Consider the following 72,089-nt stretch of genomic DNA (forward strand, 5'->3'; position numbering starts at 1 on the left):
ACCCCTAGGGTTTAGGATTTGGAGTTTTGGTGAAGAAAAAATAATTTGTGTACTTTGATACCCTCATTTTATGTTTTTCACTACCACACAGAAGCTTGGGCATCTCTTGTTTATAAAATTAAAATTTCAACCCTAAACCTAGCATAAAGAAATTTGTGTGTGATTTGGGATGACACTTGGTGTAAGTGATATTATAAGCTTTGTTGGTTCTTCATATAAAACTTCATGGCCTTCATATGGACATGTATTTAGTGGTACTACTACGTAAGGTTTGGAGTTTTGGTTGAGAGAAAGTGATTTTGTGTAGCCTTACCTAAATTGCACATCTTATTTTGTATGCTAAATTGAATTTTCAGTATAGTAGGACTTTATGGAAGTCATAAATGGTGTGCAATTCACACACACACACACACACATAATTTTAATATTTTACAAAATTGAAGTTAATTTTAATAAAATTGATAGCATAAATGCGTGGTATAGATGTTTTACAATGAGTGGAGTTAAGTGTTATTTTAAGCTTACATATTGAGGGAAAGATATAAAGAAGGTGAGTAGTCTTTGTATATAAAAACCTTGTATATAAAGAAGGTGAGTAGTCTTTGTATATGATCCTCGTAAAAATCCTTGTAGTGTAAAGAAGTCTTTATATATGATTGTCACAAAAACCTTGTAATATATCTTGCAAGTTTGTGAGGATTATTGAGAGAGAGAGAGAGAGAGAGAGAGAGAGAGAGAGAGAGAGAGAGAGAGAGAGAGAGAGAGAGAGAGAGAGAGAGAGAGAGAGAGAGTAAAATATCAAGTTTTGACTAGCCGTCTTGATGTACTAAACCATGGAAAGGGACGAAGGCATAAAATATACAAACAATTATATGATCTACCTTCATAAAGTTTTTTCCATTGATATGATAACTTTAGTTCTATGGTTAATGGTGACCTTCTCTCAAATAAAAAATGCATGATTCTTGTATGTGAAGTAAATATTTTACTTTTAGACAACTTGGAAAGTAGATGGTGGAGAAGCAATGAACATAACCTTGCTATGAATATAGGCTTGAAAAAAAGAAACACTAGTGAGACTTTCATCACAAAAGAAAGTGAAAGGAATCTTCAAATTTTCATTCAATATAATGGGAAATAATAATAATTTAATGAGGGCATAAATAGAATTTCATGTTCTAGTCAATTCTTCAATTGCAAGAAAAAAAGTCTTAGTCAATTCTTCAATGTTGGCAAGAAAACAAATATGACAAAATCTTAATTGTGCCACCTAAAGATTTGTCTATTAGCATAATAATACTATAAAAGGGGTCTTTATTTTTCATGGATGTATATAAAACATATATACATAAGAAGTCTTTCTTTTTCATGCAGGTATATAAAACATACATATATGATACATAAGGGGGTTGTCAATTCAAAAAGTAGGAAAACTCATACATATAGGGTAGCTTTAGTAGCCTCAAATTTAATGAAGGACTATCTTTAAAAAAAAGGGACCATTTCAGTACCCCTTTCATGGACATGTTGTATGGGGTTTTTATAGGGTAACCTTATTAGCATCAAAATTAATGAAGGATTATCTTTAAACTCATAATATCCATATAAAAGGGTCCGTTTCAATACCCCCTTTCATGGATCTACTATATTAGGTTTTCATATATCCTCAAAGCATTATAATCCTGGTTTATGTTGAAGTATACTTTGCATTCTATTGTCTTGGAATTATTATAGGGTTGGTTAGATTAAAGGTAACTCTAGAAAGTTCTAGTTTCATATTAATTACGCTACAATGAATTATCTTTAAGTCTAGAACATCCTATTGAGAAGCTATTAAAGATATTTCAAGTTAAGTTATCATAATCTTCTAATCACACAAATTGCTTGCTTAAAAGATTCCACAAAGTACATTTGGAACACGTAACTTCATGGTTCTAGGTAGAGCTTGAGCAACATTTATTTTTTTCAAAATGTCAAATCATATAATGCATATGATGCTTTCACCAAAAGAATGATTCATGAAGTTTTGGAATGTAGAAAGCTATGCAACTCTCAAAAGTGTGGCTTAAAGTAAAAGCAATTCACAATTTATGCACTTTCAACAATTTGCACTAGACTTTGTATTTTGCCACCTCTAACACAAGTACTTTTTTGGGATCTCAGTACACAAACATTAGAATGAATATGCTCTACCCCTTGCAAAAGTATACAAGCTACTTTGGGAAATGTCTTTCCTTTTGTTATTATGGTCTTTCTTTACAAATCTAGAGGCACATGTTATGGCATGGTATAATGTAACCACCCATTATAATATGAAATTCTCACCATGATTGCAACTTGAGGTATCTATCTATTTCAAATGTGCAAGTTGTTGAAATAAAATAAGATGTTTAAAGTTGTATGACACATGGAAGAAAGGCAAAACTTCAGTCTCTTAAAACTTTTGTCACATGCACACTATTTGAATTATTGATTTGTAAATTAGCAAGTACATAAAAACCGATAAGATTATTTCCATAGGATTGACACAAATCTATCTTAGTGCATGTGAGGCAAGGAATAATGTGGTGTTAATAGGTTTCCCGACATCTCCCTCAAATTACGAGTGCATGAGTGAGCTTTATGTGCATCATTGAAGTCGAGAGAAGCAAGAGGAAAACTTGGTGTTGGTTATCTATGCCATGATGCAGCTTGGGAAATGGAGAAAAAAAGAATACTCAATATTCAAACTACATAAAGACTTGATAGCCCACAATGAATTGATCACAAAGTAAAACACCTTAGTAACAAGTAAACAATAGTAATTGATACGTCAAGGTTGTCTTAACTAAAGCAATTTTTTGCATAAGCAACATAGAGATGGTGTAACAACCTCCCTCATTACGACACTTATAAATAATTACACATGGATTTACAAGGATGGAATGTTCGCATTTCATTCTACATCTTGATAGCCCCAAGTCAACATTAGCTACAAGCAAGGTTGATATTGAAGACAAGGCTTCATGATAAAGGATGTCTCATGAGAGTTTCACAGTATTTATGATGTGTTTGCCTTAAATGAACTCAAACATTGAGTTTGTGATATAATAGCATGAAAGTTGTATGCTAAAAGTAGAAATACCTTTGGCATTTGTGTGATGGTTCCTTCTCAGTTGAGGAGGTTGAATGCTATTTTATCGAATAAGGGAAACTCTAAGCCTCCACTAAACGACTCCTATAACAATAAAAGAAGCACATGCTTAACTCATTTGCTTAAAAATGCCTACAAATCTATCACATACTTGCACATGCTCTCTCTCTCTCTCTCTCTCTCTCTCTCTCTCTCTCTCCCTTCAAAACGCGAGAGAGGAAAGAGTACAATCACACGCTTAGCACATGTACTTGCAATGTTGGAATGTCCTTTATGTAAACTTGAAAACACCTTCGAAAGCCATCACATACATGCATATACATTCATGCATGTGGATGCGTTCACTTTAAGAGAGAGAGAGAGAGAGAGAGAGAGAGAGAGAGAGAGAGAGAGAGAGAGAGAGAGAGAGAGAGAGAGAGAGAGAGAACAGTTGAAGATATTTCATAGTAGTGAATGTAAGAGGTTAGACTAGGGGTGCATACAAGCTTGATTTTTGAGAGGCACCCTTGCCCTTCAAAAGTCACAGACTTAGTGAAATATAGCAAGTTTTTTTATATTTTAATATAATTCTTGAATTTTGCAAGTATTTATGGCCAAAACTCGAGCATGAAGCACCCTCAAAAAACAACTATGGGTGCATGCATGCACCAGTGCATTGCAAGCACGATGTCTCTAACACTAAGAGACTCAACGTGAGAGGAAAATGAGGCCTGATTAAAGTTAGAGGAAGTTGAAGGTTGTGAAATCGGGTAAGTCGGGATTCGGCGCAGTGGTCAAAACAAGCGGGGACCAAAGGGAAGCCTACATGGGGGCACTTTGCCGACAGAATTCATGTGCATGCTTGGGGCACGGACGTGCTAAAAGGCTTATTCTCACCACGCCATGATCCATCACCGAGTCTCTCTCTCTCTCTCTCTCTCTCTCAAACACACACATACACACGCGCACGCAAACAGCCTGCCCCTTTTTGTCCTATAGCTTACGTATCGTTGCTTTTCTTCGCCTCGCTTAGAGAGCGAGGCGCGTGCTTTTACTCACATCATCGTTTGCACAGCATTTGATTATCTTTTTGTTGCATCCGATCTCCCCCTCTCTCTCTCTCTCTCTCTGCTTTGGTGCCCGTGTTTGTAATATCTCCCTAAACCAAGGCCACATCTGGTCACAGTCACATCGCGCATGATTCCATCCAGCGCCAAAATCAACGTCTTAAAGACTCCCTCTTGCAGTTCCCAGAACATCAAAGTGCTTATCGAAGGGTATGTCTAGTTGGTAGAGGTCCGAGGGGAACTAATCACAACCGGTTTTTCCCGGGAAGTGAGCTAGGTATGGATCTCCGAGCTGCTCCTGCCATCAACAAACACGAGGATTGTGATCGGATAGTTGTAGCCAACACGCATAAAGAGCTGTCTGCTTTGGCCTTATCCTCTGAATGTGTGCCCCATTATATCAATTTAGGTCAGTTTGAGCCAGCACATGAAGTGGCCGTCATGCTAACAAAGCACGGCCAATCTCCTGCAAGGGGCAGGGCTAAGCCAACTTCCTCTGCTTATCTGGTCCGAGATGCAGATGCATCTATTACTACTGAAAGCCCCTCACAAATCCATCCACTAATCTCTTCTCCTCCATTCATGATCGGTGGGCTTAGGTTTGCAGCCCATGCACTGCATTCGCATGATGAAGGCAGTACAGGCCCAACCAATTTGTCTCTAGAGAGTCAATCTGCTCAAGGAGATGACCAGGATTATCGGCACCATATGGGCAGCTTCAACGAGCTCCAACATCACAATGTTACTGTCCCTTCTTCCTTGTTTGATGAGCTCAACCGGCCCATTCCGGCCATGGCGTGCAAGGAAGGAGAAGATTCAGCTCGTTCCGCTGAATACATAGCTCACCCTTATGCTTTCAAACCCGCCCTTAATCCTGAAGCTCATAATTATGCACAGCTAGGGTTTGTTGGTCCAGTGCAAGGTGAATCAAGCTCTGCAGGTAGTGGATGGAGGCATGATTTCTTTAGCGAGATAACTGACCAAGGCCATATTCAAGGTGGGAAAGATACTCCTGTTTCTATGGTTGCTAATCACGATTATCATTATCATCATGGTGATATTCACCCGCAGTATCATCATCAGTACCACCAATACAATGCTCCTCCTCATCAGCACCATCTTCAATTTCATGATAGTAACAAGCAGCAGCAAATGGGCGTCCGTCATTGCAGCGAGACTCTGAATCTGAGCCCAAGAGGGCAATCTATGAAGCTGCAAACAGCCGTTAATGCAAGGTCATGGTTGGCCGAGGGTTTTCAAACGCCCACAAAACTATACAGAGGGGTGCGGCAGCGGCACTGGGGCAAGTGGGTGGCGGAGATTCGCCTACCCCGCAACCGGACGCGCCTGTGGCTGGGCACCTTCGAAAATGCGGAGGAGGCCGCCTTCGCCTACGACCACGCGGCCTTCCATCTCCGAGGTCAGCATGCCCGCCTCAACTTCCCGGACCTGATCTACCACTATAACCATGTCTCTGCTGCGATGGCCGCCGGCACCACCACCCACAACAATAATTCTACTATAACTGATCAAGGTATTGATAGCCAACTCATTAGCCAGCTTCAACAACAGTTGCTACAGCTGATGGGTCATGATAGATGGGACAGAATCAGAAGAGATGCCTTGTCTAAGCTACATGCCGCATTGATGCATGACTGCATCATCTCTGCAGGCGCTCATGAAGAACCGAGTGCTCATCAGAACAATATCAGGTCAACAATAAGCACAGATCATGGCTCGACTAAGCATTCCGGCATATCAGTACCAGCTGGGCAAGCACAACGTCATCTGGCTACATCAAGATCAGTGGCAGTTGCCGCAAAAGCTTCCAATACGAGGGATGGTGGTTTGTTAATCACTCAAAATGATCGAACGCGATCATCTCCTTGCACTACAGCTGTTGATCGGACGGTCGGAATGAGCCATGGGCTGCCAACCACACCCTTGGTGGTGCAGTGGGAAGAGCTAGATGAGAATCTGAAGAACAGCTCACCTCAACTGGACACTGATCTCACATGGGACGTGCTTGGTCCCGCTGATACATCCCATCAATTATAGCTACCGTTATAGGTGAATTATGCAGCAATAATATCACCATATTCATATAAACCATTGTTTTGAAAACCATAAAAACCCTTCGATCAATGCAAGCTCGTTCTTATAATGAAGCGTGGTGGATTCTTCTGAGCAAGTGGGCACTGCAGTGGGCAGCTAGTTTCACTTCGCAAAGAATCACAGGTATGTCCTCTTTGCTCACAAGGGACGCTACCTTTCTAGTTGTCTTCATTATAGTTTTCTCTCATGAATGAATGGTTTTGCATTATGATGGCGCCCTCGATTTCTCGGTGGGCAATCCGTCTAGATCTCATAAATCAGCTTGGCATGCACTTTTGATATTTGCTTGGACCAGCTAGAGGCCACTTAGAGAGCGCTGTTTAATTGGGGAATCTAAAGCTTTTCCTGGACAATGCTTTAAGTTTCTGCAATGTTCTCTTGAATATGATTACAAATACTATTTGGTAGCTAATTCATTATTGTGTTTTGCCATTAAACTTTTTAGTACCTTCTGCCTGAACTTGTTATTTATGAGCTTTCTTAATTCAAAGTTTAGTGTGTTGAAACAAGCGAAACAATTTGAGGAAGGGGTTCTACCTTAATGCCATGGTATTATTGAGAACATGGAAAACTTAGAATAAACGTTGGAGTGCTAGCATCGGCATCCCAATCAGTGTTTGCAAGGAAGTTGTCATAATCGTTCATTTCAAAAATATAGGTGGTCCTCTAGATCTAGGTGACAATAACAAGATCATGGCATAAGGTAATGCACCAATAGATTGCCTTACTCTTCTTGTGAGCCTATCCTTTGACAACGTTGAGTTTCCCTTGAGTTGGCTTACTAAAGTTGACTTGAACACGTTGTTGTGTAAGCTTTCATCTTGCACATATTGATGCTTATAAGTATATTCCTTCATTTATGTTTAAGATGTAGGGCATGCCCTCCTAGAGCTTATCCTAGAGGTAGCATCCTTGCTTCCTGAAAGCCTAAAGGGCCCGTACATGGTTCAAATCTACCCACTCCCATATGAAAAGTGATGGCATGTAATTCTAGTAGTCTCCCTCGTTTTTTATTATTAAAAACTACATGGCATATATTAGTACTACATAACACGAACATGTAAAGCTAGGTGCTTATGAGGATGTCATCAGGTAGGGTGTCCAAGGCATATAGTACTACATAACACGAACATGTAAAGCTGGGTGCTTATGAGGATGTCATCAGGTAGGGTGTCCAAGGCATATAGTACTACATAACATGAACATGTAAAGCTGGGTGCTTGTAAGGGTGTCCTTTCTTTCAAACATTGCAATTTTCTTTGGGCCAAACCTCCTATTATTTTCTTTCAAGAATGGAGAGGTGTGCAGCCAAATCTGTAATACTCTATGTGTTTATCAACATGAAAGGTCATAAAAGCCCACATATTTCCATGAAGGCTTGATGGGGATAGATTCTAACAACCAATACACTCATTAAAGTAAGTACTCATCATATAAAGGTACAAAGTAGGGGTTTACCAGATTAAAATCCTATATAGCAACTGCATTTAACCCTTGTATTTGGAACTTCTTATGTTTCAAATTTAAAAAACCTTTATGTATGTAAATTTTTTGTAACTACACAAGAAAATAAATGAACACTTTTACTTGAACGCATCATGTGCTATCTTATATATGTTTCGGTGACTTCCTTGAGTGAGAGTACAACACATACTTAGTATCCAACATATATATACTTGGCCTTTAAAAAATAAACATAAGACCAAGAAAAACAAGTTGGCTTGGCATAAACACATAAGAATCATACAAACAACAAGAGCATGGGCTAGGTCCTACTATTCTTCCTTTCATATGTATCTTAGGGCCCCATTTTATTATTATCCTCAACATCTTAGCACTCCCAAAACTTCATCCGCTCTTCTTTATGCTTTAACTTATTAGAACATAATATGATTAAATCTTGTGCATTGAGACATTCATACTTATAGATGTCCCTATCACCGAGCCTCAAGGAGGTCTAGGGTGCTCTAGACATGAGTTACACGGCTCTAGTCATCAAGGTTTCTATGAATGAGCATGGATTTTGCTATTTGTGACTAAATTATCAAATGAATTAGACATTCCTCTTAATTACCATATAGTGATTGAGGCTAGATTTATGTTGAAATGGCAAGAAACTTGGTGGATTTTTTATTACATTGAGAACTCAAATTATGGCTTTTCCTCTTGTATTAATATTATCAAGACTTAAATAAACCTTGTGATTTTTCTTGTGATAAAATGTGTAAAGACAAAGGATATATCAGATTGAGAACTCTGCAAATTTTTTATTACATTGAGAACTCAAATTATGGATTTTCCTCTTGTATTAATATTATCAGGACTTAAAGAAACCTTGTGATTTTTCTTGTGATAAAATGCATAAATACAAAGGATATATCAGATTGAGAACTCAAATTTGGTGGACTTTTTATTATATTAAGAACTCAAATTATGGATTTTCCTCTTGTATTGATATCATCACGACTTTAAGAAACCTAGTGATTTCTCATGTGATAAAATGTACAAAGACTAAAGATATATCAAATTTTATGAACAATGGAATTCTATTCACTTTTAATGAAGACGTCACATAGAAAACTTTTATATCCAATAGAGGAGGCAAGGTTAGGGCTTGAGTAGAATTTTCTATAGAGTACCACAAGTCCATATAAGTTAGAAGTTGTGATCTGTTAGCTAGATTTTTGTTTGGAAAAATAGGACATGAATTGTGAAGGCCAAAGTAGTGGTGTTAAAGGTTGGTTGTAGGTTAAGGGTAAAATTATTATTTTTCTTAATATATACCCATTATAGCCTCGCAAATAAGTAGACTTTACTTATGCATGTAAAGTAGTATCTAATTAAACCTTTCTAAGTGGAAATACTCATCTCAACCATCAAAAGGAATATTTTTATGTCCATCATCTGTGCTACCAAACAAATTTTAAGTAGTGTTGATTACCATGTAAGCTAACCAAAAAAATGATAATAATTAGGAGGTGTCCTTATCTTCCAGATCCCATTTCTTCTCCATCTTCATCTCAAATCTCCATTTCTTTCTAGTCCTCACCATCCTGGCACTTCAGCACCTCCTTTTAAGTTTCTAACATAAAAACACAAAATAAAACATGAGAAATTTAACTGTATAAGTACAAATGGACTAGGATCTTCTTCTTCTCTTAAAACCAAATGAGAAAGTTTTCTTCTTCTTCTCTTAACACCAAAAAGAAAAAGAGTTAGAAGAACATTATTATCTCCTTCTTCTTCTAGCTTCACACCCTAAATGATGAAAATATCCAAAGGAATATTATTGTAAACATTAAAGCCTAGAAATATAATATGAAATCCTAATAAGAGGACTAGAGCCGTTCTTCTAGAAAACCTACTATTTTTTAATCATATCCACAAACTTGACATTACAAGTAGCTTGAGAGATCCATAAAGGAATATGTAAGACAACGACACATAAGCTCAATTGAAGGGGTTTTCAAAGAGACCCACAAAGATACATAAATAATTCTTCAATTAAATAAGTGCATCACATGGTTAAGTTGTTCTTCCTAGGTGGAGGTTCCAAGGTAGAGGATATTGTATATAATATTCTAGGCTCTTCATTTAGAAGTAAAGAAATCTTGGTTCATATTTGAACCCTCAATACATCATTTTTTTGTATTTATCTCATTACTATATGATGGGTTGCAACATTACAAGGGCGTATGGGGAGGGGTCCGGTCTATGAATGCATGGGTGTGCTTAAAAATAACCTTTCAAAAGTAAAGAAGAAGCTAAGCCTTTAGTCATCTAGGAATGATGGTACACTTAATATTTTTAAAACCATAACTAGCCTTTCAGAAGGACAATAGTGAGACGAGATTATTAGTCAAGTAAGAGTGAAGAAACAAAAATGACGGTATACTTAATATTTTTAAAACCATAACTAGACTTTCAGAAGGACAACAATGACAAGATTATTAGTCAAGTAAAAATGAAGAAACAAAAATGATTTCATTCAACTATATGTAGTAGCAAAAATTCCAAATGGGGAACAAAAAATAGTATCTCTCGTTATCTAGGGGAACCAAGTCTCCATCATCAATTAGTTTGTTTATAAAGGACTGAATCAAGTTGTCAACTAAATAGAAACAAATGCTAGAAGAGTTAGTGAATAATAAAATGTTTCATGTATCTCAATCAACAATATTGATCAATTGATTGCAATAATTTACCGAATCTAATTAGAATGAATTCATATTTTCTTATACTTGAGAGGAAGAATAGCTCGAAATAGCTAGGGTGTTGCTTTAAAAAAATATTATTTGCATGCATAGGATTTTCTAAACAAAACAAGGTATATATATATTTATATATATCTTGTATAAATATTCTTTGCATCATGCATAGGATTTTCTAAACAAAATAAGGTATGTATATGTACTATATACATGTATAATAGACAATCTACTTTATATAATAGGAGTTTTATATAAAATAAATAAAAAGGTTCATATATGTAATGTGTACATGTAAAGTAGATGGATTACTTTAAATTAATATAAAGTGTATTTGACTTACATATTAATTGGTGATATACATATATCTTTAAAATTTATGTACTTAGAGGAGATACATGCCAATTAATCTTAAGTGTATTTGACTTACATATTAATTGGTGATATACATATATCTTTAAACTTTATGTACTTAGAAAAGATAGCTCCAAAAAGCATATAGATTATTCTAATGCTTATTTTCATTACCCTTTTCATGCAAGTGATATGGAAGGCTTCTTAGAAGATCAATAATTCAACTTCTGATGTGGCCACCATTTTGCTCATAGCTATCTACTTTTGAAAGCTAACAATCTAGTAGAGGGTTATAAAAGTCATAGTTATGTATTTAAAGACAAGTATAACTAAGGTTTTACTACTATGTAGTTAATGTTAGTAGAATGTATTGAGTGCTTCAGCCCAAACATCTTTAACACTAATCAAATCTCTCTCTCGTAGGAGGATGGCTATGTTTTTCTTCATTTAACACTAACCAAATTTATCTCTTATGAGGATGTCTATGTATATCTTCATTTATATATTGAATTTACTACTACTTGCTTCTCATTTGAGTCTCTCTTGTGTTTTCAAGTGAATCGAATTGAATACATGAGTTTAGAGTAGAGAGATCAAATATGGGATCTTGTAGCTAACATGTATTGAAGAGTAAATTTAATAGGATAATAAAGTAAGTGTTAGTATTTCTTATAATCTCTTATTGATTAAAAGATCTATTTGAAGAAGAAGATTAAGAAAAGAAGAGCAGAATATTTATAACGAGAAATATGAGGAAAAAATATTCTTTATCATCATCTTGAGGGGTGCTCTACTAAGAAACTCTATGTATCACGTGTGTTCAAGGGGTATTTTAAAAACGCCTTACTTGTGAATTTTTCATGAATAAAATGACCTCTTTTTCTTTATGGACTTACGGGTTTTTTTCTAAAATTAAAAAAAAACCCTTTTGTAAATGTATTTCTGTAAATTTACCTTAAAATTTTAAATTAAAAAACCCCTTCATTTGAACTCATGTGGTAGACTTACATATTTTTAGGTGAACCCCCTGAGATCATCATCACCTTCTTCTTCTTCTTCTTCTTCTTTTTCTTTGTTTTTTTTTGTCTTAGATGCTTTCTCCTCCTGTTTCTCCTATGATGCCCAATTTTAATCTTCACATTCCTTTAGTCAATTTTAGTAGACCTGATACACATCACACATTTTAGTAGACCTAATACACACACAATTTTAGGAGATCTAATACACACACATTTTGATAATGTTAAAAAATTATATTTAGGTTTTAGGGACTTTGCAAGAAAATGATAGGCCTTTTTATGAGTCAAGTTTAAACATCTTATAATTAGATATAAGGTTAAATTTTTTATGACTAGTCTGTTACTAGATTTGCAGCTAGCACACATAGAGTATCAGTACGAAACAAATGTAATCCCACATTCATAATTGAAAAGTGAAAATTTTATAATTTTAGTATTTTTATTACCTAAGTAGCTTTAATAATCTAAGTAAATTTTATTACCTAAGTAGCTTTGATAATCTAAGGCTCTTATATGAATTGGAGCCTTACAACTTCTTCTTCTTCTTATTACCTAAGTAGCTTTGATAATCTAAGGATCTTATATGAATTGGAGCCTTACAACTTCTTCTTATTCAAAAAAGAGAGAGAACTTAAAATAAAATAAGTTTATTTAGCCTTAAAACTTCTTCTTCTTATTCAAAAAGGAGAGAGAACTTAAAATAAAATAAGTTAATTTAGCCTTAAAACTTCTTCTTCTTATTCAAAAAGGAGAGAGAACTTAAAATAAAATAAGTTAATTTAGGCTTAACTTTTTTATTTGGTGGCTAAATTAACTTATTTTATCTTAAGTCATGGGACTTATGAAAATTTTTAAAGGTGTGGATTGAAGAAATAATTTTTTTTTAAAAGTATTAACAAGAAACGAAGTGATTGTGATAATAAATTTTCAAGACCTAGAATCATTATTAAAATTCATTTATTCATTTACAAAACAAAACATAGATATTTGTCAATTCACTTGAGGATATTGTTATAACTCCTTTGTCTCTTTCTTCTTCTTTTCCATCAATTTCTCCATTTACTTAGATTCAGATGCAATTAGGCAAGGATAGAAGAAAAGGGAGAAGAATAGAGATGGAGAAGACATAGAGTACAAGGTTAAGAAGAAGAAGAAAAAAAGGAAAAGTATTATTTGAGCGCGACGATACATAATGACCAATTATAAAGTTAAAATTAAAAAAAGGTGGCTATAATATTTTGATAATTTAATAAAAGGTGGTTTCTAAATGAGAAAATGGAAATTTTGAAAAGCCACTCTCCTATTTATCTAGAAGGTAGCTTTTCAAACCTACCCTTATTTTTCATTGAAAAATAAGTGAAAAAAAGAGTGACTAAGAGTTTTGGCTATTCTTGCTCCCTCTCTCTATGTGCGCGCACGCTTTTGTGTGAGTGTGCATATATATATATATATATATATATATATATATATATATATATATATGTATGTATGTATGTATGTATGTATGTATGTATGTGTGTGTGTGTGTGTGTGTGTGTGTGTGTGTGTGTGTGTGTGTGTGTGTGTGTGTGTGTGTGTGTGTGTGTGTGTGTGTTTATATGTATATGTATATGTATATATATATTAGTGGTCTTCTTCACACCTTTATAAAACATGTAGGCTCATATTTAAAAAACTCATTCATAGGTAGGTTTTATCATCATTTGGTAAACTCTCACCCCATGTTAAAATCTTTTAAGTTAGTAACCAACATTTAAATTTAACAAGATTTCATAAGTCTCGGGCTATGGGCTAAGCTCACTTACACATTGGACCATAGTTTCAACCCTTAGATATTTAATCATGGTATATAAGATCTCTCACACAAATGCACTAAGCATACTTGTGCTCAGCCTACAAGGGCTTTAATGAATTATCTATCTGGGACTACACAAGTCCACAAATAGATTGTATCACCGTAATAGTTGTGCTTAGCCTATAGAGAGATTTTATTTAAAGTCCACAAACAAATGGTATCACCATAATTCAAAAAATTAATAATCAATGGCTTGGAATCATATAGAAAATAAAGACTATCTATATATAGGCCACTAATTAGAGTTGTGAAACCAGTTTTGTCACTTCACAATCTCTTATCATGCCCACTTGTTGGGTTTGTCCCTTCTCCTTCTTCCAATCTACACTTGAGCCATGTGAGAGGGCTAGGAAAGATGAGAAAGAAGGAAAGCAATGATGCATACTAATCTAAGTTACAAGTAATAAATTGTCCAAAACAAGTAAGCTCCTATTTAATAAACTCGTTCGTGTGTGTGTGGGGGGGGGAGGTATCTTAGTGGTATTCTTCATGCCTTTACAAAATAGATAGGTTCCTATTTAATAAACTCATTTGTAGGCAAATTTTATCATCACTTGGCAAGCTCTCAATCCATGTTAAAATCTTTTAAGTTAACATTTAAATTATACAAGATGTCATAGGTCTCTGGCTATAGGTCAAGCTCACTTACACCTTGGACCATTTATAGTCGAGTTTCAACCCTTAGATATTGAAGAGGTATATAAGATCTCTCGCATCAATGCACTAGCCATAGTTGTGCTCAACCCTTCTTGAAGAGGCGGATGAGATCTATCACACCAATGCACCAGCCATAGTTGTGCTTAGCCCCTACAAGGGCTTTCAATTATCTATTTGGGACTACACAAGCCCACAAATAAATGGTATCACCATAATAGTTGTGATCAACCTATAGAGAACTTTTATTTATCCATTTGGGACTACACAAGTCCAAAAATAAATGGTATCACCATAATAGTTGTGCTCAACCTATGGAGGAATTTTATTTATCCATTTAGGACTACACAAGTCCACAAACAAATGGTATGAATATTTGGCATCTGACATGCATCTATCAACAAATATTGGGAAGGTATGTGCTATAGTTGAAGCACCCTACATCTAGAGCTCCACCTCAAGTTCAACAACTCCCTTCACTCCCTTCATTATGACCCCAAGATGTCGATGCTTTGGAGCAGCTTACTCAAAGATTCAAAGGTTAACAATTCATTTGGCCTAAGGAGTTGGATCATACCTCATGCACCACATCACGATGGCGGCAGGCTGCCTACAAGACAATAGCAAGAGTTAGTGTGTTGGAATTACAATTCATGCACGCGGTCATGGTATGTACAACTATTGGCATCCCAGAATTGCAATGTACGCAATCATGGTATGTACAACTATTGGCATCCTAGAAGAAATCTAGGTGAACCCTACCCTGTCTATCCTGTTTTGATGCCTCAAGGAGATAATCTGCTTGGGACCCGTCACCTACAAGAGGGAATCAGATGAAAAATAGGGGGAATAACCCTCCACCCAAAGAATCAATGGAGATGGTCGTACTTATCCCACCCTTACCAAATAGAGGTACATGTAGGGGAATTAGAATACAAAGATAAGAAACAAGAGGAAGTAGTACAGGAAGAGGAGGTGGAATGTTTTGCAAGGAAGAGAACAAGGGTTCATAAACAACCAAAAAATAGGGAATCATCAGAAGAAGTAAAAAGAAGATGTTGCACAAGGAAGTAAGAAGAGGAGAAGGAGAAGAAGGATTGGGTTAGAGGATTTTTCTCTTGGCTCTAGGGTGAAACCATATAATTTGAAGGAGGATATAAGGAAGAAGGGACCCAACATCAATTGGCCTCAAATTTTTTCCATGTGTCCACAAGCAAGGAGGGAAGTAAATAGAAGTACGAGCATCAAAATTACTAAGAGAAGGGGTGAGCAGCTTGCTCCTGTTCTTCTTCTAGCACCATTTGAGGTCCACAAGGACTTTGGATTGTGTAATCAAAGGACAATGAATTTCTAAGGTCTTAGTGGATCGTGGAGCCATTTTCTTGATGGTGGAATCTTTGATACACCAATTTGGATTGAAGATACATGAGACCTCTCCAATCAAAGTGAATATGGAAAATAATAGCAAAGTGAATACATGAGACCTCTCCAATCAAAGTGAATATGGAAAACAATAGCAAAATCAATTGCATAGGAGTCATCAATTGCATAAGAGTCATCAAGAATCTTAAAGTAAGTGTTTTTGGAGTTTCCATTGCTATTGGTTCATCCATGGTTGATTGCCATTAAAGCTATTTGAGAATGGGACAAGGGATAGCTAGTGACGCAACTAGACAAGTGGTTGTTTATGACATGAAAGTGAAGAAGTAAAAGGATATACGATATGAAGATACGGATGATGAAGAAATAGATGAAGATTATTTGTATTCAGAAGAGGAGTTTGAGACTAGTAATGATAATGAAGGCTCATCTATGGAGGTGATGAGTCACATATAGTCCCCACATTATGCATTTTTTGAGAATGAAAGAAGGCTTGCAATGGTTGGATAGCCTGAGGGGCTAGCTGAACTATGTGAAATGTAAGATTTCCAAGAAATAAGTAGTTTTACTTGGACATGTGGATTCGGTAGAAGGAATTTCGGTAGGACCCTACCAAGATCCATATGCTCTTGGAATTGCATGGCCCCTTTAGTCAAGAAACTCATTTCGTTCATCCAAAAGGTCAAGTATATGGCTAGGTTTATTCATTTGCTTTCTCAGCTTTAGCATCCTTTTATAGTTATTAGCCAACCAAAAAACAATTGTTTAGGAGGAGTATGATGCATATTTTGGCAAAGTGAAGAAGGTTTTTAGCACTCTACCTACTTTATGCCACCTGGCTAGGATCATTAATTTTAATTAAATCCAAATGTTGGGAAAGATGCCATCAGCACCATTCTATTGCATAAGGATTCTAGGACTTCACTCTTGTGACCTATTTACTTTGCGAGCAAGATTATGAGATGACTAGGGAAAAGGGTTATTCTAAGATGGAGTAGATTGTTTTGGCTTTGATACTTTCTTAGCAGACCTTTTAAATATCATGATCATAGTGGAGAAGATTTTTCCAAAGGGTTGTTCAACATATGACGAGATCTCAAAGAATTGCCAAGTGGATATTGGAGTTGCAAGAGTTTGATTATACTTTCAAAGTGGATATTGGAGTTGCAAGAGTTTGATTATACTTTCAAAGTGGATGATAATAACAGGACCACACTTGCAAACATGTTAACTCATAGAGTATATGAGAAGCAGCTAAAGATCAAGGAGCCACTTAAAGAGGTATAGTCTTTGAAAACTTTGGAGGATGCCTATTTACTATATTTTGATGGTGCATACAAAAGGCAAACAATGAAAGCTAGTGGTGGACTAATCATGTATGATCCACATGGTCAAATTGTATTCAAAGAGAAATTTGTGTTGGAGGATGTGCAAACAAACAATGAGGCTGAGTATGCAGTTATTGAGGAGGGATTGATGCGGTGCAAACAAGGAGTAGATAGGTTAACCATTAAAGGAGACACCTTGTTACTCATCGTTAAACAGGTTCTTGGTATTTGGGCTTGCAAGAATGAAAAGTTGAAAGAACATGTGCAAAGGATTTGGTTTTTTTTTCAAACAATTCAAGGAGGTGCAATTTCTTCATGTGCATAGAGAGAAGAATCAAAAAGCGAACCAACTTGCTAAAGAATAGGTGGAAATTATAGTAAGCAATGTTCTTTTGAAAGATTCACAATTCCAAGGAGAACAATCTTTGAAGGAGATCCTGCAATGATTACATACTGGAGAGTTTCCTATTGGATTGACAAAGATACAAGAATGAAGACCTTTGAAGAAAGGGCTTTCGTACTCACTTATAGGTGATCTTCTTTATCACCAAGAGAAAGATATGATTCTGAGGAGAGTTCCAAAGTCTACTAACGTTCCACACATTCTTCAATGTTGCCATGTTGAGGTATGTGGTGAGCACTTTGCACATGATTTGATAGTCAAGAAGATCTTGTGCAGAGGCTGGATATCCTTGGCCTAGCTTACATGTAGATGTGGTGCACTGGTGCAAAACTTGTCATGCTTGTCAATTAGCTGGTGATAGCAGTTGGTATATGCTATTCTAAAAGACTCTTATGCACAAGAGCAGGTGGTTGTGCAGAATATAGGTTAGTAATCATAGATTGAGTGGACCGAGACATTCCTCTAGCAAGAGATCTGTTGTTAATAAACCATAGAGTGGCAAGCTACATCAAAAACTCAGTCTTGCAAGTTCAACAAGTGCATCACATAAAGATAAAGAGAAGGTTGATGAGTCTCTTAGTAGGCCTAAAATTTTAGTAGGGTATTCATATGTTGCTGGAGAGTCTAGTAATTCAAAGCAAGAGCCTTGATGAGTAGTTTGGGATTCTAATTATCAGGACACTTGGTGCAAGGAAGGCTAAGGCCATAAGGACACCAAGGACAGATCCAAGATCACGCAAGTCGGGTAGCATCAAAAATCCTATTCAGAGATTGACGTATGTGATGGTTATGTAGCTCACATTATGCATACATGGGAAACGTTGTGTAGGATTGAACCTGCATGTTTTGAGGAAGTTCTTGGGCATGTCATGTACATTGGGAGAAATCCATGGATGGAGAAATGGATGCATCGGATGCAAATAAGACATGGTACTTGGAACCGTTGCCTAAGGGTAAAAAGGCTATTAGATGAAAGTGGATCTACAAAGTGAAGCATAACTTTGATGGAAGCATTAGCAGGTATAAGGTGAGATTAGTTGCCAAATGTTATGCTTAGACCTATAGCATTAAATATGAGGAGACATTCAGCCCCGTTTCCAAGATGGTAACTGTGAGAGCTGTAAAATTAGCAGTGGTTATGTCCAAACGTTAGGTTTTGCATCAGATGGATGTAAAGAATGTGTTCTTACATGGTGAGATGTAAGAAGTATATTCAGACCATCCTCATGGTTATCCTCTTGGTTATGAGGATTTGAGTCATCCAGATTATGTGTGTAAGATGGTAACTGTGAGAGCTGTAAAATTAGCAGTGGTCAGGTTTTGCATCAGATGGATGTAAAGAATGTGTTCTTACATGGTGAGATGTAAGAAGTATATTCGGACCATCCTCATGGTTATCCTCTTGGTTATGAGGATTTGAGTCATCCAGATTATGTGTGTCCGAATATACTTCTTACATGGTGAGATGTAAGAAGTATATTCGGACCATCCTCATGGTTATCCTCTTGGTTATGAGGATTTGAGTCATCCAGATTATGTGTCCGAATATACTTCTTACATGGTGAGATGTAAGAAGTATATTCGGACCATCCTCATGGTTATCCTCTTGGTTATGAGGATTTGAGTCATCCAGATTATGTGTGTAGGCTACATAAACCTTATATGGCTTAACACAGGAATCAAGATCATGGCATGATAAGATTGCATAATATTTTATCGCCATTGGCTTTCAGATGGCACTATGCAATCATTCACTCTATGCACAAAAGATTGATAGGGGATTGTGGTCATCAATCACCATCTATGTGGATGAGAATTGTTAGGGGTGACACTCAAGAAGAAGTTTGACATGATGGATTTGGGTGAGTTGAGATACTTTCTTGGCATTAAGGTCATCAGGGGATGACTAAGGGAATATGGCTATCATCACAAAGACAGTATGCATTGGGCATGTTGTCCAAATATGGTATGGCTAGCTGTAAGCCCATTTCTATACCATTTGATCAGAATGGCAAGTTCAGTACAAACGTAGATAAGATTTGGAGAATGTCACTATGTATAGAAAGATAGTGGGTATCTTCATCTATATAGCGATCATACGAGGCTAGACATGAACTACATAGTTGAGTTGGAGAGCCAGTTTATGCAGGTTCCTTGGAAGCCACATTTGGATAGTGTGAGGTACACACTACGCTACGTGAGGTCCATTCCTGGATTATGGCCTCTTCTATGAGGTTGGTATATAATTGCAGGTGTATGGATACACTAATGTAGATTGGCTGGTAGTATCTTGGACAAAATATCTATTGAAGTAGGTGTGCTACAAGATGGCAGCATCATATGAGGTAGCTTGGTATATAAGCTACTTGGAGATTTGGGGCTGCATGTGGACATGAAAATTGTCATCTATTATAACAACCTTAGGAGATTTTGATCTCGTGTACGTCAACATAGATAAGCAAGTAGCTGACATTTTCACCAAGGCCTTGGGAGCAGAGAAGCTTCACAAATTTTATTTACACTATACTTGGAGTCTTGGAGATGGAGTTAAGCTTGAGGGGGAGTGATGAGATGTCAAACACGAGCTGAAAATCATGACGTGCCTGAGTGACCGCTCCATCTTTACACCACACTTGGCATGTTTGATAGCTAATAAGATGAATCTTCACCAGTGATTCTATAGCTAGACTACACTTAGTCCAACTGCATTATGGCACACTTATCTTTCCAGCTCACCTACTTACCATGCTTACAATACGGACCACTTGTACATAGTACTCTAGTACTTATGTTAGTTTTCACTTATCTTTTATAGACTTCTTTTGAGAGCAAGGAGTAGAAGAAGATTTCAGCCTTCCATCTTTGTGTATATCTTCTCCATTGTTGTGAGAGTTTGTCTTGTCCATTGCTGTAAGAGTGTGTGTGTGTGTGTGTGCTTGCAAGAGCTCAAGCTCTCTCTCTTCCCTCAATCTTTTTACCCAATACATCACTTTACTAGTTTTCTCATGCCAAAGCCTACTCGTGTTGAGGAGTGACATTTTATTATGGAAGCTTCACTTCCTTCTTGTCACTTGAAACAAACTCCTAATATTCTTTTCCTATGAGAAAATTTCCCATCCTAAACTTCCATGCTTGGAAGTGAATTTTGTCCTATATCTGAAATTTGGCATACACAATAAAAATTGGCACTTGTATAGCCAAAATGGGGCTTGAAATGGCCTCAAATTTAATTATAAAAACTCTGAGGTCCTATGGACTTGCCCCTTTGTGACATTGCACCTATTGTGCATGCCCTACTGCTCTTGATAGTAGCTATATGTAGAGATTTGCTTCCAAATCAATTGGAAAGAGATGAAGTTACCCATACCTATTTGCTACTTCCTTTTCTTACCTCTTAAATTCTCTTCATAAATTGTCAATCTCATATCATGAAAATAATATAAAGGAGAGGGTGAGCTTGCTCTCCTTGTAAGATCAAATACATGTACACAAGATGATGATATATGAATTCTGTTCCCATTATCTTCTCTTCTCTATAACCATAACATAAAGATAAGATTACATCCTATAAGGGAAATTACTCTATTACTAAAACATATAAGCTCCATAGTGTGAACTTGACTAAATAATTTAGCGTTATAAACATATTATAACTTTAGTGGTTGTCTCATAGCTTGTATCACCCACTATGTCATAACTCTAGTAGTGAACCAAAGTGGTAGTCTCATAGCCTATAAACCACTAGCAACATCTCACCCATAATCTTACCAACCATGCCAGTAGCATAAGTGTGGAGATGTCATCATGGTGTTATCTATATCTCCACTAGTTAAGCTCGATAACTCAACACTGAATTGGTACAAAGAAATGTTGCAATTCCAAAGTGACTTATATTTTTCAAAATACATGATAAGGGACTAAAAAAAAGAAGTTTAACCTAAGGAATAAGTCATTCATGGTGGTAGCTAGGCAATGGTACAAAATGGGCATTGATTAAATACTCATAAGGTGTGTCCCACAGTATAAGACATAAGAGGTGCACACCAAGGAGTCCCTAGAAGACACTTTTTGAGAAGAATGTGGAGGAGAGGGTGAGTTTGAGTACTTTATAAATAAATGCATACACACAAGAGTAGACAAGCACATAAGAGAGATGGATGGCTGAATTTTCTTCTATTCCCTTCTCCTCTACAACCATAACACAAAGATAAGAGTACATATTATAAGAGAAAGTGCTCTCCTACTATAACATAAAGATAATAGTATATACTATAAGGGAAATTAATCTCCTACTATAACATACAAAGATTAGTCCGTATTGTGAGCTGGTGCTATAAATTATTCTATATTTGTAGTAAAACAAAATGGCTATCACATAGCTTGTAAACTACTGGTGGCAACATATCACCCATAATCTCACCAACCATGCCAGTGGTGTATCTGCGGAGCTATCATCCCAGTGTGTCACCCATATCCACACTTGTTGAGCTCAATATCTTAATACTTTTCAAGAGAGATCACAAGAAGCAAAGCATTCCAAGCAAGACTATCGTGGCCAATAACAATTAAGGATGCTCACACCTTTGCAAAATAATGTGACATGTGCCAAAGGATGGGACAACCAAATGTTGCTTTAGAGAGCTCAATCCACCAATGCTACCTCTTGATGCATTCCAAAAGTGGGTGATCTATTCTAGAAGTGGGGCCTTGATTTTGTAGGTTCATTCCGATCCAGCATCCTAAATAACTGGTAGTTCATCATGGTGGCAACAAAAACACTTGTGTTTGCATCAAGTTTGTGGAAGCAATGATAATGAGATTCTACTGCAAAACATCATCATTAGTGGAAAAATTTCTTTATAAAGTGATCTGATTTAGATGTCTAATTAAACTTTTAAGCGAAGTGATCAAATTTAGATGTCTAATTTCTTTATGAAGTGATCATATTTAGATGTCTAATTAAACTTTTAAGTGACCAAGGGACTCACTTCCTGAGGGTTGCACTACTAATAAGAAACCCTATGTGTCACGTCGTGTGTTCAAGGGGTATATTAAAAACCCTATGTGTCACGTCGTGTGTTCAAGGGGTATATGCAAAACCCCTTATTTGTATATTTTTCATGAATAAAATGACCCCTTTTTCTTTATAGACTTATAGGTTGTTATTTAAAATCGATTAAAAAACCCTTCTGTAAATGTATTTCTATAAATTCACCTTAAAATTTTGAATTAATAACCCATGCATTTGAACTCACATGCTATACTTACATATTTTTAGGTGAACCGCCAAGCTCACTTCTTGTATAAGGTAGCTGCGCGAAGCTAACAAAGAAACCACCCCAGTCAGAGTAGACGTCATACATAATACAAGCCCAAATATAGTACAAGAATAAAGATAAAATTTGTATAGCAATGTCCCACTTTGGTAATAGCCAAGCAAACAATGGAATCAGACTTTAGTGCTTCCAGACCAATGGGTCTTAAAAAATTTCTAAAGTCTACAAAGTCAAGAAAAGGGCTCGACTATAAAGCTGAGATGTAATGTCCATCGAGCATTGTTCCAACAAGTGTTGGTAGGTGAACTACCCCATAGCTCTTGCTAATGACTTCTTAGGGAATTCACCCATAAAGTACTCATCTCATGAGTTGACAATCTTTCATTATATCATGTAGTACCTGAAAAGAAGATGAGAAAAATAAAATTATAGTTTATAGAATAGAAGAGGTGCATGTCAACTGAGTTCAAGATAGTGAATAGAGAGTATTATGTTGATGTGTTAGCTAAGTTTCTTTATGACATGAATAGTAATAGGCCCTCTTGAATTGTCCTTGAAATCCTTTTGAACTCATCCCTATCTCATTTAGATTATCCTCAAGAACCTAGTTCTTAAAAATTGGTGCTGGGCATTTTTTGCCCACTTATGACATTAGGAAGAAATCTCAAAGAAATGCTAGATGATGTCGGCTAGGTGATCCAAAACCACTAAAATGTTAGATCTGAAATGTTGGGGCATGATCAAACATCGATAAGGTTAATGTGGCCTACATATTTACATAAAGATACACCTCCTCCCTATTGAGATATCGATCTCAACTAGTGCTACAGTGGACACTAATGGCCACTTTGGAGTAATAGAGTTATGGCATAGTTATAGTGCCAGCTCATATAGTCGGGTTTACACTATGGGGCCGACCATTGTATGTTATTATAGGAGCGTACTTTCCCTTTATGTATGTACTCTTATCTTTTAGATATATGGTTGTAGAGAAGAGAAGAAGATAGAAAACAATTCAGTCATCCATCTCTCTCTCTCTCTTGTGTCTTGCACTCTCTTGTGTGTGTGTGTGTGTTTTCTTGTAAGAAACTCAAGCTCTCCCTCTCCCTCGCATTATCTTTATGGTATCAGATCTTCGGTTTGTGTGAGAACTAAGGATTCAAGCCAGAGGCAAGAACAAGCAAGGAATGAAGTGGTACACGAGTGAGAGCATCATCATCTCTTCCCCTTCTTGTTGCGGTACAACACCCCCTCAGTAGCTCTAGGAGCTACACATCTCTGATTGAGGAGCTATCTTTGCAGGCTTAGAGGTTTCGGTGTGGAGTATAGTACTTTGTCTTTTGTCAAAATCTGGTTATTGCAGCGCAGTAGTGTATTTTGGGAGTACAGACATTGTTTACACATATATTATTGATATTGGGTATGTGTACATGTACTCTAGTTAGATCTGGTGACATACAGGTTGTGCTAAAGTACTATTGTGTTATATGTTGCATACAGAAATTATCTATTTATCATACACTGATGGAAGAGGTTGATCTAGAGGTAGGGGGAGTCTAGAGTGTAAATAGCATAGAGTGATATTATTATAGCAAACTAGGGCATATGGCAAAGGACTTCTCACATTAATAATGGAAAGTTGTAGGCAAAGAAACTATGCATCATCTAATAAATAAGGTGGTGATGACCGAAGTAAGCAGCTGTTTGTGATGTAGCACATGCTCAGTTCGATAACAAGATATGTGTCAAGATCTCAAGATATATAAGGTATGTGGATTCTGGTGCCTCTAACCATATGACCAATCATAGTGAGTAGTTTAGAGACATGCAAAAAATGAAAAAAATAGGTTATGTAGAAACAGGTGATGATACTGTGCATCCCATTGCACATGGTAATAAAGTGTCATTGTCTATGGAGGATGGCAAAATGAAGTACCTAAGATGTACGTCATGTTCTAAATATTACAAAGAACCTGGTTTTTCTGTTGGACAGATGGTTGAGTAGGGTCGGCAAGTGAGGTTTAATCCTCAAGTATGTTTTTTGGAAGACTTCAAAAATCATTATTGCTTGGTTGCAAAGGGTAACAAAAATGGCAGGATGTTTACCTTATATGTGAACATGCTTAAGGTAAAGGTAGCCATGTTTACGCATGGAACAGGTGTCATTGTTGCAGATATTGACATATGGCACAAGCACATTGGTCATGTGAATATACAACAACTAAAGTCTATAAAAACCCAAAATATTGTTGTAGATTTGCCAAAGTTTAAGATTGAGGGTATACATAAAGTATGTGAAGCTTGCCAGCTTCGTAAGCAGACTAGATGTTATACACCCAGATGCATGGGGACCGACCAAGACTACCACAATTACAGGTTGCAGGAATTATGTTACATTCATTGATGACCACACCAAGAAATTATGGGTTTACTTCATGAAGGAGAAAAGTAAGGTGTTTGCTCACTTTCAGATATTTAAAGTCCTGGTCAAGAAGGAAAAAGACATGCAAATAAAATGCCTGAGATCAGATGGTGGGAGAGAGTATCTCTCCAATGAGTTCAACAATTTCTTGAGAATGCATGGAATCAAGAGACAGTTTACATGCGGGTACACTCCCTAACACAATGGTGTTACATAAAGAAAAAATAGGCACATTACAGAAGTGGCACGTGCTTTGATGGTGGCTGAAAAGAATATGCTACATTATTTTTGGCTCAATTTTCGGGCACAAGCAATAGCAACTACTGTGTAGATTATGAATAGGACACCCACTATAGCTATTCATGGTATCCCTGAACAAAAGTTTACAGGCATAAGATCAGATGTGTCTCACTTGAAAGTGTTTGGGTGTATTGCATATGTGCATGCTCTTGATGAAGTAAGAACAAAGTTGGATCCAAAGATAGAGAAATCCATCTTTATTGGCTATTCTATAGAGTAGAAAGATTATAGTTATTATAATCCAAAAACTTGTGAGATACAAGTAAGCAAATATGTTGTCTTTGACAAGATGAGTAGGTGGTATGCACCAACGAGGTGAAGGCAACAAAAGATGCATATGTAAGAAGTGTTAATGATGCACCACATGTAGAGTAGTAATCATAGGTGCCTAGTGGACCTAGAGAGTCCTCTAGCAATGGATCCAATGTCATTCTATGGTCAAGGAGATTGAGCAAAGATGTAGGTACACATGTATCATGCAAAGGGAAGGAAAAGGTAGATCAACCTTTTGTGCATGATCTATCAGCAAGTTCATATGTGGATGGTGACTCTAGCGGCTTTGAGCAGAGCCATGATAAGGATCTTGGCATTCCGTCTGTGGTTATTCTTAGTGTAAAGAGAACCAAGGCTATTTTGAGGACACAGTTGACAGGTTGAGATATGATGAATATACAGTCCATCATTATGCTTACATGGTTAAAAGCAATACAAGAGTTGGAGCCCACTTGTTTTGAGCATGCACTTGGAAATAAGAAATGAGAAGATTCCATGAATGAGGAGATGGTACAATTGGATGCAAATGCCACATAGGAGTTAGTGTCTTTGCCTAGGGAAAAGAAGGCAGTTGGATGTAAGTGGGTGTATAAGGTCAATCATAACACTAAGGGTTCAATGAGTAGGTATAAGGAAAGATTGGTTGCCAAGGGCTATGCGCAAACTTATGGCATTGACTATGAGGATACATCTAACCCAGTTGCAAGAATGGCAACCATGAGAGCTATCATTGCTATGGCTACAGCAAAGGGTTGCTCTTTACATCAAATGGATGTAAGGAATGCCTTCTTGCATGGTGATTTGCCCAACAAGAAGTATACACGATGCATCCAAATTTTGTGTGCAGGTTATGTAAAGCCTTGTATGGCTTGAAGTAGGCACCCAAGAGCAGGTATAAGGCAAGATTGGTTGCCAAGGTCTATGCGCACATTTATGGCATTGACTATGACGACACATCTAGCCCGGTTGCAAGAATGGCCCACCATGAGAGCTATCATTGCTATGGCTGCAACAAAGGGTTGGTCTTTACATCAGATGGATGTAAAGAATGCCTTCTTGCATGGTGATTTTCCCAACAAGAATTATACATGATGCAGCCAAATTTTGTGTGCAGGTTATGCAAAGCCTTGTATGGCTTGAAGCAGGAACCCAGAGCATGGTCAAACAAGATTGGGGAGTATCTTGTCACCATTAGATTTCAGATATCCAATGTAAATTTTTTACTTTATGTGAAAAAGACAAATAAAGATCATGCTATTAGTCATCTATGTGGATGACTTGATTATCACTGGTGATAATGATGTTAGCATACATGATGTTATAAGGCTTTTGAAGAAAAATTTTGAGATGAAGGATTTGGCTAAGTTGCGGTATTTCTTGGGAATAGAGGTGATGAGATTACCTCATGGCATTTTGTTATTGTAGAGACAGTATGTCTTGGATATGTTGTCTAAGTATGGCATTTTGTTATTGTAGAGACAGTATGTCTTGGATATGTTGTCCAAGTATGGTATGATAGGGTATAAGCCTATTTCAATGCCATTAGAGCATAACACAAAGCTTTGCAGATATATAGGTGAGATTTTGGAGAACCCCACTACATACAAGTGCATAATGGATAGCTTGAGCTACATGACCATTAGTAGGCCATACTTGAGCTATTATGTTGCTGGACTTGTGAGTCAATTTATGCAAGCCCCTAGGAAGCCACACTTGAATGCGACTAGATGGATTCTCAAGTACATAAAGTCCACAGTGGATTATGGACTTTTCTATGAGGCTGGTATAAAGATACAACTACATGGGTACACAGATGTTAATTGGGCTGGTAGTGTTGCAAACATGAGATCTACCATAAGTGGTTTTATGTTCTCATTTGGGAGTGCTGATGTGAGTTGGAGCAGTAAGAAGCAGCCAACAATTGCCTTATCAAGTATAGAGGTAGAGTACAGGAGTGTTATTATGGCAGCTTGTGAGGTAGCTTGGCTTCAGAAGCTACTTGGTGATATGGGTGAGCTCATAGATAGGGTTGTTTTCATTTATTATGATAGCATGAGCAGCATACAATTGGCCAGAAACCGAGTATACCATGCTAGAATGAAGCACATTGAGGTGCCTGGTGCACTATCATTTTGTGAGGGAGAAGGTTCTAGCAAGTGATAGATCTCGTATATGTCAGCACAGAGGATCAGGTGGCTGACATCTTCACGAAGGCATTGGGCATAGAGGAGCTCCACAAGTTTAGGATCTTACTTGGATTGTAATGTATAGAGTTGTGAGTGCGAGGGGAAGTGTTGAGATATCGAGCTCAATTAGTGCTACGGTGGACATTGATGACCCACCTAGGTGATAGATTCCACACTTATGCCATTGGCATGGTTAGTGAGATTATGGTTGATATGCCGAGTGGATGATGACAAGTTGTGTGACAACCACTTTAGAGTACTAGAGTTATGGCATAGTTATAACACTAGCTCATATAGTCGGGCTCATATACTATGGACCGACTATTGTATGTTATTGTAGGAGAGTAATTTCCCTTTATGTATGTACTTTTATCTTTTAGATATATGGTTGTAGAGAAGAGACGAAGATAGAAAAAATTCAGCCATCCATCTCTCTCTCTTGTGTCTTGCTCTCTTTTGTGTGTGTGTCTTTGCTTACAAGGAACTCAAGCTCTCCCTCTCCCCCAAATTCTCTTTACTCCCTTTCTTCTTCTCCAACTAAGTCAAAGGTGTCACTAATTTCATCTTAGCTCAGTCAATGGTAAGTTGACTGAGCTTAGACCTTATTAACTAAACATATGCTTCTTGTCAATTCAGACTCTCAATGCTCACACAATTGAAGAGAGATTTTCTTTCTCTCATTCACTCTCATCACATCACTCTTGCACAAATTTAAGGTTGAATTTATTTCTTTGTTTCTCACATAGAATGCTTAACAACCCAAATTTCACTTCAATATTTGATGCTAAATGTATTTCTTTCTTTCTCACAAAGATTCCCATAAATGATCTTCCTGACAGATCTCTCTCTCTCTCTCTCTCTCTCTCGCTCTATATATATATATATATATATATATATATGTACATACATATACATACATATATATACATAAATACATACATATATATACATAAATACATATATATATGTACATACATATACATACATATATATACATAAATACATACATGCATACATGCATGCATTCATACATACACACACACACACACACACACACATATATGCCACTAATTTACCACTAATTAAAGTGATTTAAGAAATAAAAATCACAAAAATTTAAAGTTAGTTCTCCTTCACAACACACATAGGATGCATGTAGGTTGCTTGGGATCATCACCCCAACTCAATGACTCTCTCTTGCTCTCTCAACTCACATAGATGATGAAGACTCTCTCAAAAAATTCACACGAATGCTAGATTACATAGATATTTCAATAGATCATGCGTGACTATTTATTTTGAACAAAATGCATAACTCACAAGTGTATCCTTTCCTTCCCATACTATATTGGCGATTTCATGTGTACTATTTTTAACAAAATACATGACTCTCATAAATCTATATTTCCCATACTATATTGGGGATTTCATGTGGATATTGAAGTTCCCCCAAATTAAAGTTCATTGTAAATTCCCATTTCAAGTTTGTTATTATATAGACTTGAGTGCATATTCCTCTTCCATGATATTTTTTGCCCTCTCCCTCATAATTGTATGCTAAATTGCATCTATTATTGCATCTTATGGCAAGGATTTAATTTATTTAAAAATTTTAATTTTTATTATTCCCCTAGATATTAGTATGTTTTTTTTATTGATTCACCTAAGTTATATGTGGGATTAATTTGTATGATTTTAATACTTATTAGCACAAAACATGGAAGATATTAAAATTTCTATAATGATTTTCCTTGAAAATAAAAGTTCTTAAAGATCAAAATTATGTAATTTTAAAGTATTAAAATCATTGAAATGGTTTTGTTTATTTTTCTCTATTCTTTGAGATCGAACATAATACTACTACCATAGTACTACTAAGAGGCTCCTTTATAGTACTCTTAATAGTAATATCCTATACACTACTTTTAAAGTCCATCTTATCATGCATATAACATCTCCTCTACAAATAACAAGGAGTTGAATTCTTTGTACATTCCAACGTTTACATGTTCTACAAGGAGGTTTTGGATGTCACTAATTTTCTCATGTATCACATCAATGAGGAATATGTTTAGAGAAATAATAATTGGGTTTGTTGCTAATGCAAGAGTTATGATGGATTAAAGTAGAGAATTCTCATGACACTAGTGAGAGCAAAAGCATAATTACATCTACTAGAGTTAATCATCATCTAATTACATGATAAGATAGAGCATCCAGATGAGGATAATACTCACACACTTGAGTCTTCTTTGATAGAGAGACTCTTAAATAGAGGCTAGAGGTACATAGTTTCTTACATCTTTGATGAGGTAATTAAGCTCCCTAATATTCATCCATGAATATAAGGATAAATGTCAACATGGACACTACATTCAAAGCTAGAGAAGGTGCCTAGAATGTTACAATGTTTTTCAACCTTAGACATTGGTCCATTAAACATATAGAAGTTAGAGACATGTGCATATTTCCAGCAAATCCCCCCTCAATGTTGAATTTGCAGCAATGTGATGAGCTATGGTGGATCAAATGCAAGGATTAACATGATTAGTAAGTAATTAGAAGGCTATTAAGGTGAGATTAGTACATAATTAATCTAATAGACGTAATGTAGGCATGGATACTAAAAAACTAGCCAATGCCTCAATTTATAGATTTTACATCCACAAGGTGCCAAGCATCTAATCCCACTGATTTCTCCTTGATTTATGCCACCTCCCCTACATTTAGGAGCACCTTTTCCTAGAATCTTTACACACCCCTATATTCACTCATGCTACCCTTGATTCTCTCATTCAATAGATTCTTCTCACCTTTTCACTACTACCCACTCAATTATGGACTCCCTTTTACAATATCTAGCTAAGGGCTTGTTCCCGCACACACCCATTCACTTGCATATTTCAACACCTCCCCTCAAGTGAATAATTCTAGCACACCGAGACCCTATACCAATTTTCCCTCTCACTTGGTATCCCACAACCAGTGCCTCAAGTCCCTAACTCATATTCCTTGACACTCTCTCTCTATGTGTCCAAGGCTACTACAAGTGCCCGTAACTTTGACTAAAGTGCTCACACATACATTTACCACATGGCCTACATCATCAGTGGCTCAGAGGTGGTTTTACTCTATTGGGGCAGGTTACATTAGGTTGTGGGGTTTCTCTCTCTTTCTCTCTCAAAAAAGACATTCTGACTCCTCTACCTTAGGAGTCTCCCCATGAAGTTTTCCAATGTTGATCCTTCTTCATTTGGTTTGATATAGCAGTCTCTAGACATGTGTCTTGACTTCCCACAGTTGTGGCAAGTGAAGGTCCTTCCTCCTCCCCTGCCTCTTCCTCATCCTCATGCTTGTGTGAGGCCTCCTCGGGTGTAGAATGCTTTCTCCTCTCTAGTTGTTGGGTCCAGTCCTTTCTTCTCTTTGACCTTGTTCTCTTAATTTAGTAGAGCTCCTTCTATCTCATGCAGCTTCAAATCTGGTACATTCTTTAAGATTGCCACAATGTTCTCATACTCTCCCTTGTCCACACTTTTTAGAAGCACTGCTAGTGCCTCGTCATCTTCTACTTTCTTCCCAATGGCTGCAAGTTATTGATTGATTCTTTTATATTTATTCAAGTGTGTGGTTAGAGGTTCACTTTCTTTCATGTCAAGTTTGTAGAATTGCATTAGTAGATTTATCTTTGAATTCTTTGCTTGAGTGCCAAATAATTTGTTACGTTCATCCCATGCATCTTTAGCTTGTATCCCTGCAATGTGGTGAATGATTTCATCATTTTAGCTAAGTGCAATGAGTCCTAATGCTTTCTCATTTGTGCTCTTCCACTCATTCTCCCCATTCTCTCCTGGACATTCATCTCTTCCCCTCAACTAGCCCCCCAGCATTCAATAGTTGGTCAAATCTTATGTTTTTGGACTTGATCTTCTACTAGACTAACTGCTATTGATGCCCTTGAAAGGATTTGAGCCCATTTGAACTCTAAGGCACCAGATCTGGCCTCCCCATACACTATTTTTTGCACACAAAATAGGAGATTAATCTCACTAATTAGTGATTAATTAGCACTAATCACTACATTTTGGTGCAATTGATAGTTCAAACTTACCATTGGGTATTCGATAGAGATATCTATCACTTTAGATTGCAATTTGAAGCTGGTTTGATGTCCCAACCATCCAGTACAAAAACCAACTATCCTTAGCTTTATGCAATTTTTTGGTGTATTCATGCTTGTAAACCTGTTGTAATCATCATTTAACACCAAATTGGAGTTGTAAAAGGGTAGACACTACGCTTGAATCTTGAATTGGATCAAGAGGAGCACCCAAAAACCCCATGGGCTACCTCCAATGCTTCCAGTTCCAAGGCATGATGACAAATTTGCAATTTTACTCAGAAAAGAAGGTGCCAGCAAAATTGCGATTCTCGGTTGCTCCTCTTGGCGGCGATTTGAAGAATTGACTTGACAAGCTGATGTGTGGGGAAGCTACCTAGGTGTGGCTAAGAGGATTTCAGATAATTTAAAGGCTGGAGGGAGATCAAGCCCCTCCACCAGCTGGGGGTGAAAAGGATTAGTTGAAAAAGACTAAAAATAAGGATTACTCCTAATCTATAATTAGTAGGATGATTAAGCTTAAGAATTAGATGAATCCTAAGCTTGGCTTTGATACCATGTTGATTTTTCAGTAATGTGATGAGATATGGTGGATCAAATGCAAGGATTAACATGATTAGCAAGTAATTAGAAGGTGATTAAGGTGAGATCAATGCACAATTAAGGTGATTAAGGTGAGATTAGTGCACAATTAATCTAATAGCTTAATGTATCATGGATACTCAAAAACTAGCCAGTTCTCATTAGGCCAATGCCTCAATTTATATATTTTACATCAACAAGGTGCCAAGCATCTAATCCCACTGATTTCTCTTGATTTGTGCCACCTCCCCTACATCTGGGGGGCACCTTTTCCTAGAATCTTTCCACACCCCTATATTCACTCATGCTACCATTGATTCTCTCATTCAGTAGATTGTTCTCACCTTTTCGCTGCTACCCACTCAGTTATTACGGACTCCCTTTTACAATCTCTAGGTAAGGGCTTATTCCCGCACACACCCATTCACTTGCATATTTCAACACTCAAACATGTCACATTGTTTAGTGGTGGCTAGTTGCCTAATCCACACACTATGGAGTTTTAGGTAGTTTATTTACTCCTAGTACATCATGAACATTGTGAGGTCCCACACTATCATGTAGCCAATAGAGAGGACCATTATCTTTGGCTTTTAAAATCCCATTCATCTAAAAAACAAAGTTAGCCTCATGTGAGGCTTTGTTTTCCTCTTGCTCCTCTTCTTCATCCCCTACAAGAAGAGGTTGGAATTTCCTTTCAAGAAGCAATGTTCCTCAAGATGGTTGTTCTTTCTACAAAAAAACCACAAGGCTTCTTGTCCTTCATCTTTGTGCTGATGTAGCAGTATTTATTGTGAATCTTTTGCTGCAGATGTGCTTATTCTTTGAGTAAAAAGATTCTTCATTTTTGTGGATGTGGGATGAGCTAGTGAGGTCCATCTTTATTTTGTGTTCTTTAAATAATTTAGCTTCTACACTATCTAACTTTGGATCTGGAAAGTTCTACAAGGTGGTGACAAGATGACCATATTCTTCACCGGGAATACTCTTTAGGAGTACTGCTATGACATTTCCTTATCAACAACTAAAGCACCAGTTGCTATTAATTGAGCCATAAGGATCTTGTTATTGTTCAAGTGCTCGTGTTTAAGTCCAGAAAGGTGTCAGTGGACTTCATTTTGAGGTCATCTTTTTTTAACTTTAAGCTTATCTTTAAATGTTTTCCTTTAGTCCAAAAGATCCTATCCAATGTGTCCCATGCCTTAGGTGCACTCTTTGCATCAACGTTGTGGTGAATATAAGTGTCACTCCACCCAAGTTCTATGATGGAAAATGCTTCTTCATTGTGTTTAGCCCATGTTGCCTCATTTTCCCTTGTGGTTGGTTTTGTCTCCTTGCACTGGTCCATAAGCCCTTCTTCATTATAACAAATTTGACTTTAGTTTGCTATGTTTGAAACCTTTTCCTGTTAAACTAAGTTAATGTGTGCTTTGGACTCTATGTATGAGCAAGGTCTTACTATAAAGACTCTCCTAAGAAGTTTATAATGATTTTACTAATTTAATTAGTCCTTAATCTTTATTTTATTGATTTAGTTAGTTCTTAATCTCTATTTTACCAGAGACAATTTTCTTTGAATATGCAGTGCTCAAATTTGCTTCTATAGTCATTTTCAGCTAAAATTATCATTGTGGATGGGTAAAGCATGTGGCAAAACCCATAGGACCCACAAGAATTGAGCCAATTTATAGGGAGACATAATTTTCAAATATCCCACAAAATTGGATACGCATGTTTATTGAGATATCGAGTTTGACTAGTACTACATACATTGATGACCCTAGGTGATAGCCTCCACACTTATGCCACTAGCATGGTTGGTGAGATTATGATTGATATACTACTAGTGGATGATAGGCTATGACAACCACTTTTGGATTATTAGAGTATGGCATAGTTATAGCGCCAGCTCATATAGTCAAGTTCATAACATGGATCAACCTTTTATGTTTTAGTAGGAGAGTACTTTCCCTCATAGTATGTGCTCTTATCTTTATGATATACAAGATTGAGAGAAGAATAAGATAGAAGAAAATTTAGCCATCCATCTCTCTCTTGTGTGTGTGGTTACTTACAAGAAACGCAAGCTCTCCCTCTTGCCCTCCAGAATTCTCTTTATGGTATCAGAGCTCTATTTCATGTGATAGAGGAGCTAAGGAGGAAAGCAAGAGGTAACAACAATAAGGCAAGCAAGGAATTGAGACATGGTTAAGGGTATTTCCATGTCTTTCCCTATTTTATAATGGAGAGTAACACTTATAAGTAGATAGGGAAGTCATTGCCTGAGATTGACGCATCCTTCGAGGTGAAGGAAGAACCATGTTATGTGTAGTTAACTTTGTTGATTAGGATTCTAGGATTTTCAACACGATTCAAGCGCATTTTAGTAGGCTCCATTTTGGCTCTATAAATTTTCCACCACCACCACCACAAGTGCTTTGCAAAAGTGTCAATTTTGATTGTATATGCCAAATTTTGGTTTGATGCAAAGTTGCAAACATAAATTTAGTTAGAGAACAGTCTATGCAAAAATTTACACTTGGTTAGATGTAGGTGTGTGTGATTGTTCAATCTATAAGTGTGTAGCACCACTGTGTTAAGATTACAAGTAAACTACAAGTGTAAGAGTATCTGTAAGCACTATTTGGTAAGTTATTCTATCCCAAATTGTGATTAAGAAGTTGGACAAGAATAAATTCCAAGCATGGAAATTCAGGATAACCAATTCCTTATGGGAAAAGAATATTGGGAGTTCATAGGTGATGAAAGGAAGCAAGATATTGCTAAAGAAAATCTCCCCACATCAAGTGTATAGGCATATATAAAGCATGACATGAAAGAGCCATAACGGTATTGTATTAGGTATATGTCAGTGTGAAAAATTCTATGATTGCGCATATACATGATGCATAAATGGCTAAGGAGGCTTGGGATACATGGTGAAGATATACAGTACAAACACCCAAGCTCAAAAGATGCAGCTAAACCTTGAGCTACATAATGTGACCAACTTAGTGAAGGTTAAAGGGCTTGCAGATGCCCTTGCTTCCATTGGATTACCAAAACAATAGATGATGATGATATGATGTCCGTAAACTTGAATGATCTTGGCAGAATACAACCAATTTTAGACCTCGGAACTAATTGTTGTCCTCATCCATGAGGACATGAATAATAAGGGATGTTCATGCTGTAGAAATTTAGATGAGTAGGCCTTCTGCTAAAAAACAAGTAGAGGTAGAGGAAAATCATCATCTAAAGAGGCTGTGGTGTAAGCCTTTTTGGAAACAGAAATCATGGGTAACAAAATAACATTATAAGTCTAATGTGCAAATAGGTAGAAGAGGCTACCATAGAGGCACAAGGAGCCAGAGGGACCGAGGTGATTTTCAAAGAAATTAAAGTGCAAATAGCATGGAGTTATATTTGCATGGTGTGCTATTAATATGAAACACCAGGGCACGTTACAAAGGACTGCTCTACAAGGTAGTATGATATAAAAAATGGTAAGTTGCAAAGCAAGGTAACTATGTATCATCAAGTAACTAAGGTGATGAGACATAGAGGTGAGAAACTATTTGTGATGCACAACACATGAGAGACAAGAGATATGTCAGGATCAAGAGATATTTGGTTTGTGGATTCTTGTGCTTCTGACCACATGACCAGTCATGGTGGTGAGTGGTTTAGAGATATGCACAAAATGAAAAAACTAGGTTATGTAGTATAGTTGATGATGATATTGTGTACCCCATTGCACATGCTAGTAAAGTTTGATTGTCTATATAAGATGGAAAAATGAAGTACTTATGGCAGATGTACTTCATGTTCTAAATATTACAAAGATCCTAGTTTCTGTTGGGGGACAAATGGTTGCACAAGATTTGCAAATGCATTTTTATCCTTAGGATGTTTTGTGGAAGACTTCAAAAATCATCGATGTTTCTTGTAAAGGATAATAGAAAATAATAGGATGTTTACTTTGGATGTTAACTTGCATGATTTTAAAATAGCTATGTTTGCACATGGAACAAGTGTAATTTTTATAGATATTGGCATATGGCACAAGCGCATTAGTCATGTGAATATACATCAAGATAAAGTCTATGTTTGAGCATGGGATGGGTATCATTATTACAAATATGGACATGTATGGCATAAGCATATCAATCATGTGAATATACAATGGCTAAAGTCTATGCAGGCCCAAAATATTATTGTAGGTTTGTTGAAGTTTAAGGTTCATGGTATGCAGAAAGTGTGTAAAGCATGCTAACTTGGAAAGTAAGCCAACCATGCTTTCTCACATGAAAAGCATATCAATGCAAGGCCATTTGATGTTATACATTCGATTATATTGGGACCACCCAAAATTTCACCACTTGTAGGTTGTAGGTATTATGTTACATTCATTGTGAGATGATCATACTATGAAAGTTTATTACATGAAGGAGAAAAGTGAGGTGTTTGCTCACTTTTAGAGATTTAAAGCCTTAGTTGAGAAAGAAAAAAGTATGCAAATAAAATTCCTAAGATCAGATGGTGGGGGAGAGTATTTTTCTATTGAGAGTTAACTAATTTCTTAAGAAAGCTGGGAATCAAGAAATAGTTTATATACAAGTACACTATATAAAATAGAATGGTGTTGTAGAAAAGAAAACAAGGAACATTATAGAAGTGGCACATGCCTTGATGTTTAAAAAGAATATGCCAAACCATTTTTAGGCTGAAGTAGTAGAGCAAACTACTATTTTCAAAATGAATAGAACCTCAACTGTAATAGTTCATGGCATGACACTTGAACAGAAGTTTACAAGCATAAAACCAAATGTGTCTCACTTAAAATTGTTTGGATATATTGCATATATGCATTTTCTCAATATATAACTCAACCATGGGTAAGAAGGTTGAGGATAGATGTAGGTACACATGTATCATGCAAAAGGAAGATCTATGAGAATGTCACTCATATATGGATGGGGTGACTCATGGGGTGACTCTAGTGGTTCCAAGTAGAGCCTTAATGAGAAGCTTGGTATTCCACGAAAGGGGTCAATCCCCGGGGGGTGCACCTAAAAAATGTAAGTGTAGCACGTGAGTTCATCAGGAGGGTTTTTTTAATTGACAAAACCTACAGGATTACATCTACAAGAGGGGGTTTTTTATTACACTTTTGAAAAAAACCCGTAGGTTCCTTAAGAAAGAGGGGTAATTTTATTAGTTGATAGCATGTAGGTAGAGGGGGTTTTTTATTACCCCTTGAACGCACGTGATACATATGATTTCTTAGTGGTGGACCCCCCGAGGGTCAATCCTAGTGCAAGGAGAACCAGGGCTATTTTAAGGACATTTATCCAGGTGTATACACATCTACGAGGGTTAGATACCATGTTAAAAGTTTGAGACATGATAGATATACAACCCATCATTATGCTTACACGGTTGAAGCAATATAGGAGTTGGAGCCAACTTGTTTTGAGCTAGCACTTGGAAATAAAAATAGGGAAAATGCCATAGATAAGGACATGACAGCATTGGATGTAAATGCAACATGGAAGTTAGTGCCGTTGCCTATGGAAAATATGGTATTTGGATGTAAGTGGGTGTATAAGATCAAGCATAACTCGGATAGATGAGTGAGAGAATATATAAGTCAAGATCGGTTTACTAAGGGTTATGCGCAAAACTATGTCATTAACTATGAGGAAACATTCACCCTAGTTTGCGGAGAATGAAAATCATGAGAGCTATCATTGTTATGGTTGCTACTGTAGAGAAAAGGGTTGGTCTCTTTACATTAGATGGATGTAAAGAATTCTTTCTTACATGGTGATTTATGAGAAGTATTATACATGATTTAGTTATCAAGTTATGAGAGTGATGCACACCCAAATTTTGTATGTAGGTTACGTAAATTCTTGTATGGCTTGAAGCAGGCACCACCTAGAGCATGGTTAAACATGAATAGGGAGTATCTTATTACCATTGGATTTTAGATATCCAATGTAAATTTTTAACTTTATGTGAAAAAAATAGATGTGGGGATCATGCTATTAATCATTTATGTTGATGACATGATTACTGGTGATAGTGATGTTGACTTACACATGATTTCAGCATCACTATCATCACCATTGATGATGTTGACATACATGACTATAAAGGTAGAGTATAGGGGCACTGCAATGGCAACTTGTGAGGTAGCTTGATTTTAGAAGCTACTTGGTGGTATGGGTGAGCCCGTGGATAGAGTCATTGTTATTTATTATGATAACATAAGCAGCATGCACCTGGCCACCAATAACTCATTCTATCATGCTAGGATGAAGCATATTGACTCTGCATTATCACTTTTTGAGGATGGAGGTTCCAAAAGGTGAAGTGGATTTGGTATACGTCAACACAAAGGATCAAGGAGCTAGTATCTTCACAAAATCATTGGGTATAGAGAAGCTCCATAGGTTTAGGAGCTTACTTGGATTATAATGTGTGGTATTGAGCTCGAGGGGGGGAGTGTTGAGATATCAAGCTCGACTAGTGCTGCACACATTGATGACCCACCTGGGTGATAGCTTATGCACCACTTATGCCACTGGTATAGTTGGTGATATTATGGTTGATATGCCACCATTGGATAATAGATTGTGTGATAGCATTTGGATTACTAGAGTATCACATGGTTATAGCACTAGCTTATAACTATGGCATAGTTACAACAGCAACTTATAACTATGGCATAGTTATAGCACCAACTTAGATAGTTGGCTTCACACAACCTTGTATGTTTTAGTAGGAGAGTGTAATTTCCTTATAGTATGTGCTCTTATCTTTATGATATAATAGATTGAGAGAAGAAGAAGATAGAAGAAAATTCAACCATCTATCTCTCTTTGTGTGGCTTGCTCTCTGTTGTGTGTGTGTGGTTGCTTGCAAGAAACTCAAGCTCTCCCTCTCCCCTACATTCTCTTTAATGTTCAATTTGTGAAGCCAAGTATGTTTTGCATAATTCACGGCAATTAAAACGATGGCAGGTAGTGCCTAGAATAGCTCAAGTGAGAGCTAAAGCATAGGTAACTTGTGGGGCAGGAGAATCAAGAGCTGAATGGGAAGAGGGTGTAAATAGAAAAATGAAGAAAGTAATTGACTCTATTGATGGATTAATTAAATCATAATGACTCTAATGAAGGCTTAATTAAATCATAATGAGGGACTCTTAGCATAAGTAACCTAGCTCTAATACCAATTATGAGAACTAATTATTGGATTTATTAGTAGAGGATTATCATGACACTAGTGCGAGCATAAGCTTAATTACATGTATTAGAGCTAATCATCATCTAATTGCATGATAAGATAGACCATCAAGATGAGGGTGATACTCGCACACTCTAGTCTCCATTCATAGAGAACCTCTTAAATAGGCTCTCTTAAATAGGCTTGATATACAAAGTTTTTTACATCATTGATGAGGTTATTATGAGCTCCCTTCCTCCATGAATCAAGGATAAAAGTAAACATGGAGGCTACATACAAGGCTACAAAATCTCACCTATTCAAGTTTATGAAGGCACCTAGAATCCTAGTAAGACGAGTGGATGTTACAATGCATTGGGCCCATTAAACGTATAGCAGCTGAGACATATTTCCAATAAATATGGCTACAAGGATGAAAACTTTAGCAAGACAAAAAAGATATTACATAAATAAAAATATTAGGAAGACTAAAAACACTTTTGATTCCAAACACTTGAGAAAAAGAAATGTCTAGGAAAGAATAAAAGCTTAGTAAGAATAAAAACACTTGTGAATGAAAAACTTAAGAACAATAAAAACACTTGTGAATGAAAAACTTGAGAAAAATGATTGGTTAGGGGAAGAGTCCTAAGCTAATACAAATCCTACATGTTACTCAAGTTTTTTATTCCTATTTTTTTACTACATGAAGTACTATTAGCCTTTAGTTGTGTGAATACTATGGGAACCAAGTAAAGTAGTTCACTTTCATATACATTAAATTTCATATAATTATTATTTTATCCATATGAAAGTGATAAAACATTGTGATGCATTGATAATTACTCCATTTTATATTGAAAAAAAAAATAACATTATTGCATGTCAATTTAAATTTCAATGTGGGTATAGCATCCATTATCCCATTTGACATTTAGTTCTCTTTGGTGTTGGGTAATGCTTAATTAAGATCTTGGCAACTACAACATTCACACTTGGACATGTATTTGCATAATAAAAATTTATGAATGCTCATGGGAGATACATATAGCATGAATAATGTCATGACTTGGAGGTAAAGTTTATTGATAGAAAATAAATGGTCACATTTAATAGATAATTAGGGCAACATCGTTGGGGGATGTCAATTAACTTTGTTAGTTAGGCATCTTCTAGAGAACATGCTAAATATATTCAAGCATGCATTACCTACTTTAAGATGTGATAGAAATCAATGACGTGGCCATACATGTGTAGATGGATGGTCTAGATATAAATGGTAGTAGATCATAGCATGGAATTTATATTGATATGTATTTGGAATGTCCAAAAAAAAAATTGTACATGATATCAATATAAATTCCATGCTATGATCTACTACCATTTATATCTAGACCATCCATCTACACATGTATGGCCATGTCATTGATTTCTATCACATCTTAAACTAGTAGATGGTATTAGATCTCTACACATGTATGGCCATGTCATTGATTTCTATCACATCTTAAACTAGTAGATGGTATTAGATCTAATACCATCTACTAGTTTAAGATGTGATAGAAATCAATGACATGGCCATACATGTGTAGATGGATGGTCTAGATATAAATGGTAGTAGATCATAGCATGGAATTTATATTGATATGTATTTAGCATGTCCAAGTTCTCATTGTCCCTTGCTATGTGTGTGTACTTTCTCTTGTGTTCTTGATTTTGTGTTAGTTCTCATTAATACAATGATGTTAATGCAATGACATCAAGGATGTTGGGTGGCTCATGTGCAGATCTAATGACCAAAGTATTTGAGATCAATGTTCACAACCAAGGGAGATGAGGTTTTTGGGGCACTTATGTCTCACTTGTGATTGGTAGTCTAAATTAGTTAATTGTTTGGTGATGAATTTATTGAAGTTAAAAGTTAATCATTAGATTAGGCTTGTGTGATAATTTGTGATGTACACTAATATACACTAATATAGTAACCTAGTTGCTATACTAGTGATCATATACTAGTGATCATATACTAGTGAGAACTTTGCTCCTTATCCTACCTTAAATGAGGTTGTTGGGACTTGTGTATGCACCTACCTATGGGCTGGCAGTCTCAGCTAGTTAATTGATGAGATGAATTTATTGCAGTTAAAGGTTTATCATTAGGTTAGGCTTGTTTGATCATTTGTGATGTACACTAATATAGTAACCTAGCTATTTTACTAGTAAGCACCTCGTGGGGGGGGTCACTTTGTTAACCCCCTATGTAGCACATGTGTTCAAGGGGTATTTTAAAAACCCCTACTTAGGGTCTTTTAAATTTTAAAAACACCCCTTCTGTAACATTTTTTATAGTAAAATTACCCCTTCTATACCAAAATTTTCACCATTTCAATTAAAAATCCCCTTACGTATGTAAATTTTATGTAGCTCCACAAGAGAAAAAAACCCTTTCTGTTGAACTCACGTGCTATATTGCATATTTTTGTGTGACCCCCCAAGGTAAGCACTTTGTAACTTATTGTACCTCTAAAAATGAGTAGTGACCTAATTGTTATACTAGGTGATAGGAACTTTACATTAGAAGCCAACACTTATGCTCTTACACTCCACAACAAAATGGGATAATAGAAAGAAAAGTAAAGTAAATATAGAGCATTCTAGGATTATAGAAAGAAAAAGTAAAGTAAATATAGAGCATTCTAGGATTATTAGGGTAATGCTAAATGAATAAAATCTTCCAAGCCACTATTGGTCTAAAAACATTGATACATCACTTTACCCCATGAAGTCACATACAAGATCTCATCAACCTCACTCTAGAAGAAGCATATATAGGTAGAAATCTAAATGTATCTCATTTGAAAGTTTTTGGTTGCATGGCATACATGCATGTTCTAAATGAGAAGAGAAGATACTAAAATAGCCTATATATAGAACCCATGGTTAGCATGGATGTAGGTCGGCCATGTCAACCAACCCATGACTTGGTTTCAAATGACAAACCAACCATATCATCTGACTAGGATGATATTAGACTATAACATGAGTTTTATAGAGACATAGGTGCAACTCCAATGACCATTTGAGACCACTTGGTGGACCCTTAAATAGGCCCCATAATCCAAGAATAGTATGCCCTCGATTTGTTGTCTAGCACTCACTAAGGTGGTCACTTACCCCACACAATCATGCACCCTACTTGTTGGTAGAGTGCCAAAGTCATAAGTGTCTCCTACTATTTGGCCACACTTGCCATAGAGTTCCAAGTCATAATAATCTCCTAACCATCTGGCCACACTTCGCGAGATGGTTAGCCTACACAAGCATGCATCCTACTTAGCAAAGTGCTAAGTCATAGGAGTCTCCTAACCAACATACTTGCCAACATCCAGTGGCTAAACTAGGAAGTGTCAAGTGAGTGTGAATATGGATGACATGCTAAGATGACACCTCTACACTTATGCCACTTACATGGTTAGTGAAATTATGGTTGATATGCCACCAGTGGTTTACATGCTATATGACATCCACTTTGGTTACTAGAGTTATGGCATAGTTATAGTGCCACCTCATATAGTTGGACCTTGTATGTTTTAGTAATATAGCAAACTTTCCCTTATAGTATGTACTCTCTTATCTTTATGTGTTATAATATGCTTTAATAGTAAAGTAATTTCCCTTATAGTATGTAATCTTATCTTTAAGTTATAGTTGCAGAGAAGTAAGAAGAAAGAAGAAAATTTTACTATTCATATTCTCTTGTGTGCTTTTCTACTCTTGTGTGTATATAAATGTTTGTGTGTATGTGTATGCGTGTGTGTATGTAAATGTTTATGTGTATGCGTACTCGTATGCGTATGTGTATGTGTATGAAGTAGTTTTCTTGCAAGAAGCTCAATCTCGCCCTCTCATTCTTCTCATGGTATCAAAGTGTTGGTTTACATCACAAGCTCTCAAGGCAAGCAAAGGTGGTACATGGGTATGGGTAGCTCAACCTCTTCCTTTTATTCAGAAGAAAATCTTCACAAGTAGACTAGTCAAGGAAATTTCACAATAGGTTCAATAGTAAGGGACACTATTGTTTGGTGAAGGAAAAATACAAAGAAAAATGTTGCATAGATTGTGTTTTAGTATCATTATTTAGGCATCCATAGTCATTTCTTTGCCCCTAACCACTCTATGCAAAAATGTCAGGAGTGATAATTTTTAGTTATGCATAACAACCAAAGTGTCTTTGTGCATGTTCCACATAAAATTTTGTGCTACACAGTGGTTGGTTTGAAGTGCCTAAGAGATTTCGAGATTTACACATGTATGGAAAATTTATGTTGATCTGATTAGCTCACATAAAGTGGCTTCATAATGTGATTGTTCACATAATGTGATTTATGTTTATGTGATTAGTTCACATAATGTGATTTATATAAAGTGGTTACATAATAGGTTTACAATATTGTTGGTAAATCATGTATGTATGGGTCAAATAGATTATTAGAGGTTGGAGTGCAAAAGTTACTAAACTGTTTTCACCTTAAAAATACCATATTTGGTACACACATGAAAATTACTACATAGGTAACAATGTCTGACAACTGTGCATAAGTTATGAGAGAGAAGATTGATACGAATAACTTCTAATCATAGTCCATTATGATAACAAACATCCTCATGGGAAAAGGATTTTAGTAATTTATTACATGTGACAAGGAGCAGAGCTTCTAGAAGAAAATCCCACTCCACAATAGGCACATGCCTCCTTTAAAACATGGCATGAGAGCACCAACAAGGTTATATATTGGGTATCTAATTCTACATGATTGGTCATATATAGGATGCAGCAATGCCTTGGTTAAGCTTTATAGCATGAGTACCAAAAGCGTAGGAAGATGCAAAGAAAGAGATACATAATGTGCAAAGTAATAAGGTATGCATCAATGATTACTCATTCAAAATTAAAGGGCATGATACATGGGATACTTTGGTTAAGCTTTATAGCACAAGTACCAAAAGGCTAGGAAGATGTAAAGAAAGAGCTACATAATGTGAAACGTAATAAGGTATGCATCAATGAGTACTCTTTGAAGATTAAAGGGTGTATACCCTTGCTTCTAATGATGTAGCACCAGTAGTTGATGAGTAATCTTCAATATTTTCTCATTAAATATTAAAGGGTGTACAAATGCCCTTGCTTTGTTTGGAGCCTCATTAAAGCATGAGGAGTTGATGATGAATCATCTTAGGAAAGACTATGATTAAATGTTTACATTTATCTAACTCAAAAAAAACTCCCAAAAACTTTCAGGACCTTATAGCTCTTCTAATTAGTAATGAGATGAATGTTGGAAATAAATCATCCTCCTCTAGTAATATGCAAGATTAGGCCTTATACAAGACACAAGGTAGAGGTAGTGGTATATCTTCATGTAGAGGCCAAGGTAGAGCATGTCTTGTACAAAGACGCAACTAGAGGTAGAGGTAGATCTTTATTGAGAGAAGGATGAGATGTAGGTTTATATGGAAACATGAATCATGGATACCAATAATATGATTCCAATTTGCAAATAGGTGGAAGGGGCCACTTTAGAGGCACGAGAGCCAAAGAAATCGAGGTGGGTGGCAAAGAAATGAGAGTGATAAAGAGCATTACCATTGGCAAACTAGGGTATATGTGGTAAATGAATCGGAGTGGAAAATAGCATAGAGTGCTATTACTATGGAAAACCATGGCATATAGTAAAGAACTACTATAAAATAGAAGAATGTCATAAAAAGTGAAAAATTACTTCAATGGAACTATGCATCATCAAGAAAGCAGGCTGAATACTCGCTGAATATAGAAGTGAGAAACTTTTTGTGATGCAATGTATGCTTAGTTCCATGACTACAAATGCACCAAATTAAGAACTATGCATCATCAAGAAAGCAGGTAATTATTCCCCTCTCTGAAATAAAAGAAAGATCTTGTTTTGCCCTATTTTGGCCTGGAGAGAGAAAATGTCTAGAGGGAGGTAATCTAAATTTGAGATATTTTCTAATATAAATATCCTCCTAGTATCTAAAATGGTTTCCCCTAAAACTGTAATTCAAAAAGAACTTTCCAATGTGCAATTGGAATTAATTGAAAATATGTATAAAGGACCTTAGCCTAAGGGTCTAGATTTTCAGAAATTTTTGGATTATGGTCCAATTAAGGTTCCTATGGGCCAATAGGATCAATCCAATTGTGGGGAGGATATAAATCCAATTTATAAAATAAAAATAACAAAAATGAGTAAATGCTCACATAAGATGAAGAGTTGACTGAGTACAAGGTTTATTAGTAAAAAACTATGAGATATTACTAAAAAAATGAGATATTTTGGGTATAATGATACATTTTTGACACCTTGGTAAGGAGAAGGGGGCACTTCAAGGAGGCGCCTATTTCACACATGTGGTGGAGTTTTGAACTCAACAATATTGTGATATTTTTATCTCTCCTCTCTCCTAGATCAAACCAAATCAAAAGGGAGCCAAACTAGGTCCAAATCTTATCCAAATTCAGCCAAACTGAACCTCAAAAATTCTAGAGCCTAGTTGGACTTGGTTAGAGGCCTCCCTCACCTATAAATATATCCTTAGTCTTTTGTTAAAAAAATTGTGAACTACACCATGCCAATATTATACTAAAATAATGATATTTTCTATTATCCTCTAAAAATCCTCTACAATTGGGAGAGATTGGAGCTTCTCTCTCTCTTCAACCTTCTTTGGAGCCTTCCTTAACATACTAACCAATTGATTGGTTGGGGGCCTCTCCAATGACTAAAGAATCAAGCAAAACAAGAGGTAAAATGTGATTTTATGGTCTTTTCCTTAATCTTCTAAATATTTCTCACTTCTCAACCCCTCTCAAGCTTGAGAAGTATTCAATTGTTCAATGCAAATGAAGCTCTCTAATGAATTTTAGTGATTAAACACCTAAAGTTTACATTTATGCTTAAAATAGAATGCTTTTATGTTTATCTCTCTCTCCCCCAAAGAATGGTCATTCCTATGACCAATTCTCTATTCAATTAGTGCTTCTCATGGAGAAATTCTCTATTCACAAATCAAAATCTAGGCTTGTGAAGCTAGAGGTTTAAGAAAATGGTTTTTATACTTATATGCTTATAAAATATGGTAATATTATGAGATAAATCCATAAATTGGAATTAAGAGTAAAAGATAGTTATACTATCATAATTACATTACTATGTCTTATTCTTTTCATAAAAATTAAAAATTACCAGTAATAGCAACGGAGCTATGGTAAAAATTTTAAGAAAATTGATACATAATTCATTCTTATACATAACATAAAAAGAGGACTTCCTACCATATTCTAGAATTGAATATCCTAGGCAAAAAGAATGGTTTTTTTCACATTCAATGGAAAACTAATTTTTAAGTTTATGTGTAATCGAATAATTAAGAAAAGAGAAAATTATGGTAATTATATTTAAATGATAAAGGATGAATTCCTATGACATTTGGAATTCGATCATTTAGATGGGAAAAGAAGAACCTTGTTGGTGCTCTCTACTTGGCCATTTTCCTGTGGATAATATGGCATTGAGCGATCATGAATGTGTTAGTGAGGTTTTTTATTACATCGTTGATGAAATTCTTACCTTGATTACTCACTAGCTCAAATGGACATCCAAAGCATGTAACAATATTCTCATAGAGAAACTTAGCAGTCGCATGGAATCCACTTTTCGTGAAGCTCTTACTTCAGCCCATTTGGTTACATAATCAGTGGGCAACAATGATGAAGCATGTGTGCAGCTTGACTCTCTGATAGGATGCAGTGGCATCATGTCCTTCTTCTATGGCTTTGCACAACGTTGGCACTCGTTATATCCCTTTCATGTAAGATTTCTCACCTTTCCTAAATGCATATTTTTCTTGAGTGTGTGATAACAGTGGATAGAGTTCATGCGTAATATCATTGTGAAGAGTTAAAGTTTCATCATGATGTGTGATCCACATCGTGTGTTTATCATAGTCAATTTGAGGATTAAATTGGTGACGAAAAGACATGCCTAAGATGATATCACTAGTGTGCAAAGGTGTAATTAAGAAATATCTTTTCTCTTAATAAGGGCCAATGACAATTTCTAGTTGTCTAATTTTCTTAGTGCCATTATGACATCTACCTTAAAACATAAATTGGACCTCATAAAGTGATGTGTGCATCTCTAGTGGCAATTTCTTTACAATGTGCTCAGAAATAAAATCATGTACACTACCATCAACATGCAACATAGTAATACCATGACCATTAATTTTACCCTTCATTTTAAGCAATGAATAAGTTGAAATAGGGTTACTTGACATATTGTTTTGTCGGGATTACCATCGTCATGTAGCATATCTTCCGACCAATCTAGAGCATAGTCACCATCTTTGTTAGGCACCTTTATCAATGTTGTGAAGTTGATTGTTGAGAGGTCTTCCAATATCGAGCGGTAAAGTGACCTGGTTGGTTACACTTGTAGCACATAGGGCAAGGTTTATTGGCAAATTAGTGTTGTGATTAATAGGCTTGGCTTAAGTTACATTGCTTTGATCATTAACGCTCTTTACATTTTCCTTGCAATTAGCACGTCCATTACTAGGTGCTACCTAAGGCTTCCCATTTATATTAAAACCATTAAAAGAATGTGATTCAATAGGAGCACCATAATGATGAGGAAAAGGTTGTCGATTGTTGTTAAAGCCCAAGGTTTACCGATTATTTGATAAAGAAGCATTGAATTGATGAGATTCATGTGGTCTATGCTTAAATGGTCTAGCATGATTGACTCCCAACTCATTGAAATGATGTGGCCTACCATGACTAGATTCCATTCCATTGTAATGATGACCCATCTCATTAAAGTGATGACCTCCCATATCATTATTTAAAGTGAGGACCACCCATTTGTGATGGATTCCAAGTTCCATCCACCCTTGGTTCTTCCAAAACTACACTTTTGCCTTTGTCCAAACTCCTTCCTTGTATTGAAAAGACATCATGCATAGGCATACTCGGCACATTTGCTCCACCCTGATGCATCAATGATGGATGCAAGTTTACCTTTGCAAGCATAGATCCATGACTTCTATCATCATGATACATACTAGCTTGAGGAGTATGTGATGCATTTGCATGTGAGGCACCTACAAGAGGCCCATAAGCTTGTGGTCACGTTGCTTGAATTGTCTTTGGTGTATATGGATGCATCATAGGTCCACCATACGCTTCTTTGCCCTTGCATGCTTCTTGCCTCAAACTGGTGAGTCCATCATGCAACTCCTTTGCTAATAGAATCAAATTTGTCCACTATAAATTGAAATCTTTAGTCCATTCTATCAAGCATGTTTTGCATGAAGAATATTATTGTGTTCATGTTCATGTCCCCACCGCCATCCTTAGGCATTTGTAGAACATTAGGCATATGTGGTACATTAGCCTCTTAATGCATGTTCATGTTCATGTCCCCACCGCCATCCTTAGGCATTTGTAGAACATTAGGCATATGTGGTACATTAGCCTCTTAATGCATTCTCTCATTGACATTGATGTTGATTTCTTCTTGTATAGCTCCTTGGGTTAGGCCATGTCTTTAGCTCCTCTTTCATACCTCTTTACCAAAGCACTCACAGCATAAAAGGTTCAAGATACACTCCCCTTTAGCCACTCTACCTAGTGCCAAAGGTACCCTCTCATCATACTAGATTCTACAATCATTTTGAAATTGAAATCTGAATGTAATAAAAATATGTGAGAGAGTTCATTCATAAAGTATCATGTACTCATGCTCATTTCATCATTCCAATTAGCCATTCCATGCATATTCATTCAATTGCACTCAATCAATGGCACGTGTACGTATGTGGCTTCCATGGCTATGGAAAGCTTGCAAAAAACCCTCAAGAATCAAGAAGCTAGGGATGAAGCTTCAATGTAATGATTTCTTGATCAATATGGTTCAAACATGTGGCCAATCGTGCTCTTATGGTGAAACATTTTCTTGTTGCAAACCAATGGAAAAGGCATGAAAATCATCCCATAGGCAATCAAGAAACTCACCAATGTGTCCCAAGTTTTAGAAATGAAAGAATATCACTTGATTGAAGCCTTTATACCATTGCTAAGCATTATATGCTTCCCTTTTGCCTCCATTTTGTTAAATCAGAAATATCATCCTTAGGCCTATGGAAAAATCACCGCCAGCTTCTATGGAAGTTTAGGAAAGCTAATGATCACCATGGCATGCTTGGAGAGTCTAGAACTGCTCAAAAATGTGCAAAGAAGTGGAAAATAGAAGCTCTAGCAAGAGGTTTTCTCCTATGGAAGCTAGGGTTTGCATAAATTTTCCTCACAAAAATGCACAAAAATTCATAGAAAATTTTTATATTAAGAAAATGCCAAAAGTAAGTCCAAACTTATCAATTATGGCTAGTTTTGCTCTCAAAATGACCAAGACAATTAATGAAATAAAATTTCTCAAGATTCTTGGCAAGTTTGATGAAAAATGGTAAAACTTATTTTCAGATTAAAAAATCAACTAAAATAGATCAAAGACAAGAGCTCTGATATATCACTAAAAGAAGGCTATATCTAGATTAAACTGGATTAGCCTAACTTAGCATGGATTAGCCTAGCTTAGAGAGATGAGCCTAGGATTAGAGAGAAATTTGGTAATTTTTCATTAGTAAAGTAATTAGTGCCAAATTAGTACTAATTTTTCATTAGTAAAATAATTAGTACCAAATTAGGTTTTGACTTACATACATGACCACCCTTTCACATTACACTTTAATGTGCTCAAATCACATGAGACATTTTAAGCTTTGTTACAACTACATGAGTTGGCGTTATAACTATGCCATAACTCTAATACACCAAAGTGGTTATCCCACAACCTATAAACCACTAGCGTCATATCACCCATAATCTCACCAACCATGCCAGTGGTGTAAGTGCAAAGTTGTCTGTCACTAATATCTACATTAGTTAAGTTCGATACATCAATACTCCCCCTTGAGCTCAACTCCATTCCCTACACTCCAAGTAAGCTCCTGAACCTATGGAGCTTCTTTTATACCCAATGCCTTTGTGAAGATGTCAGCTACCTAATCCTCTATGCACATCACTTGCTATAACCTTCTCCCTCATAAGGTGATAATGCACCTCAATGTGCTTCATCCTAGCATGATACACTGGGTTTTACTTGATTGTTGTATGTAGCTCATGTTATCACAATATATGATAATAGCCTTATCCATGGGCTCACCCATATCTACTAGTAGCTTCTACAACCAAGCTACCTCACATGCTACCATAGCAGCACACCAATACTTTCAGCCCTCTCTACTCGATAAAGTAACCATTGGTTACTTCTTGCTGCTTCCAACTATAACAATAACACTTCTAAAAGAAAACATAAAGTTGCTCTAGTAGATCTCCTTTCTAAAATACTACCATCCCAATTTGCATCTATATATCCATGCACTTATACCTATGCTCAGGCCTCATTAAAAAGTCCTTATTAGTGTACTATGGACTTTATATATCTAAGTGTATTCTCATAGCCCCATTCAAGTGTGGCTTCCTCGGCATGTATAAACTAACTCACCAACCCAACATTATAGGTTAAATCTGCCCTTGTGATAGTCATGTAAATCAAACTCCCTACAATGCGCCTATACATAGTAGGATACTCCAAATGATCACATGTATCTGTAGCCAATTTTATGTGTTTTTCTCCCATGGCACTAAGAGTGTATTGCAACCCTATCACTCATCATGTCCAAAACTTTCTAGCTTTGCAAAATCCAAATCCCTTAAGGTGATCTAATCACTTGTCGTAGCTCACCCAAATCCTTCATTTCAAACTTCCTCTTAAGGAGCTTCTTCACTTCATAAATGTCACCATCACTCTCCCCTTTGAAAATCAAGTGATCAACATAGATGACTCCTGAAATAAAGGCCCTATCTATCATTTTCACATAAAGGAAAAAATCTACTTAAGATATATGAAATCTAATAGTGATAAGATACTCTCCTATCTTGTTTAGCGATGCTCTAGGTGTGCGTTTCAAGCCGTATAAGGCTTTATGCAACATGCAAAAAAAATCTAGATGTGCATGGTCCTCATATCCTAATGGATCCACCATGTGGACCTCCTCTTATAAATTTTCATGTAGAAATGTATTCTTTACATCCATCTAATGTAAAAATCATTTTTTAGTTGGCAGCCATAGCAAAGACTGCTCTCATATGGTTACCATCCTAATAACCAAAATTGAACTAAAGGTCTCCTTATAATCAATGCAATAGATTTACATATATCCCCTGGCTATCTTGCCTTGTACCTACTTCTACTCACAAACCCATCTAAATTCTGCTTTACTTTATATACTCACTTGCATCCAATTGCCTTCTTCTCCATAGGCAAAGGCTCATTTTCATCTAATGTAGCCATCTCTTTATTCATAGCATCTTCCCAATGCTTATGTCCAAGTGCCTTCTCAAATCATGTGAGCTCTATCTATTGTATTGATTTCACCATGCAAGCATAATGATGGGTTGTATACCCATCACATCTCAATGTTTCCAATGGATATCTAACCCTCGTAAACCTACACACACCTAGATCACTGGCAAGTGTTATCAACAATTCTTTGGTTGTTTATACACCTAGTGTAGCAATAGCTAGGATCCAAAACTCCTCCTCACTCATCAAGGCTCTTTTCTGAGACACTATCCCTATCAATAAATGAATGGCCTACTAAATCATGAGACATTATGAAAGGCTGATCCACCTTATCTTTCTGTTAAGTGATACATGTAAATTTGCTCAATTTGCAGCACTTATAGTACCATTAAGTGATGTATCTTAATTCCTAGCATTCTGTCGAGAAGTAGGTGTCAATAATTTCTTACCATTCACAACTTGAAAAGGAGCTTTGCTTGTAGAAAAATGTGGGATTTAGCTATAGCTTGATGTACTTGTTAAGGAATATGGGTAAGGTCTCTAGTAAAATCATATGTCTGCTATAGTATGTGAAAGTCAAGAAGTAGGTGTTGATAATTTCTTATCATACACGACTTCAAAAGCAGCTTTGCCTATAGCAAAATGTGGTATATTATTGTAAGTAAATTTTAGCAAATGAAGATGTTGGTCCCAAGTACCTAGTGTAAATAGTGCAAGACCTTAACAAGTCTAGAATGGTGCTATTAGTTGCTTTAGTCTAGCCATTAATCTCAAGATGAAAAGAAAATGTGAAATCAATTTTAGATCCAAGATTTGAAAATAACTCAATCCAAAAATGATTGCAAAATCTAGAATCACAATCAGATATAATAACTTTAGGGAGGCCATGATGTGTAAAGACATGTCCTACATAAGGACTACACCAATGTCGGATCCACTGGCAATAATGAACGACAAGGGAAAAAAGGTGAGATAAATCAGGTAATTGAAGGATTGGGGCTTGTGTCAAAATATGCTTAAGCATGTCAAAATATTTTTTTGGGGTGCTCACCTAATGAAAAATAGTTTGCTTTCGAAGATGCATTGTCAAAGGTAAAGCAATCAAAGAAAAATTACAAACGAACTATAATAACTGCAAGACCTAGAAAAGAACGTCGATAACATTCTTTGCAAACAGGCGGTGGCCAAGTCTGAATAGCCTAAACTTTTTTGGGATCTACTATATTACATTGGTGTTTCAAGAAAATGCAGGTCATCATTCTACTAAATGTGGTAGATGCATTGGTAAGACCGAAAGGCATAACAAGCAATTCATAGTGACCTATTTGATATCCAAATTTTAAATCAATCTTACTAAACACACATGCACCATGAAGCTTATCTAACAAATCATCAATACGAGGAATAGGATACCTTTTTTAAATAGTTATCTTATTCAATGCTCTATAGTCGATACACATGTGGTAGGTTTTGTTATTTTTCTTGACTAGAAGTATTGGGGCACCAAAAGGGGAACTACTAGCTCGTATGAGGCCTTGGTGTCTAGGAGTTCTTCAATTTGTAATTGAATTTCTTTTTGTTGGATTTAATTTTGTCTATAAAGGGGCTCTATAAGGTGGTTGACTACAAGGAAGAATCTCAATTGTATGATCTTCTGGGCGAGATGTAGGTAGTTATGGGGGTAGGTCATCTTTAAAAAATCTTTGAATTGATCTAGAAAAACTTGTTGACTATGTGATAATTTATGGTCAATTGCTTTAATTTTGTTCACATAAATCATGTAAGATTTCTCACCTTTCCTAAATGCATATTTTTCTTGAGTGTGTGATAACAGTGGATAGAGTTCATGCGTAATATCATTGTGAAGAGTTAAAGTTTCATTATGATGTGTGATCCACATCGTGTGTTTGTCATAGTCAATTTGAGGATTAAATTGGTGACGAAAAGACATGCCTAAGATGATATCACTAGTGTGCAAAGGTGTAATTAAGAAATATCTTTTCTCTTATTTAGGGCCAATGACAATTTCTAATTGTCTAATTTTCTTAGTGCCGTTATAACATCTACCTTAGAACATAAATTGGACCTCATAAAGTAATGTGTGCATCTCTAGTTGCAATTTCTTAACAACGCGCTCAGAAATAAAATCGTGTACACTACTATCAACATGCAACATAGTAATACCATGACCATTAATTTTACCCTTCATTTTAAGCAATGAATATGTTGAAATAGGGTTACTTGACATATTTCTTTGGTCGGGTGAAGTTGATTGTTGAGAGGTCTTCCAATATCGAGCAGTAAAGTGACCTGGTTGGTTACACTTGTAGCACATAGGGCGAGGTTTATTGGCAATATTAGTGTTGTGATTAATAGGCTTGGGTTAAGTTACATTACTTTGATCATTAACACTCTTTACATTTTCACTGCGATTAGCACGTCCATTACTAGGTGCTACCCAAGGCTTCCCATTTATATTAAAACCATTAAAAGAATGTGATTCAATAGGAGCACCACAATGATGAGGAAAAGCTTGTTGATTGTTGTTAAAGCCCAAGGTTTACTGATTATTTGATAAAGAAGCATTGAATTGATGAGAAAGCATTAAACCTCTTTTGCATTGTTTTCTGTGTCATGAGCTCAAGAAATAGCATCGTTAAGTGAAGTAGACTTGAACATGTTCACCTCTGCTTGAATAGTACCTTCGAGAATGGATTCATAATGATGTTGAATTATATCTTTAGTTACTTCTTCAAGCATGTAGAGTCGAAGTAGACTTTTCCAAAACTTCTCAATGTATTGGGGCATCATCTTGCAATCAGAAGTGTCCCATGCATGACAAACTTTGAGGGTAAACTACGGTAATAAAAGGATGGCCTTTACTTTGCATTAGAATTCCATCCAAGTAGTCGGTTTTTTCATAGCTATTACGAATAACATTCCACCATAATGATGTATGGTTAACCATATGGTTGGCAACACATTTAATCTTATCCTGTTCTGAAAAAGTCTCTTCACAAAAGTAATCATCCAATTGACTTAACCATAAAAGCATAAAACAAGCATCGTTTTGCCATCAAATTTAACAAACAAAAAAGTACAATGGATAATCTTACTGTCTTTTTTAGTTTCTTGATCATCGAAAGTAGCCTTGATGATCTTGGCAATGCGTGCGTCTTTAGAAGCAGGAGTAGAAACTTTATTACCAACAAGACATTCCTCAAGAATAAGGCATTTTTGTTGCTCATCTTAGAGTAGTTACTTGAGAAGTTGAATACAATCTTCAAAAGTAGGTTGTGGAAGTGGAGAATTAGAAAATCCACCAGCTCGAACATTAGCAACTTCATTAGTGGTGTCATCCTCGTTGGTGGGTTGATTGAAAATCGACACCTGAATCCATTGATTTGAAATGAAAAGGTTTATTACGGCTTGGTTAAGTAGCTGAAAGCTCAAGAAATTTTTTAATTGTTTTTGGGGAGTTTTTTAGTAAATTTGAGGGCACTTTTGGGCTTAAAAATGAAAATTTTGGGTAGAAAGGTATTTTTGGGCCAAAAAATAGCTCTGAATTTTTTTTTGAAATTAACTGGCAAGGGAAAAAATAATTTTATAGAATCTAAGATGGGTTGTGGGTTGGGATTTAAAAAAATACTAATAAGCTTCATAAACTATATATAAAAGCTTTGAGATAAGCTTTTAAAACCTTATAAAAACTTTAAGCTTTACAAATTTTAAAGATTTAAGCTTTAAAAGCTTAAAAGGTAAGAAAAAAACTGCATGTTGTCTCCACAAACTCGAATTGAAGAAGTAATTAAGGATGCAAGAGTCACCATTCACCATTGAGAAGGAGGTGAAGATGAATTTTAGCTACAAGCTAAGAAAATGAGCTGGAAAATTTTAGCTACAAGCTAAGATAATGAGCTGGAAAATTGAGATCCATGCTTTTTTATTAAGAAGAGGATTAGGCATGAGAAGAGGATTAGGCATGAGAAATATGGTTTTAAGATTTGGATGGTTTTGAAGAGTGGTTTTCCACCTTTCTTTGACTTGTGGGTAAAATAATTATGGGAACTTATTATCTAATGGTTTTAAGATTTGGGTGGTTTTGAAGAGTGGTTTTCCACCTTTCTTTGACTTGTGGGTAAAATAATTATGGGAACTTATTATCCAATGGACAAGAGAAAGCCTTACTTTGAACCTTAGTCTTTCCTTGCAAATTGTAATTGAAGAGAATTACCTTCCCTTGAATTTCCAAAGCTTCTTTGTCTTCTGGTTCTTCATTGGCTTCAAGCTTTGCAATTAATCTTGGCTATAATAGCACTGTTGGAGGAAAATGACCCATAAATAAATTACAAAGTAAATAATTAACATGGCATAGAGTAAAACACAAGATTGGGTCCAATTTGCCCCAACACAAGAGCGAGCTCATGTTTCCTCTTGATGTATTTTAATTATATTGCTTGAAATAATTTGTGGGGCTCAAAATAGTGTCCACTTTTACAAAGATGTCGACTTTAACAAAAATGGCTTGCTTTATTGCACGTGCAAGCCAAACTACTTAAAATAGGTGTAAACCTTAAATTATATAAATGTGTACATCTCTTGTAAAATTAAATATGCATAAGGGAGCTTTCACGTGTCCCAATGAATATATCCACTGATAATAAATATAGATCCCGTCCAAAATGGAATAAAATGGTACACGTCGTCATCAGATAGTATTCCACTGACACCAACCAAAGTCGAGTGCCTCAAAATCTTCCTGACCACCACCATTAGCAGCTCGCCTCTATTATCCAACCCAATGATTTGCACTTACATCAACTATGCCAATCAATTAATAATTAATTAATTAAGAATACACATAACAATATGAAACTCAAAATCAAGGCGAAATGGAATCACCCACATACGTGTGTAAAGTAAGCTACGATCACCTAGATTTAGAAAGGCATCCCAATCTAAACCTGTCTAGAATAATTCATAAATAATGAGAAACATGGGAATATAAAATTCCATGAATTTCCTCCTTATAACAGTAAAGGTTAATTACCTGTACAAGGATTTGTATGCTTTGGAAACCTATAGCCTCTTTGGTTTGTTTTTTGTCGGGCATTCACCTCAAGCTCAAGCATTCAAGCATTAAACTCACATTAATCCTATATCTATGCTTTTCTTAATCTAAGCATTAAAGCTTGTCATAACACAAGCTTATCTTATAAGCATTCAAGCATTTAATCTCACGTAAGGGTTTAATGAGAACTTGTCAAATTCTGAAATCTTTAGATTTCAGAAGAGAAAAGCTTACTTTGTAAAGCTCAAATTACTCTAATAATGCACCAATTAACGTGTTTTTTCAAGCCCATACACTAGCATTAGGTTAGTGCAAGGCTCGTTTACCATCACATAGCCATGATTAAGTGATTAAGAAAACTAGTTAAGAGGAAAGCTAGTGTTAGAAAAGAACTTTCAGTGGGAGCTAACAATGAAGGGGAAATCTAGCGGTAGAAAAGAACATCCCATGGGAGCTTATAAATGCTAATAACATCAATCCCATGGTTAGATTAATCAAATTGGTATTTTTACTAGGGCGTTCATGTACAAGACATTTGAAGATTACAATCAACTCCAAAATAAGAGAATTGGTTAGATTAATCAAATTGGCATTTTTAATAGGCTAGTGTATTCATGTACAAGGCATTTTAGGATTAGAATCAACTCCAAAACAAGAGAATGGAATTTCTACCTCTCTTCATTAAGAATAAATGAAGAAAAATTAAGCAACTAAGCAAAAAGCTTAATTCTTGATTGAATCTCTACAAATTTGGTATTACTTGGGAGAAGGGTATGGTGATTACCTTGTGTGGAATAGAGGAAGAGAAAGCTCTCAACCTTGAGGCAAAGCAATGCTCATAAAGCATGTAGGAAGAAGTCCACAAACTTTGCAAGTAGAAAAGTGAAGAATCTTAAGCTCATGGGTTAATTTCTAGCCTTACATTAAAGTGTCCCACACATGTGAGTTTAATTTTATGACCTTACATTAAAATGTCCCACACATTTGACTTTAATATTCCAATGGCCTCACTTATGCAACTTTGAGTCATGTCCTCCTTTAGCCTTTCACCCTTTTTATGTATTCCACATTCCCAAAGCTCATTTATTACAAAGGCTACTCAAGCTAAGGTCTCATTCTTTTAATTTTTGCTAAGGTTTTGAGCAAGGAATTGCCTAATGCTTCTTTACCTTATTAAATTCTTTCAACTATACTTGGTTCTACTCATGATCGTGATACTTCTAGGGTTTCTTATACATTAGTGCTTCATACGAGACCTGGTGGTGCACGTGAACAAGGTGCGCCATTCACACTAGATATGTTCCCAAAACTCTAAAAAAAGTTATTCGATAAATACCGAGAGGTTATATGGCATGATAAATTTTGCCCTCTGCCTAACTTTATGTCTCCTGTCATGCAAAAATAATAAAAATCTCACTCGTGCGACATCCAATTTGAGTTATGTATGTTCTCATGAATTCCTTGGGGATGGAGGGAGGGATCCTATATTATGTGACACAAACCTAGCAACTTTGTTGGAGCACTTCACAACCAACTCAACTATGGCATAGTGGTCACTAATATTTAAATTTTTATATTAAAAACTCTTAAATTAGTTTCTATACTAATTTTCTTTTGAAGATAGAACTTGGATTACAATTAGTTGAGGCATTGGTGTACATGTTTTTTTTTGGAAGGAATTGTAGTGCATTATAAATAAAAGGATATATTTGTTGTGATTAGTTTAGAGAGAGAGAGAGAGAGAGAGAGAGAGAGAGCCGCTTAACGTCGACTTTATTGATCTAGAGAGACCAACCGATGGAGAGACTAGAACCCAGGTGGGTCCATGTCATCCCAAGGGCATCCCAAGGGCAATCCCACTAGCCATTTCTACCCCACGATGGAGAGAGAGAGAGAGAGAGAGAGAGGAGATTTGTAGTGCATTATAAACAAAAGGATATCTTTGTTGTGATTAGTTTTTAGAGAGTTTTTTTTTTTGGTTTTTTTTTTAGTTGAGAGAATAGTACGGAAATTACAAGGAGGCATATTTCTCCTAAACTAGTTTATTAGATTCTAAAACAGGTTTATATTATTATTATTAGAGGAAAACAAAAAGATAAACCTTTGTCGTCTTCAGTGCGTTTTGGTGCCCTTCATGGTGTGACGGAGATCTCCTCATGTCAAGAGGGGATTGCCTAAAGGTGCCGAGGCTCATACGCACAGCCACCTCCCCATTGCGGGCGCACACACTCTCCCTCTCCCCTTCTCGCTGTCTCTGTGCCTCTCTCTCCTCAAGCCATGGCAGTTGCTACTCAGTGGAAAATGCCCAATTCAACTGTCAATAGCCCAACCTTGCAACCCCTTCCATGGACTGCTTCACCTGCAAGACGGTTCTGTGGTACACCGATCACCCCTTTCATCAACAAAGGCCTTACATCGAAGATCCCTCTCCATCGCCATGCCCATCCGTGGCGCGCAGCAGCTGTGGCTGCTGAGCCCATTGGCGCCCCTTCTTCCGATGCCAAAGCTGGTGCTGCCGCTGCCGTTGCCGCTGGTGAAGGTGAATATGATGCCATCGTTGTTGGGGCTGGCATGGGTGGCCTTGTGGCGGCCACCCAATTGGCCATCAGAGGCGCCCGCGTGCTCCTGCTGGAGAAGTACATCATCCCTGGGGGTAGCTCTGGCTTCTATCGTAGAGACGGATACACCTTTGATGTGGGCTCTTCTGTCATGTTCGGGTGTGGCGACAAGGTCAGATTTCCCCCCTTTACAGACCCTCCTGTCCATGCTTCAAGATGCACTAATTGCATCAGTTTTTAGGGCAGGCTAATTTTTCTTACAGGCCTTAATGCAATGAATGTGTATTAATTGGTAAAGATTATGGCACCTCATGTTTTAAGGGAATGCTAACTTCCACCTTAATGTAAAGGTCCATTGATGATGATTATGGTACATCATATTTGAATGTGGTGTCAACTTCTGATTTTCCCGTCGGAAAACGTCTTTTACATGTAGCATCATGCACAAATTGCATGTGAAACGGTATGTTGATACTTGCAAACGGTCCATGGTGATGCATCATCATCCTCATTGTCATCATCATGATGAATATATGCAATGCTTCATGACATTTCTTTTCCCTTTACATAGCGTGTCAATGTGGTCATTGTGATTATTGGTCGGGGACATGTTGTCTCGAATGATTTCCGTGTGTGCTAGAATGTGTCTATGTTGATTGTTGGTAATCTGTGGCAGGGGTCGATTAATCTCATCACAAGGGCTCTAGCTGCTGTGGGCCGTAAAATGGAGCTGATTCCAGACCCAACAACAGTGCATTACCATATGCCAAATGGATTGTCTGTTCGTGTACATAGGGATTATGAAGCTTTCATATACGAGCTCACTAATACATTTCCACATGAAGCCGCAGGCATCCGCAGTTTCTATGGAGACTGCTGGAAGGTATCTTTCTTTCGGGGCATTTGGAGTAGATATGTACAACTTTCTGCATTTGAATTTACTTATATTCTGGACTATTTTCTGCATTTGGGTTCACTTATGCATAATGCTTTTGTGAACAGGTGTTTAATGCATTGAACTCGTTGGAGCTAAAGTCTCTAGAGGAGCCTCTTTATCTCTTTGGCCAGTTCTTCAAGAATCCTATAGCTTGCCTTACTCTAGGTAAAGTAGGATTACTTAGGTGTAAATCTATGTATGCCTTAGCATACTCAATGCTGTCATTAGTTTTGAGACAAACGTCTTTCTGGCCAGCTTACTATCTACCCCAGAATGCTGGTGACATTGCTCGCAAGTACATCAAAGATCCAGAACTTTTGTCATTCATTGATGCGGAGGTATGGGATGCCCTCTGTATGTGTGTTTGCATGTACATGCATGCCTGAGTGTGCTCTCTCTCTTCCTCTTTCACACACACACACACACACACACACACACACAAAAAAAAAAGTGCAGTGAATTTGAGTAGGCCTTGTTGGTTGTCTGGCTAAGTTGCTTGTGAAGTTGACTGAGCATGATTTGCAGTTTAGCAGTGCTTCATTGTAAGCACTGTGGATTCTTGCTGGCTAAGTTGCTTGTGAAGTTGACTGAGCATGATTTGCAGTTTACCGGATGATGTGCAAGCACTGTGGATGCTTGCTGGCTAAGTTGCTTGTGAAGTTGACTGAGCATGATTTGCAGTTTACCGGATGATGTGCAGTGCTTCATTGTAAGCACTGTGGATGCTTGCCGCACGCCAATGATCAATGCGAGCATGGTAATAAGAAATGTCTTTTTGTTCAAGGGGTTTTGGGCAAGTATCCATCTGTGTTTTCTTATGTTGGCTCTCTGCTTTACTTTGAATTCAGGTAATGTGTGACAGACATTATGGTGGAATTAACTACCCGATTGGAGGCGTAGGGGGCATAGCGCAGCAGCTTGCAGACGGCTTAGTTGAACGAGGTGGAGAAATACTGTACAAAGCCAATGTCAAACAGATCCTTTTAAAGGATGGCAAAGCAGTAAGTTTTAATGCTTCAATTCATCCTTGTCTGTGAGCTACGTTGCTTGCTGCCGAAGATAACTCTGGCATCGTTCTACTTGTTTAACTTTAATGGGTCATACACGTACCATAGGAGTTTCACCCCTTGATTACACATTTAACGAGTGGTGCAATGGTAGTGGTGCTGAGTGTTGCATGGGTCAAGTTGAACTATCACCCTTGCACACCTGATATCTCACTTGTCTGTTGTATTTTATATAAATGCTGACTTTACTATGTGGGGAAGGTTTAAAGTTAAAATGTGTACCATTGCACTACTGCTGTATTTGAATGCTTGTGACCAATCACAATCATGCCAAAGTAGACGTGTTTTTTGCCGGACTATGTACAGTAATTTGCGCCACTGCATTTCTGTAGGGGGACGTGGGGGAGCACAGGGTGGACACCTGGCTTACATGTGAGTGCATCTATAAGCAGAAGAAAAGCACTCTTTTCAACCACCACGCACTCGTGTGTGTGTGTGCGCGTGCGCATGGTGTGTGTGGGATCAATATAATAAAAGTAGTGAAACCTGTTCATGTTAATTGAGAGGATTGCCTTCCCTATATGCAAGTAAAGTGTCTTCTTTGCAGTTTTCCTTGTTTGCTTGATCTCTATGTGCCACTACTTTCCATCCTTCTTTTCTTAAAGAAGTCAAGACCTTAGCCTTCTACCCTTTAGCCTACTTCAGTTTTACCCGTGTGGCATGGACTTCATGGAGACTTTTGTTAGAAGTCATCTCCTGTCTATATATATACACCAAGGCCTGTGTTGTGGGTGTGCCCGCCCTTATTAGGTGTTTTCTCATTTTTCCTTGCTCTCCATATTTTTCCCCCATTTTTCCCTATTTTTTCCATTTTTTCTGTGGCTTGGGAGGCAGCCTTGAGGTGGCAGGATGTCCTTGTCTGTAGCCGACTGCAGCTATTTGCGTGTATTGATGCTGGCCGACTGTGTGCACACCTTGTCGGTGTTGGCCAACTGTACACGGTACTGGCCGATTGGTTTATAACCAGTCGTGGTGGACATGCCCCTGTCGACTGCCCTACATCAAGCCGACTACTGTTGGGGGGCCATATAAAATGGCCCCCAGCCCCCTTGTCACATTTGTATCATTTCCGGGATTCTTTTGTGTATATAGAGCAGAGTTACACGCCTCTACCTCTCTATCTCTTGTGCTGTAATTTTTCTGCATTGCGTTTTGCTCTTGTGTTCCCAGATCTGGTCATCATCTCCGCTGCGTATTCTGACATGGTATCAAAGCCTAGGCTCTAGATAGTTCTTGGGATTTGTATGAGCAAGAGGGGGACTGTTGTGTTGCTGATTGGTGGACCATTCGGGACTGTTCGGGAAGAGGAGAAGCAAGAGAACGGCGGGCTGATTTGCTGGACAGCCACTTGCAGGTGTTAGTTCTTCTTTGTTCCCACCCACCCACCCTTTTTCAGTGTACATCCCCGCAATGGCAGATCTGTTTGAGATGGCCGAGAGGCATGTGAAGATCCCGACACTCCCCACGTTCCCGGTGGACCGTCAGTTGGACAGGAACAACTACGACATATGGAAGGTTATGATGGAATCTGTTCTGGAGTCTTACAACCTTGTTGATTTTTTTCATTGTTGGGGTTCCACGGCCGGAAGTAGAGGAAGGGGAGTTACCGTCGATCCGAAAGGACCGGGAGGCACAGGCACAGATGTGGGATCGTGTCAACACCAGGGTCCGTTCGTTTATCTTTCTCAACTGCACACCGCAGGTAATCAATCATGTAAAGCATATGACGCTGGCCAGAGGTATATGGCAGCATTTGGCTTCTCTTTACAACCAGGTATCACCCATGAAGAGGATTTCCTTGGAAGTACAGATCGGGTTATGAGCCCTACAAAGTCGTCGACGATGCGGGAGCATATTAACAAGCTGTAGGCTCTTCAGCAGGAAGTTCTCCAAGCTGGGAAGGAGATATCATCAGAAGACATGGCCATAACGTTGCTGTCACACTTGCCCTTGGTACTCAGCATTTTACTCGTCTTTGATTACCAGTGGCAGGCTCAGCACCATCACGTGGGAGGAGCTTGTGCCCATGGTCTTGGACGAGGAGGAACGATTCACGAACTCTCCTCAGGGTGGAGGTTCGGAGGCCTTAATTGGCGAACGGTCGAAAGGCCATAACACGGGCAAAGGGAAGGCGTCATCAGAGAAGTCTTCTGAGAAGAAGTCCGTTACTGACCGCGAGAAACTAAAGGCAGAGAGGATCTGTAATGATTGTGGCGAGAAAGGCCACTATTGGAGACAGTGTCCCAAGCGGAAGACCGAGAAGGGTGAAGATTCCTCAACAGCAATCATGAAGACTCCGGCTTTTGTGCACCTGGAGGTGATGGACACCGATGTTTCATTTTCTTCAGGCAGGGAGGAGATTGGAGGATTTTCCGCAACGGATACTCGGGAGTGGATTCTAGAAAGCGGTGCTTCCAGGCACATGACTCCTTCCCGGTCAGATTTACAAGATCTCTGCAAGTATTCTGGTCACATTCTTACTGGAGATACATCCACTATCCCAGTTCACAGTGAAGGCAGGATGGAGATAGTTCTCGACGGCAGAGGGGGGAAACATTCCTCCCAGGTGTTGTATGTTCCGTCACTTGGTTTTCATCTGTTGCCATTGCACCAGGTTTGCAAGACTGGAGGACGAGGGGGAGTTTGATGAGCATTTTGTTGCTCTCTGGGACAAAGCAACAGGCCAGGTAGTTTGGGAAGGCGGAGTGGAGAATGGAGTTTACAAGCTTTCAACACTCTCTCTCCCAGGTCCTCAGGTTTGTGATGAGTGGCAGTCTGGTAATGGCCGCTTAAGTGTGGATACGCTGTAGGTGCAGGCTTTCTGGGACCAGATGGTGGATAGCTTGCCAGTAGATGGCAGCAATTGGCAGGAACTCTCTAGTAGTGATGTTGGTAGTTCTTGTGTTCGTCAGTCAGAGTAAACTGAACAGGTAACCTATGCTCTGATGTCTCGTAGTATTCGGGACAAAGAACCTCATGTAGATGAGGATGTTCTTTCCACGGGGATCTTTCGGAAAGCCAGGCAGGTGGCAGTTGATTACTTGCAGAAGGAGGTGCATTCTCTAGGCTTTGTGGTTCCGGATTCAGAGGGGGTGGTTGACAGGTTTCAGAAGGCCTTGCGTGGTCTTCAACAGGTTTCCAGGACTTGGTTTTGCACCATAACAGGTGTTGATCCTTGTGAGCAGTGTGATGCCTCTTTTCAGAAGCAGAATGGTTCATTGATCTGGTTGATGGACACCAGATTGGACGGGAGCTTCCTGATGAGGCAGTTGAGCTCATGGTTGCAGATGACTCTTTGGGAGACAGGATTGCGTAGCTTGTGGTTTCTGCAACATGCGAAGGATCATGGACTCTTTTACACAGGAGGGGGATTGATGGATGGAGTCCTACTCCACGGTTGGAGTGACTTAGTTTGGGGAGGAGATCCGGACACGAGGAGATCTACTGCAGGCCCAGGAGCAGTTTTTTGGAGCAGTAAGAGGCAGTCATCTTTTGCCTTGTCAACGACAGAGGTAGAGTACCGGGCTGCTTGTGATGCTGCTTGTGAGGTGGTGAGGATGCAAAGGTTGCATTGCAGGATTGGGTTTCCACACTGGAGGAACCCATGGTCATCCAGAGGCACTTTGTTCATGAACAGATCGTTGCTGATGACATCTTGCTAGAGTTCTGTTCAACAGAGGACAGTACGGTGGACCTCTTAACGAAGTCGCTATCTCAGGATTTGCTCAGGCGGCACCCCAGCTCCCTGTGGTTGGTTTCACAGCTAGGAGCTGAGAGGGGGTGTTAGAAGTCATCTCCTGTCTATATATATACACCAGGGCCTCTGTTGTGGGTGTGCCTGCCCTTATTAGATGTTTTCTCATTTTTCCCCGCTCTCCATATTTTCCCCCCATTTTCCCCTATTTTTCCTATTTTTTCTGTGGCTTGGGAGGCAGCCCTGAGGTGGCAGGATGTCCTTGTCTGTAGCCGACTGCAGCTGTTTGCGTGTACTGATGCTGGCCGACTGTGTGGACACCTTGTTGGTGCTGGCCGACTGTACAATGTACTGGCCGACTGGTTTATAACCAGTCGTGGTGGACATGCCCCTGTCGGCTGCCCTACAGCAGGCCGACTGCTGTTGGGGGGCCATATAAAATGGCCCCCAGCCCCCTTGTCACATTTGTATCATTTCCAGGATTCTTTTGTGTATATAGAGCAGAGTTACACGCCTCTACCTCTCTATCTCTTGTGCTGTTATTTTTCTGCATTGCGTTTTGCTCGTGTTCCCAGATCTGGTCATCATCTCCGCTGCGTATTCTGACAACTTTGCATGAAGCCCTTCTCCAAATTTTCTTTAATTGTAGCCTTTGAGGCACATCTCGGGTTTTCACACACTAGATGACAGTATTCTCAAGCATGTGCCACAAGTTGTTTATTTGTGTAATTAATAACATGCTGTTGAATTGCAGATAGGTGTGAAGCTCTCTAACGGACAGGAAATATTTGCGAAGAAAGTCGTGTCAAATGCCACGCGATGGGACACGTTTGGTGAACATACTGCTCGAACCCAAAAAATCTGCTCAATGAGCTTTTTTGAAAGATTTCCTGGTTTTTGTTTAAAATGTTTTCTGCTTTTTGCCTTTTGCTTTTATCTTCATCAGAAAAGTTGCTTTCTGTGGATCAAATACCTAAGGAAGAGCGGAACTTCCAGAAATGCTACCAGAAAGCGCCATCCTTTCTTTCAATTCACATGGGTATTAAGGCGGAGGCGCTTCCTCCTGACACAGATTGTCATCATCTTGTGCTTGAAGTAGGCTAACAATTGTATTTTCTTGCTAAAAACCAATCATCTTTTCTTGCCTTTTTAGCATTTTGCCTTTCTCTTTCTTGCTCTGATACTTAAACTTGTCAACTCTTCTCGTTGACATTGTAGAATGATTGGAAAAATTTAGAGGCCCCTTACGGCACCATCTTCTTAAGCATCCCGACCGTATTGGATCCATCGCTGGCTCCTCCGGGACATCACATTCTTCATATTTTTACCACTGCATGGATTGATGACTGGGAGGTAAAAGCTTGTTTTTTCAGAGTAATCTTTTTTAAGGGTTAAAATTTCCTTGCCCTTAGGCAGTCATGTTTCTGTAAAAAACACAAGACATTGATATTTACAACCCCTTTTGTAGGGTCTTTCACCGACAGAATATGTGGCTAAAAAGGATGCTGTAGCTGATGTTATTGTTACTAGACTAGAAAAGACTCTTTTTCCAGGTTTGGAGAAAGCAATTACGTTTAAAGAGGTAATGAACCCCATCAACGCACACCAAACACAAAATCTAGAGACCGTCCCATCATCCCATGGACATGGTTTCTTCAACTTATCCCTCAAACTTTTTGGGGTGTGTTCAGGTTGGAACGCCCAAAACCCACAGGCGATTCCTTGCACGAGATGCCGGAACCTATGGACCAATACCCGCCGGCAAACCTAAAGGACTCTTAGGAATGCCTTTCAATACAACGGTAACAACACTGTGGGGCGTAATTTATTGCATGTTTTAGATTAGTTTGCTTCTTTGTTTCCCCTTGGAGCTGAACTCAGACATTCTTTATTTTAGGCCGTGGAAGGATTATACTGTGTTGGGGATAGTTGCTTTCCCGGCCAGGGTGTCATTGCAGTAGCTTTTTCTGGGATTATGTGTGCACACAGAGTGGCAGCAGACCTTGGTGAGTGCCATATCAAGGAACCCAAACCTTGTGTGGTTTCATGATGTGTTTATACAGACGCAAGGCATTTAAATGGAATGGAATTTTTGTGTGTTGATATCTCCATGTTGCAGGTTTGGAAGGACGATCGGCTCTTCTGGACAAGGGTCTTTTGGGTCTCCTGTCATGGTTCAGAACTCTTGCATAATGGGGCAGCTTTGTAAAGTTCATTTGTTACTGCATCTGGAAGGGAAAGGGTGAGCTTTGTAAGCCTCCAGTTTACTGTGATTGCAAATGTGGGTGCCATCCCACTTGTATTATTCAATCAGATGTTCTTACTTCCGGCGTTGCCATGACAATTCTTTTTCGCTGTTGTAATCTCTCTGATCAGTCCAGCTTTCTATTTCAGTCTTTGTTGAAGAGTTGAGAATGCTCTCAGGCTCTGGAGATTTGATAGATATCTGCTTGCTGGTCTGTAAACTAATACAGGAACTGCCACACATTCTTGTAGATGGGTATGCATGGATGAGTATAGCTTCAAGTTCTCACTGACATATTTCCATCTTTAATGCATCTTGTATCCGTATATGTGCTCTTGATATACGCAGTGCAGTGTATACAATCTCAAGGAACATTTGGAAGATTGCATGAGTCATTGCGATTGTCTTGAAAGCTTCAGTTTAAAGGGTCCTTCCCCTTTACGGTAGCAATCTATCCCTCGAATTTCCCGCAGCTCAGCTGCAAAAAGCATGGAGCATGCCATATCCATCACAATTCGGTTCTTGCGCTCGACCACTCCATTTTGTGAGGGAGAGTTGGTGGAGGTGAGTTGGCATTGAATTCCTTGGTCTTGTAAGAACTTAGTAAATTGGTAGGAGATAAATTCACCACCATTGTCACTACGAGCAATCCCATGATACCCCTTTGGATGGTCCTCGTCAGTCCACTAGACTCGCTCCTCGTGCCTCATTCGCCTGTCTTTTCCGCAAACTATGTGGTGCATGATGAGCCAACATCGTGGAAAGATGCTATCAAACTTCCATCTTGGAAACAGGCTATGGAACTTGAACTCGAAAGCATTGACCATAATGGCACGTGGTCCCTTGTGGATCGCTCTCGTCATAAGAAGGCCATTGGAACCAAATGGATCTTCCGCACCAAATTTGAAGCCGATGGTACCTTGGACAAATACAAAGCCCAGCTTGTTATGCAAGGCTTTTGCCAGAAAGAAGGCATTGATTTTGACGAGACCTTTGCACCCATTGCTTGAATGACGACGATTCGTCTCTTACTCAATCTGGCTGCCCACCATAAATGGCTAGGTCATCCCCTTCTTTAATAGAGAAAATTTGAATTTGATGCTCGAGATCAATGTGACGCGTGCGATCACGTGCGGCATCTCTCTCTGCAAGGTGTGCCCATCTGTCAGAGACAGGGGAACTGTTGGAGTTGAGAATGAAACTTCGGCAAAAGGCCTTGCATGAGCTCCACTATAGCAGTGGCATTTCTAGCTTCCCAATGGCTGATGACATTAGGAGGTGCTAGGGAAGGGTGGGGTTTTGGTTCAAATCCCTTCCAAGAACCTTGGGAAGTAAAAACCTGTTCCATAAGATTAGCCTAGGTGGTATAATTAGACCCGTTAAAATGAGTCTTTTCTGTGAAAGCATTTCTGGACATAGAAACATGAAAGAAATATGGTGGGGGAGTCCAAGATGGCTCGTGCCCATATCCAGAGTGTAAGGTTTGAGGAGGAAAACCAGAAAATCCACCAAGACTAGGCATAGGTGTAGGACTTGTTGAGGGTACACCATAAGATGGAATATAAGTTTGTGCACTCAGCATAGGTGGAATACCTGGTTGAGGCACGAATCCTTGAGAGGGCACATAATTAGGAAAAATATTAGTGCTAGGAATGGGTTGGTAAACCACCTGATACCCCGGAATGTTGGGTGGCACCGAAGTGCCAGAGGGCATAGTGCTGAGAGATACTTGGGATGGATAGAACCCATACGTAGGACCCAAATGAGGTGCAGGCGGTGATGCCTGCATGCCAACACTAGTAGGAAAAGCCATGGGTTGGGTGGGAGGGTTTTGTGCTTGAAGTTGAGTAATATTCCATAACACATTAGGAGCAGGGATAGTTGAAAGTGAACCAGAGGAGAAAATAGTGTTACCTCCTTGAACACCAGAAGTCTGAGAGTGAATTGTACTCCTAGATCCTCCTTTATTTGGGTTCACTAAATGCTAGGGATCGAGGGTAGTTGATGGTACCGTTTGTTGAACCTGTGCTACAGAAGAAGATACCTAGGTAGAGTTAGAAACATACGAACTAGAAGGCACATACGAACCTGACGCGGTCATCGGCAGGGTTGATGATGATGGATCTCCGAACGACCGAGGAGGTACGTGTCCTTCCTGAGAAAAAGTCCCATATCGAAGTCCAGTTTGTCGGCTAGAATGAGAAGCGAGGATCTCCAAATGAGGCTGAATACCTGGGTCCAATACAGGCACACTAGTTCTGGGCATGTATCCTCCTCTGGAAGTAACGAACTGATGAGCTCGGAGAAGAAAAACCATATGCCAAGCGTGTAGAGAGTGAGTAAGTAAAAATAGGCTGGTTGTCTCGCAATGAAAGACCTCGAACATGGCTCTCTAGTGATGAGGAGTCCCATCCTTTGTGTGATCTAAATCTGATTAAGGAGAATCAATATTTGGTAAGAAAGGCTGATCCTTTGGAATCATGGGTAGACAGTTCATGCTGTGTGCTCTCAAGGTCTTCAGTCCTTTTGCTCACGATAGCTCTGATACCATGTGAGGGCAAAAGAGACCAAAGGACCGAATATATGAGAGATCAAAGCACATCACACAGCATGCAATGGGGATGTATATATAAATGATGAAATCCAGTATAGGATCTCTATGTGAGATTCCAAAGGAGAAGAGAGGGCTGCTGTCCCAAAAATGCAGATAACAGTGCTGTAGTAAGCCTGATGTAAACACCGATATATGCCTGATGTAGGGCTGATGTAAGTGCTGAAGTACTCTCGATGTAGAAATGCTGAAGTCAGCCTAATGGTTTGTTGAAGACAAACATAGAACTGTAACTGATGATGAAAAACGTTGAGATCAGTGAAGTAGGCGATGACAAAAAATGTAGAATAGTCCCCTGATGTAGGCAATGGAGAAACTCAGTAGACAGTCCTGATGTAGGCGATGAGTCCAGCAGAGGAGGTGGCAGGTTGTACCAGTCGTAGGCGACCTGCACCACCAGCAGTAGAGGAGGTAGCTCACACCTGTCATAGTAGGCGGCCTGATGGTGACTCAGAAGTTGGCGAGACCAGCAGAGGAGGTGCTCGCTTCAGTCCACTGAATGAAGATGCGTTTCATATATATAGGAAGGGAGGGTGCTGGTTGGCCAGTTGTCGGCCAACCAAAAATAACCCTTTTTGGGTTGGGTAAATTATTTTCACACACAACCCCCTCACGAAGAGCTTTACATAGGCCCAACAGAAAACCCCAACAAAAACCTGACAACCGTCAGGAAACTCGTTGCCTCTCTCTTTCCCTGCGATCTCTCTCAATCTTACCATCTCGCCTCTCTTGCCAAGCATCCTCCTCTACTCATCCGCTAAAATCTTTCCTCTTGCACTGATCAAGGACGACCCCTTCTCTTTCGCAGTCCTCGTCGGAGAGCGCACAAATACGAGAAGCTAGCAACATCTCTCTCTCTCTCTCTCTCTCTCTCTCTCTCCCCGCTTTGGGTGCTAGGCCTCTTTCTAGATTTTGAGAAGGCATATAACAAGCTCGATTGGGCTTTTCTTCTGTAGGGCACCATGCTTAGGATGGGATATCTAGCTGGATGAATTAGAGGTGTCTTCGCCCTGTATTCGGTAGCTCACGGTCAGGTCATCGTCCCCATGTAGCCTGGAGGGACGTGTTTCCGATCTCCAGATCAGTCAGACACGGATGCTCTCTAGCCCTCTCTTCCTCTTTGTGCTGGAGGCAGCTTTTTGTTCATGCAAGAGACATGACTCCAAGGTCTCTGTCTCCCAAGAGGATCTACTCAACTTGGAGTTCGCAACAGATGACACAGCTGCATACCTCTTGGGAGAGGAGGGGAACCTATATTCAAGTTGAAAAGCCTTGTCGAAACATGTGTCGTTGGGAGATTGGCTTAGAGTCACATTGAATGCACATAAGCCACTAATGAGTTGTGGGAAATATGATTAGAAGCTAATCTAAGATTAACTCTTTTACTTAGTTTTTTCCTTTTTTGGGTTGATTAAGGGTCTGTAGAGAAGAGAAGCGAATAGAAGAAAATTCAGCCATTCATCTCTCTTATCTGCTTGTCTACTCTTGTGTGTGTTTTTTTGCAAGGAGCTCAAGC

General features: G+C 37.9%; 2 protein-coding genes across 3 annotated transcripts; both read left to right on the forward strand.

The window, feature by feature from the left end:
* The first annotated feature begins 4,239 nt into the window (after positions 1-4,239).
* Positions 4,240-41,847, forward strand: LOC147622318 (uncharacterized). 2 transcript variants are annotated; one of them, XR_015269737.1, is made up of 2 exons: positions 4,240-6,417; positions 41,672-41,847. XR_015269737.1 is itself a non-coding variant. In XM_086823711.1 (1 exon), the coding sequence occupies exon 1, from the start codon at positions 4,459-4,461 to the stop codon at positions 6,235-6,237; it is 1,779 nt and encodes a 592-aa protein (XP_086679837.1). In that variant the 5' UTR covers positions 4,240-4,458; the 3' UTR covers positions 6,238-6,626. The 2 variants fall into 2 exon arrangements, 1 of the variants encoding a protein (XP_086679837.1); XM_086823711.1 differs by lacking the exon at positions 41,672-41,847 and having other exon boundaries at positions 4,240-6,626.
* A 17,688-nt stretch (positions 41,848-59,535) lies between these two features.
* CRTISO (carotenoid isomerase) lies at positions 59,536-68,255 on the forward strand. Its single transcript, XM_086823420.1, has 13 exons — positions 59,536-60,191; positions 60,696-60,902; positions 61,022-61,121; positions 61,212-61,294; positions 61,657-61,713; positions 61,805-61,957; positions 66,472-66,550; positions 66,664-66,812; positions 66,936-67,070; positions 67,186-67,299; positions 67,409-67,519; positions 67,615-67,723; positions 67,837-68,255. The coding sequence occupies exons 1-13, from the start codon at positions 59,739-59,741 to the stop codon at positions 67,908-67,910; spliced, it is 1,824 nt and encodes a 607-aa protein (XP_086679546.1). The 5' UTR covers positions 59,536-59,738; the 3' UTR covers positions 67,911-68,255.
* Positions 68,256-72,089: the final 3,834 nt, after the last annotated feature.

Source organism: Cibotium barometz, chromosome 29, assembly GCF_041138505.1.
Source record: "Cibotium barometz isolate CiBa-2024 chromosome 29, ASM4113850v1, whole genome shotgun sequence".
Taxonomy (NCBI): domain Eukaryota; kingdom Viridiplantae; phylum Streptophyta; class Polypodiopsida; order Cyatheales; family Cibotiaceae; genus Cibotium; species Cibotium barometz.

Coding starts and splice junctions, on each gene's coding strand:
- LOC147622318 (XM_086823711.1), top strand. CDS start 4,459: ATGGATCTCCGAGCTGCTCCTGCCATCAACAAACACGAGGATTGTGAT.
- CRTISO (XM_086823420.1), top strand. CDS start 59,739: ATGGCAGTTGCTACTCAGTGGAAAATGCCCAATTCAACTGTCAATAGC. Junction 61,714..61,804: donor CAATGATCAATGCGAGCATG/GTAATAAGAAAT, acceptor CTTTGAATTCAG/GTAATGTGTGACAGACATTA. Junction 66,551..66,663: donor CACGCGATGGGACACGTTTG/GTGAACATACTG, acceptor TATCTTCATCAG/AAAAGTTGCTTTCTGTGGAT.